The following is a 72089-nucleotide window of genomic DNA, read 5'->3' on the forward strand; positions in this document are numbered from 1 at the left end:
TAAAGGTACACTGAACAGAATTCTAAAAACAAATCTTGTGGAGAATATTCTGTTAGGGATAAGATCTGATGATGAAGTCTATGTTTTACCTTAACCACCAAGCACTTCTGGGATAGAAACTAGCAATACAAGATTCATAAAGATTCTGAGATAATAAAGAATAATATAATCTCCAAGGAGATTGTTTCTCTCTGTTCATGAAATGTGTAGAGTGGAGCTAAAGACAAAATGAACCTTCAAAAAGAACCAAATGGACAGCATACTAGCCATCAAACTGACATATCAAAAGAAATACCCATACCTTGGGGCACCTTTCACATCTTCACTTAGCTAACCCAAAATAGGTTGGGAGTATCTTAGAGACCTGCTGGGTGGTTGTACAGAGAGCTCAGACATAGGAAAGGAAAAATTGGCTCAAGAATGTTCTGTAGAGTCCTGAAAGATCAAACTTCAGCCTGGCTTCCTGCTAGGGGTAGGTAGAGAAATATAGAACTTCGAATATTAGACAAAGCCCTGGAGACCCATAAGAAAGTTCCTTTCTGTGTTCTATGATACAACTCAGGACCACTGCTCTTTGAATATCCACTGGACCTTCCAACAGACTCACAGAATTCTACGAAGTCTAGGGACCCATGAAGCAAGCAAAAAAAAAAAAATCTTATAAACCGTATTTAAGAGCTAATGGGAGGAAAAGCAAGACAAGCTCCTAAGATGAACTTATGTGATATTTTCTAATGGAAAACGCCACTACAGCTTCAGCAGCACTAGCAGATTCTGCAATCTATTGCATTTCTTAGTGGTGAAAATGTTTTATTTCCTCCTTTCTTCCCATCCTTTCATTCCTTCCTCCACCAGTCTCTTTCTTCTGTAATGCTAGGATGGAATCTATGACCTTGTTCATGCTAAAGGGAACAGCTGGGAACTCCTTAAGCCAAAACCACCTCAGACTGGTTATTATTATCTAAATTCCTATCCCTTGGGTTTCTGAAAAAGTCTTGCAATGCAATGCAGACCTGCTTCAAAATTCTGGTACTTCTGCTTCTGCCACCTTTACATTAAGAGAATACTTGTATGCATCCATGCCCTGCTTTTCTGCCTTTTAAAAGGCATCAGGAAGTGTCAAATGAGAAATAACTAAAAAGCCTTCTAGCCTTGCTATGTACCCCTATTTCACTGAGTAACTCCCTTTACTGTTTGTATCAAAGTCTGTATAATGATCCATGGAGATGACAGCTATGATATGGATAATGTAAGTGCAGCACCCATGTGTGTAGTGAATCTTAACATCTTAGACCAGGATAATTGTTCTTATCTTTAGTTTGTTTTGAATAAATGAAGTCATGCCAGCATTGTGGACAGTATATACTACTCCCAAGCATACAGATCCAGTTGCTTTACTCATTTGACCACTTTTCCCATCTAAACCTGAACCACTGTGAGAGAAAAGGTATCAAAACTACTGGCTCTTTTTGGACAGAAAGGGATACTTAAAACCAATGCATGATGGTCATATCTAAGTCCTGATGGTCACATCTGCCATGTTCTTCAGAAAGGTTATGAAGAAAAAGGTTTCAATTCATGCTGAGAAGCATGTGAAACTGGAGGTTCAGGCTTAAGAGAAATGGACTGACTATTCTCTAAGCCAAGAAAGCACCAAATGGTCCCCTTTGCTCCTCAGTGTTCTACTCCTGCACCTCAGAAACTTCACAGTCAAGACCTGACTGGAAGGGAAAAAGGTAAGAATACTAGAGTAATAAAAATGGAAAGAAGTTTAAGAAAAGACAGTTTTAAAAACTAAAAGACATGAATTTGAATCCCACTAGAGAGCAGCCTAATCTTTGAGAATGAAGACTCTAACAAATATGCTGGCTTCAGAGATATCACAGCTATGGAAAACTAGAACATGAGTTGTAGAATCAAGGTCTTCAGACCTCCCTTATGATCTCTCTCTATATATATCCTCCCACACTCTGTGTATGTGTGTGTGTTCATGCCTCCCCCATGAACTCTCTCTCTCTCTCTCTCTCTCTCTCTCTCTCTCTCTCTATATATATATATATATATATATATATATATATATATATATATATATATATATATATATACACTTCTACTCCGTGTGTGTGCATGTATGTGTGTGTTTGTGTGTACTGTGTACGTGTGTGTTCAGGCCTCCCCTATGATATCTCTATATATATCCTTCTACTCCATGTTGGGGTGTGTGTGTGTGTGTGTGAGAGAGAGAGAGAGAGAGAGAGAGAGAGACAGAGAGAGACAGAGAGAGAGACAGAGAGAGAGAGAGAGAGAGAGAGAGAGAGAGAGAGAGAGAGAGAGAAGAGAGAGTCAAAGCAGAAAGTGAAAATGAAAAGTACTTCATTTTTCTCTCTAACCTCTCAGGAGAGTTCTGTAAAACCCTTTCTTCAGACCTACCTGACCAAAAAAATATAGGCAGGAAAAATATACAGGCAGAAAGACTCTACCCTGTTCATCATTATTCCCCCAACTTCCATAATTAATTAAAGAGAAATAACATGCCCAGCAGTCCCATGGCTATGAATTCTGGGTTCCCAGACTAAAATAAGAAAACAATAAATGTTCAAGGTCAGTCCTGGGGAAATGATGGGGCTTTAAACCTCTGATAGGATGGTGGCTCTGTATACTGCATTTTTAGAGTACTTGTTATTGTGGGGCCTACGTCCCAGGCCCATGCTACTGGTGTTGAATAGAAGAGCAGGAAAATCCAGCAACAACCACTGGCAAGGTTGCCAAGAGTGAAAGAGACCTAGAAAAAGAGCAGAGGAAGTTAGAATCCTGTGACTCAGTTTCATCATTACCCTCTTCCTTTTCTCTAAAAGTGCATGGTTAGACCAGTGATTTAGGACACAATAGCAGAATATATCACCTGGCCATGGAGATGACAAATCTATACTATTTTAAACTCTCAAAGGTATTTTTCCTGAAACTTGGTTACGTTTTGACATGATGTATTTGAGAAAAAACCCAAAGTGGTGCTTTCCAGACAGATGTTGTCTTCAGTTCTCTCCCATGACACAGGAGTCAGATGTGTGGCCCAAGGAACAGAACCAGAACCCATAAGTGAGTATGAGAGACAGTTATGTTTTTCATATTAAGCTCCAATTCTTCAGTCAAAGCTATACTGCACATTGGGCAGTTGTCGGCTCTTATTCATTGCAATACATAAACAAGAACTATATTACTTCTTGATGAAGAAATAGACTGGGCATCCTTAGTCCAAAATTCAAAGATTCAAAATCCCAAATGCTTGAAACTTTAAAACTATTTGGCATGACACCATAAGTGAAAAATTTCATACTGGATCACACATGAGAGTTTGTACTAAGAATAGTACATGAAAGTACCTTCAGGGTATGTGTACAAGGTGTACATGAAGCATTAACGAATTTTGTATATGTTCTGATTTTTCTCCAAGATGTTTCTACACACACACACACACACACACACACACACACACACACACACACACACACACCGTATATTTATACATACACATAACATATGTATATGTGACATATATTGAGATACATACACATATGTTTTGAAATCCAATGATGGAGTTAGATGAACTCTAAAGTGGGACTGCTAATCCTGGGTTCTAGCCTAGTTCTGAGATTGGGTTGACTTTTAGAAAATCACTTTTCACCTCTGTGGCTCAATTCCTGCTTGTTTAAAATGAGATTAGCATATTTCTGATTTGCCTACCACAAAGGCATAAAGTTATGAAGTTCAAAACAAATGTAGTGGATATAGAAGGAATTTGTAATTTGTGGCTGAATGCAGGGAAAGGAAGTAAAGCAGGAAAGGAAGCATGGTATAAAAATCTCTCATAAAGATATTATAAAGGACACTTGTGTATGTTTTCATTCAATCCTTACTGTAACTTAAGAGCAGAAGAATCTGTGTCTGAAAGATAAAATGATTTCCGCAAGCTCATAAGGCTATTCAGAAACTGGGATTTATTTGAATATAGAGCTGCACACTGTTCAATGCTGTGCTGCCTATACACATGAAAGGGGAAAACTGAATATGCCTCATCAATAGTGGGGTCCAGATGAAGAAACTGGCATCATGTCAGCCTGCTCAGTCTCCAGACAATTGTTGGCTTACAAGTCTGATGTAAAATTAGCTCAAAAGCTTAGTGCCACAGCTGTTGCCTCTCCAACCTTTATCAGCCCAATTTCCTGCCACTCTTCCGCCAAAGTTCTATCCGAACAATACAACTTGGAGATTTGTTGAGAGTGGCCCACACCTTCTGGTCTTTTAACCATACCTTTCTAGCTCACCTCAGTAGAGTCAAAGGCTGGGAGCTTCAAAAGGTACATGGAGCCCCAGCCTGTCTCCGGAGCTTTCAGCTGTGTTCTCCCTCAAGGTTTCAGCTCCAGTACAAGGGGCAGAGCTGGAAAACTTTTGTAGATCCAGCTCTGTACATTCAATGGGGGTATGGACCCATTGAGAATGGCTCTCTGAGGCGCAGGAGGCCATGGTAAAGGACTCCTGGGTGGGAAAGCCACGAGTGGAGCTGCAGTCGTCATCCAGAATGGAGTTAATTGGCTTGATCTCGAAGATGCTGTCATTCACTGGAAGTTCAGGACTTGTCTCCTGGCCAGGTGGCATGGGGAAAATAGAATCCTCCTCCACTGCCTTTTCAGCCTCATATTGCAACGAATCTCCTGCAACTCGAAGCAGAAAGCCACTGAGTCACCCACAGTCAGGGTCTCTTCTCAACAGGGTACCTCTTCCTGAGCATAAAATAGGGAAGGGGTGAGGGGGTCTAGGAGGTAGAGTTCCTCTTTCCTCCTGGAGGACCAGAGCATCTAGAAGTGGGCTAAAATCAAACATTTCAGAAATATACTTTCATTGGGGTGTGACATTAAGTCTGCCAGATGCTGGATTAGGGAAGACAAATTTATTCAGCTAGAGAGAAATGCTTCATAGAAAAGATATTTTAATACACCCCTTTTTTCCATGATCTGGGTATATTATATCATATGGCAAAGGAACCATGCTATCAGAATTATGGTAGTGGATGTTAAAATAGGAAGATTATCTTGAATTATGCAGATGAGTTAATAAATACCATTAAGATAAATCATATTTTTATTCTGTGATTAATGATGAACATTTTAATTTAGTTCCATTTTTCTAGGTTACTAGATGCATCATGATAAGTGTAAGATGGCAGAAATGACACAGAGCATTAGAAAGATGTGGCATAAAACAACATCAATATACCACTGCTAGTTTTAGAAATAGAGAGCCATGATCCAAAAATTATGAGCAGCCTCTAGTTGTTCTTAGCTTTCTTAATACTTCAACCCTTTAATACAGTTCTTCATGATGCTGGCTTATAATGATAGTTTTGCTACTTTTATGAATTATATTGCAAATATCTGTGTTTTCTGATGGCCTTAGGCAACCCCTGTGAAAGGGTCATTCTACCCCCAAAGAGATCATGACCTACAGGCTGAGAACCACTGCTCTAGAAGCTGGGAGTGACCTTCAGATGATAGCCACCAAGAAAATAAGACTCAAGTCCTATAAATTCATGAGGAAATGGATTTCCTTAAAACATACAGAAAGAAACACACTCTTGCCAATTTCTTGATTTAGGCCTTGTTAAGACCTGGAAAAGCCTGCTAAACTTCTGAGCTGTGGAAACTGAGACAAGCCATTAAATATGTGACAATTTGCTATAACAATGACAAAGATAATTAACCCATCATTCATGCATGAGTCTGACTCAATATTAGGTTACAAACTAAGTATATGTTTATATTTCTCCACTGTGGTTGTGGTTCTGTAGTTCGTTCAAATTATTTGTGAGTACATAAGAAAATTTCATACACAATTACAAATTTCTGGATCATTTGAAAATTTGGAAGGTTTTGCAGTGGTAACAAAGAGAAGGAACTGAGTAATGGATTCTTGTTTAAATGAGAGATGGTCTTTCTAGTATGTCACAATTCCATTCTTTTTCCTGCATTTGCATTGGGTTTAATTCACACTAAGTTGATATCCCCTAGAATGTGTATAAGTCTGTGAGTACTAATAGACACCTTTCTCATACGCAAATCATGAGGAAGCTACCTGTACTTATGCTCCCAGGAGGATACTACAATAAGTGTCCTTAGGCTAGAAAAAGTTACAGGGAGACAGGCAGTTCTTAGATATTTCATCACATTCACCTAGCTGAAACCAAACACTTCATTATCCATGATCCAGAACTAGGCAAGAATTCTTAATTTACATACCACCTTCCAAAGACTGAATGATCAATGAAACAGATATACAGTGGTCCACCATAATCTGAATTGTCAGAGCTACCAGAGTAACTTTAAGAAGATTGAAGCAGAGTTGAATAAGGGTCATTGACAATCAGGAGGGAAACACTATATCTCATGAAATGCTAGATTCATCTTTGCTTAAAAAACATGAAGTACACACAAATAAATCATTGATAGGCTCTAGAGCCAAATTGACTGAGCAAGCTCTATTTAAGAAGGATTTTCCAACACAAGTAGAGTGAAGCTAAAATAAAGTGCTGCCTCAGGCACAGTATCCACATTAAGTTAAGGAATTCTGACAGTCTGTGTGTTTACTAAACTCTATCCTTTCCTTTACTAGCACAGGTCTATTTATTAGTCTGAGTTAGTTTTCTTGTCCCCATTAGGTTCTTGGTTCCATTAATTGCACTGAAGCTGCATTGGACACTGGTATTCTTGTCTGAGATTCTAATGTCTTATTTAGTCCTGATGATCCTACCTCTTCCATATTTGCTGCTTAATGAACTATACTTTCTGTATTACATTATTGGCTAGTAGATGAAGTTTTAAAAGGTAGAAATGTTATTAAGTCTTTAAACATCATCGTCTATATTGATTTTCATATAAACATGTCCTATGACTTTAGCCAGTTCTCTTGAGCAGTAGTATTTTGGAGGACAGAAAATATAAGAAAGTTGACTAAACACTATGCTCTCAGTAATCCCATTTTGGAAAATTTCTATATTGACAGCATTTACTGTAGACCTCATTAACTTTTATTAGTCATGTTCTAGGTATAGCTAAATCATCCTCTTCAATTCTGATGTTTCAGAATCTATTACTACATACATACATAAAACAGTTTAAACAAATTATCCAATCTATTTTTCATTTTAAAGATTAAAAATAAATAAACTCAATGGATCTAGATAATTTGAGTTACATTACAATTTAAAAATAGAATTAGATGTTTGGTCTTCAGGTTCCTTGACCAAGTGATTTCCCATTAAGGCAAACTACCCACAAACCCTTAAAGCATGATAAACCAGTCTGGTCCACTAAACTTCCAGGTAGATTCCAGCCCTTTTGACATCCCATCTTTTTTGATGCCATCCCAGATAGCTCCCATATGATAACAGAGCATCATTCCTGGAAATTTCCCTTGTGGCAGGGAAGGCACATTAACTTACAATCTCAGAAAAATTCCTCTTTTTACCAAAAAAGGTATCTTATTTCTGATTCACATGAAATGTTAAGCAGACACACTTACCACATTGACAATGTCTGTTGAAGATCTGCTTGCAATAGAGGAAGAAGAGTCCAAGGAAGGCTAATGCAAACACCACCAGCAGACTGCCCACCAGGGCGACAAGTGTGGCTTCTTTACCGGGAACATTGTGTGCATCTACCTTCACTAAGCTCAACTGGAAGGTACCTGTGGAACAACAACAACCAAGCAATGGGAGTGGTTTGTCAATGTGGGCAGTTAACAATCAGACAAGGGCCCCGAAGTTCCTCAGGCCCCATCTTCTCTTTTAGGTCATCTCTATCAGGGCTGCTATATTCTTACCTGAGAGTAAGTAAAATTATAATGAAAACAGCAGAACTCATATGCTGCAGACATGGTTTAAATTAGCATGACTAACCAAAAGATGCTGTTATTGTGGTTTATTCATGCTATGTTTAGTAATATAACCTAAAAAATAGAACCAAATTAAAATGCTCATCAGTAAATACTGAATCAGTAAATCGTGATTTGCCCCTAAGACGTCATAATAAACTTTTGTTTATTAATATAAAAAAACAGTAGAGAAAAACAAAGTGAAGAAAGAACCTTCATAGAAAATGTTGTAAGGCACAAAATTGTCTAAGCACATATTGTCTAAGAATATGAATATATATGAAGTAATGTAAACATTTAAACACTAGTGGAGAATGTGGCAGAAGAATGTGCCCATGAATTGCCACATACTTAAAGACACTATTAAAGACATCAACACATTTGCAGCCAATGCACTTTGAGTGGGAACAATGTATGTCACGTCTAGATTGAGTCAGTTAAGAACTGGTACATCTAAATCACTTCTTTCTGTGACAAGGAACTGGGCACTATCTAGTCTAGCAATCATAGGCACATGATGGAAGGACTTTGCCTTATGAAAGGAAACATGGCATTTGTTTATTACCATAGGACAGCCTAGTAAAAAGTTGCTTAAAATTTCGTGAAAGTGGTTTTTTCTATGGAGGGAAGGAAAGAAGGGGATTCAGAAAGGATCACAAAGGAAAGATTATTATGTCTGTTCTTTTAAAAATCTGAAGGAAATATATAAAATTTTAGGATTTATTATCTAGGAATCTCAGCTAATTCAGGACTTTCTATTTCTAGACTTACTTGTATTTTGCAATGTCTGTTTTATACATCATGATTTTTAGAGATACACCAATAATTTAAAGAATATGTTAGAAGATACACAAAAATAGAAGGACAAAAAAAAATAAACCTCAAGTGCCATGGACAGAGACTAGACTCTAGTTATTTCTTCATATTCTGATGTGGTCTAAAAGCCAAGTACTTCCATATACCATGTACATGACTCTAATAGCAATATTGACTCTAATAGAAATTAAGTGTAGAAATGTTAGTATTTTTTAAAGTATATTGTTGCATTCATTACTCCATCAAACCTAGCCAAGTAGCTCACAAAGTATGAATAAAAATATTTTTCTCATTAGATTCAATTTTTAAGACTAGGGAAAGGAGGTCAAATGAATTTGAATTTGAATAATGAAAAGTTGGGGTTTAATCATAGGTGATTGCCTTCACTAATACTCCAATGGAAGGAGTACTAAGGAGTATTCTCCTTCTACAAGAATAAAGAAAGAAGTCTATCGACTTTGTTAACACACAGAGGTTTGGAGAAGATGGGAGAGAAAAGTAGATACACACATTGAACCTCAGAAGAAGGAGTCTGCTTTGTACATGGGATGCATTCTTGGTCCTGCAGGCCCCCAATGCGTGTCTTTCGGTAGAACCTGTGATCAGAGCAGAAAGGAATGGCAGAGCCATGAAACAGGCAATTGACTTGTAACAGTCCTTCCTGAGATCATAGGGACTAAGAGTTTTTCCTTCATGTTTCCTTCATTGGAAGCAGTACCTACCCTTGTGAGATCTCTTATTTGTGTGATCCAATCCATTTTTTTCCTAATTAATCACATCCTATAGCCAAAAGGTAAGCTACGTCATGAGACAGGGAAGCAGTTAGATGATCCCAATTTCTTCATGATTTCTGTGCAATCTATCTAAAGCAATATTTTTACTTTAAATTTTAGGCAGAATGTCAACATGATTAATAAGCTTTTAAGTGTTAATCTATATTTGATAATTGCTGGATATTTTATATATAGGGATCTAGTTAGGAACGTTTGGCTTCCCCATTCATAGAGCTTCAATAGAGCATGATGTGGGTAGTTAGAATACTTTTACTGGGGTCTAAGAGGTAGGATGATAAGGGACATAAAAGAGCTTTAAAAGTCCCAGAAAGACTGATACAATTTAGTAGGCTTACCTGGGCATACAGTCTCCACAGATAGCATTAGAGGTATTTGTGCAATTGGTCTTCTGGACCCGATTGATGACAGCACAGGTGATGCAAGTCTGACACCTGTGATGTCCCCAGGTGCTTTTATACTTTCGGGGAGGACAGGCTATGCAGTATGCATCTCCACCTTCTCCATAACCACAGTCCTGAAATATAGACGTATTCATAAGAACTTTAAAGAGAAGATCCACTATGAGTCAATATATATGAATATAATTGTAAAGCAATATTTTTTAAACTACAAGTTTTAACAACATTATTGGGCCACTGAATCAGTTCAGATTGTAACCAACACAGAAAACTGAAATGGAACTAAATAATATAGTTATATAAAATGAAGTAAAGCAAAGTGCATCAATGAAAATAAACAAGGTTATACTATGGAAAAATAACCCCCCCCCCAAATTTTAGTTATATGAAGACAAAAGATTATTTTTTATTCACACCCTGCCTATTAGAGATTTAAGGAGGATTCTGACTTCTATTAGTCACAGTGGAGCATACATGAAAGGTTTCATTTTTGTGCTACCATGACAAAAATATCAGGTAAAAGGTAACATTTTGTCCTCAAGAAATAACACATTTCACTTTTATCATGCAGGACAGGCCACACACATAAACTGATCATTATTAAGTATAAAGAGTACAACAAAGTACAATTCTACAATATATCAAAAGGTGGGTACTAGTAAATATCTGACATGAAAAAGTACCTATCTTTTTAATTACAACTTTTGTAGGTAAAACACATTATTAGTACATGTTGGGTAATGATGAAAAATTACTTCTTACTCTAGTACAGTGAACATGTTTTAATACCCAGTGGATAAGGGATCTATCTGGCTTTTGCTTCAGGTCAGTTATCAATGCAATGATACTGGGACTATTACTCCCAACCTATTTTTTCTGTGCATAAGATAACTGAACAATTGAAAAGATTGGAACAGATGTTGTGTAAAGATTATTTTAGCTCTCCTACTATAGAAATCAGTGTGATGGCTCCTTAGAAAGATGAGAATCAATTTATCTCAATATCTAACTATACTACTCTTGGGCATATACTGATAGTATGCTTTATCATACCACAGAGACACTTGCTCAACAATGTTTATTGATGTTTTACTAGTTATAGCCAGAACTTAGAAACAACCTAGATGTCCTTCAACAGATGAATGGATAAAGAATGTGGGACATTTCCACTATGGAATAGCATTTGCCTGTTACAAAATGAATAATTAGGCAAATAGATAGAACGAGGAAAAAATCATCTCGAGTAAGGTAACTCAGATCCAGAAGGACAAATATGGTATATATATATATATATATATATATATATATATATATATATATATATGGAGATTGGCTGTTATGTCAATTATAATCAAGCTATAATCTAAAGAGGGGATGGATAGATCTCCCTAGAAAGGGAAACTAGAATAGACAGTTCAGTTATGGAGTGGTAGAGGAACTGAAACAGGAAGATCAAAAAGGGTAGGGGAGGGAAAAGAGGGATGAGGGAGGGAATAGGGGGAGAAACAACTAAAATTCAGGGTCATTTATGGGGTCATATGGAAATTTGATACAGTAGAAGCTTCCTAAAGTATATACATATATGAAGGCAATCTATATGGATTCACCAAATAACAGAGGAGGTCTCCCCTCTGGACATCTCTTATCAAAAAAAAAAAAAATAGAAACCTCTAGTACAAGAATTGGGTTATATCTAATTGAGTTGTTGGCCAATATGGTCCTATGGGAACTCCCAAACAACCCAGAATGTTGCCAAGAGTATGAGTTTTTCTCCAAAAACTGACTGCAGAGCCTAATTTTTGAAGACAACACCTACACAATTCACTAAACATGGAGACTTCAAGCAGGTGCCTACCTAGAGGCTTCACCTATAAGGACTACTGTTCTTGCTACCAGAAGGTACTCTGCACACTACCAAAGGAGAAACATAGACACCAAACACAGCTATAAACTTTGTGGTCAACAATGCTGTCTTGTCTGTGAGATATTCTAGGGCAGTGGTGGCACAAAGCTTGTGGGAGTAACAAACCAATATCTGATTTGACTTAAGGTCTACCCCGTAAGATAGAAGCCATACCAAATACTGCTTGAGTGACTAAGAACCTGAGACTAAATATCCCAGGGACCTAGGATAAAACCAAATACTGCTGTTCTAAAAACAATAGCAATAAAATGAGTCCTAATAACATTCTACTATACTTATAGATCAGTGCCTTGCTCAGTCATCATCAGAAAAGCTTCCTGCTGCAGCAGATGGGAACAAATACAGAAGCCCAAAGCCATACACTATTCAGAGAGAGAGAGAGAGTGAGAATTTGGAACTCTCATCCTTAAATATAATATCTCCATCAAATCTCTCCTCTACGGGATCAGGGAACCCCATAGAAGAGGAGGTAAACAGAGTATAAGAGCCAGAGGGGATGGAGGACAGCAAGAGAACAAGGCCCTCTAAATCAACAGGATCAAAGCTCATATGAACTTACAGAGACTGAGGCAGGCCCACATGAGTCTGCCCCAGATGGTGTTCTAGAGGTGAAAAGAGAAGGAGACACATGTCCCCATCCCTAACCCAGAAACTCTCTCCATTTGATAGCACTTGCAAATGAAAATGTAGCTTTCTCCAAGGGAATGCCATTGGAGAAACAAACAACTCTTAAGGGTAGGCTTTATGCCTAGCAGTAGATGGCCGACAGAAAACAAGCTCGATGGTATCTTTGGACATTTCTTGTCTCATAATGTCATGTCAGGGCTTTCCCTTTTTAAAAGTTTATCTTATTTGTTATTTTTATTTTTACTTTCTTTTATTTATATATTTTTGCTTTCTTTTTACCCTATAGGTCCTTGCATATATAGTATGGCTTTCAGTTGAGTATTTCTATGGGATTCCTAAATATGAGAAGGAATGTGTCTGTTCTATATCTGTTTCTTGTGCCTTCTGTTTGGCTCTTTTCCTTCTATTTGTTTTTCCTATTCTGATGTGTGAGTTTCTGTTTTATCTTATTATATTATATTTTATTATTATTCCATATAAACCTGTTTCTTCTCTACTGAGAGATAGCAAAGGGGTATATCTGGATGGGAGGGGAAGTAGGGAGGAATGAGAAGCAGTAGAGGGAAGGGAACCATAATCAGGATGTACTATGTGAGAAAAAATCTATTTTCAATAAAAAGAGAAAAACACCTGTACACTGTGGTTAAAAAAATTATTCTACATCTGACAGGTCAAACAGCTACAAAATTCATGCCTGATAGTACTCATAGATTTTTTTCAAGTTTATGCATAATGATACAGTATTTCTGTTTGGGGGATGAAAATGTCTAAGAAATAGATATAAACAAAATTGCACATGTGATTAATAGCACTTAATTTTATAATTAAAATAATTGACTATGACAACTTATATATACCACAATTAAAAACAGCAAGTAAACCAATATGCTTTGCTTTTTCTTTGGGAAAATTTTGAGATACCTTTTAATACTTGGACAACTATGTGGAAAATAATAAAATATAATTTGGCCCTAATATTATCAACAAAACCAAATTTCAAATGGATCAGATATTTAAGAATTAAAAGTGGAAAATACTTGGGGGAGTCAGTTGACTTTCTCTTTAGACTGGGAATAGGAAAACCTTTCTTAATTGTAACTCAAAAGTCCAAAGTCTATAAATAGGTAAGAATGTAATCACATAAAAAATAAAAGAAGGTTTGGGCACAAAAATTTAAAAGCAAAAGTATAAAACAAACAAAAATACATACACCTTGTATCACAGGCTAAGTTTTTATATCTCAAATATATAGAACTGAAACAACAACTGACTATAAACATAAATGCTTCAGATGAGAAATGTTCAAACTTATTCATAACCAGGTGAATTAAGTACAACACCATCCTCACCTATGATTTTTCACTTACTAAAGTAAACAAATTGCAAAAATAGATAAAAATATCATGTATTAAGAATGCTGCATGGTAAGGAGAGAGATGGCTCAGCGGTTACCCCAGTGTCTGATTATTCCAGGAGAGAGAGAGAGAGAGAGAGAGAGAGAGAGAGAGAGAGAGAGAGAGAGAGAGAGAGAGAGAGAGAGAAATGAAGCCAGCAAGCAAGCAAGCTGCAGGGAAACAGGCATAACCATGTTTTACTGGTTATACAAAAACACCAGAGCTCCTTTGAGGAGAAATTGTTAATACTGAGTCAAAATTGCATTTAGGATTATATCCCATAATTCCACTGTGCATGTGTTGTTATCATCATGGCTAGTGCACAGTAAGTTCTCAGTGAACAAGTAACATTAGTTATTGTTATGCATTCTGAAATAAGTAGAACTCTGGTATCAGAAGAAAAGGATTTGAGTCCCTGTTAACTAACTGACTAGAGAAGACAATCATGGAAGCTATCCACATTCACTGACAATCAAATAATAAACTTACATATTGTTCAGCATTTTCCTTGATTTTAGTGGTTAATTCAGATAACACTTAATAAACAAATATTATGTATTATGAATCTGCCATGGGTATCATGACTAAATGATTAAAATAAGAGAAAAATCCCTGCCTTCACGGACTTTTATACTTGTCTATTCTCCATATAAACTTCTAAGGTTGTATTATTATCCCTATTTCAAAAGGGAAAACTTTTTGTGCCAAAGCAGTTGGCTAGCTCATGAGATTTCTCCATGCACAAACAGAGATACTGTGCTGCAGTGGACCTGAGCAACAGAGATATTGATAAAAGTAGCCAAAGTACCATCTTTATTTTTTGAGTCTATAAATACTACATAAGGCTGGATGGCTGAGTATATACTGGAAGGTAGTATACTACAACCACTACAGTCTTAGAAATATCTTTCATCACAAAACTCAGAGACTTCTTTCCTTCAAATGAGATAAATAGAGATAATGCTCAGGAAACATCTTCCAACTATCAGGTAGTCTAGCAGAGTAATGCAAGACCCAGAAGTGCCAAAGAGCAAAGTATAGACCAATTAATATTTCAAGGATTTAGAAAATTAGTCTTTCAAACTGACATCCACAAAGAAGTCCAGAATCTGTATGTTAACACAGATAACTGCCTGATAAAGGGGAAGATTTTAGTAGGACTCTGAGTATCCTCAAAATATATCACATACCATAAACACCCATGATAACAAGAATCAAAAAATTCAGATTAATGGAAAAGAGACAATCACCAAACACTACCAGTTAGATGAATCAATTATTGGAATTGTTTAACAAGAATTTTAGAGCACCCATAAAAGGTGTTTTGACAAGCAATTACAAATTACATTTAAATATGAGAGAAAATTAAAACAATACAGCAAATAAATGACATTTTTATTGGCAAGTATGGTTTTTGACATAATGCTCATGCAAGCTTGAAGCTTGAAGTCATTTTGCTCCTGCCTTCTGAATTAGAGCTGGAAGTAACCATATTTAGCTCAACAAAATTATTTTTAAGAGCCAAATGGAAGTTATAAAAATAGCTAAATAAATGAACAAAATTCACTGAGTGCACTTGAAAATTAGAAAAATCACTGAACCTGAGGATAAAACAATAGAATAAATGCAATTCAAATAGCAGGAAAATAAGATTAAAATAGAAAAAAAAAAAACAAGACAACGACTGGAGAACTTTGGCACTAAAATCAAGCAATAAAATTATCAAAGTCATATGAAAGAAAAACTAATGGAATACTACTCAGCAGAGAAAAACAATGACATCATGAGGCTTGCAGGCAAATGGATGATGGATCTAGAAAAAAATCATCCTGAGTGAGGTAACCCAGACTCACAAAGACAAACATGGTATGTACTCACTCATAGGAGGATACTAGATGTAAAACAAAGATGACTAGACTGCTACTCACAACTCCAGGGAGGCTACCTAGAAAACAGGAACCCAAGAAAGACACAAGGATCACACAATGACAGAGAAATGGATGAGATCTACATGAACAACCTGGACATTAGTTGGGGTAATGAAGGGCAAGGGTCGAGGGAAAGAGAGCTTATGGGAGCGGGAGATCCCAGCTGGATCAAGAACAGAGAGGGAGAACAAAGAATAAGAAACCATGATAAATGAAGACCACATGAGAATAGGAAGAAGCAAAGTGCTAGAGAGCTCCACAGAAATCCACAAAAATATCTCCACAATAGACTACTGGTAATGGTCGAGAGACAGCCCGAAATGACCTATTCTGGTAATAGGATGGCCAAACATCCTAATTGTCGTGCTAGAAACCTCATCCAATGACTGAGGGAAGCGGATGCAGAGATCCATGGCCAAGCCCCAGGTGGAGCTCCAGGAGTCCAATTGGCGATAAAGATGAGGGTTTGTATGAGCAAGAATTGTTGAGACCAAGGTTGGAAAAATCACAGGGACAAATAGCCAAACGAATGGAAACACATGAACTATGAACCAATGGCTGAGGAGCCCCCAACTGGATCAGGCCCTCTGGATAAGTGAGACAGTTGATTAGCTTGATCTGTTTGGGAGGCATCCAGGCAGTGGGTCCGGGACCTGTCCTCAGGGCATGTGCTGGCTGTTTGGAACCTCGGGCTTATACAGGGTCATTTGGCTCAGCCTGGGAGGAGGGGACTGGACCTGCCTGGACTGAATCTACCAATTTGAACTCAATCCTCACGGGAGTCTTTGCCCTGGAGGAGATGGGAATGGGGGGTGGGCTGGGGGGAAGGTGGAGGTGGCAGGAGGGGGCTGGAGGGGGGAGAACAAGGGAATCTATGGCTGATATGTAAAATTAAATTAAATTATAAAATAAAATTAAAAAAACAAAAAACTAAAATAATTTGCATCAAAAAACACTCCAAGAATCAGAGGCTGAAATTTTCACAAATTTAGAAAAAGAATTACCAAATATAATGATCAATTAACATAGAATAAGTTCAAATAAATACACACAGAGTCAAGTAGTGAAAACAATATGGTAAATGGCACAAAAAATAGACATGTTGACCAATGGGGGAAAAAAAACCCTGAAGATCCAAACATGAGTATGAATAATCACATCCATCTATGATTATACAAAGATGCTAAAAACATCCATTGGAGAAAAGACTGCATCTCCAATAAAGGGTGTCAGGAAAATATGATGTCCACATGTAGAAGAAAGATATCAGACCTGTATCTATCACTGTAGCTGAGAGTTTTCTCTCCGGGTCTCGCCAAGCCCTGGCAGTCTGTCAGCCAACTTATAAAATAAACATACAGACACTTATATTATTTAAACTGTTTGGCCTAATGGCTCAGGCTTCTTGTTAACTGTTCATATATCTTAAATTAATCCAATTCTATAAATCTATACCTTGCCATGTGGCTCGTGGCTTACCGGCATCTTCACATGCTGCTTGTCATGGCGGTGGCTGACAGTGTCTCCCTCCACCTTCCTGTTCTCTCAATTCTCCTCTCTGTTAGTCCCACCTATACTTCCTGCCTGGCCACTGGCCAATCAGTGTTTTATTTATTGACCAATCAGAGCAACACATTTGACATACAGACCATCCCACAGCATATCACCTTTCACAAAATCTAACACCTAATGGAACAAAGACTTAAATGTAAAATCTCAAATGTCTAGAGGAAAATATATGAAATATTCTACATAAAATGAGTGTACGAATGGACTTTCTAAATAGGATTCCAATTGCCCAGAAATTGATGTCAACAACTAACCTCATAGAATTATAAAGAGGAACTTCATAAAACTTAAAAGCTTCCATACAGCTAAAGAAATTATCACATGAAGAGTATTCCCACGGAATAAAAGAGAATTGTTGTTGGCTATATATCTGAGAGTATTAACATCCAAAAGATCTAAAGAATTCAAAAAATAAACAGATTAAAAAAAACTCATAAATAACCCATTCAAAAAATAGGCTTGAGATACAAACAGATGGGAACAGCAGGGTACAAATGATCTGATCAGGGAAATGGGAAAGAGAGGCTCTAATTATGGAAGGGAGGAAGAAAATACAGAAAAAATGGGGAGGAGAGTAAAATAACAGCAAGCATGTCTGAAAATGTCACAAGGAATCACACTATTAGGTATTTACCTAAAAAGCCCTATTATACATAACTCTATGTATATGTATATGTATGTATATATATATGTATATATATATACACATATAATAAAATTTTCTTTTTATTTAACATAAAAATATGTTGACATAAGCTCTTGGTTGACAATGCTCCCTCCAAGAGCCAAAGACAACCTAACAAAAACCCCAACACCAGGCATAAGAAGCCTTCTTTTGAATTTTTGGCTAGGGTTGTTCAAGCAACTCCTAAAACAATAGCCTATTGCTATTGACATTGATTGCCCTCAAAAGTAGAAGGCAAATCTCTGGTGCTAAAGACACTATGCACTTTAGGCATATGGCTCAGAGGCCTCTGTGAAGGAACTAACTTGAATTCATCTTCCATGAGGACTAGCTTTCCTGATGCCAGAAGAGACCATGGAACCTTGCAAGCTTCCAATGGAAGGACACAACTAACCGTCCTACCCATCTATGATTGCCTATGAAACACAGCAGTGACCACCATATATAATAAGCCTAATAGGCACAGCAGTGGCACACATACCTTGGTGGTAACCAAGAGCCTTCTAATTTCAATTAAGATCTGCTCAACAAGAGGGAAATCATGCCTGGTACAGGAAACTTTTTCAACTACCTAGTACTAGTGAAGTTACAGATCTTAGAGGAGAACCTACAACTGCCATTTTACTAAACCACCAGTATTCCTAACCACATTCTAAATATTTGTCTTTATAGCCACAGATAAGTGTAGTCCTTACCCCTTATCAAGGAAACTTATCTTCGCAAAAGGAGACCACTATAGAAAATGACAAATAATCAAAATTCAGAGTGTTAGTGCCCAGCCCCAATGGATACATCTATAAAAACCACTTCTATTCCTAAAGCTCATGGAATTTTATGGATAGGGAAGTTTGCTATGAAATTGTGTCTCCTAGTAATGTCAGAAATACACCCATAGTCTTACCAATGTGAATGCCTAAATATGAGCTGAACAAGGACAACAACATAGACATATTAAAGTGAATGGGAAAAGACAGGGGGCTTCAACCTTACACAAAGACCTACAAGCAACCAAAGAATGCCCGGAGTGGGAAAAATAGTTTTCTCAGAGAAGAGCACACCAGTACTAAGAAGAGATATAAAGTAATGGTTTTAGGGAGGAAAGGGAAGGAAGAAAATGATGTAATCATATTTTAATTTGAAAAACTAAAACAAAAATCTTTTAAAAATAGACTTTCTTTTCACAACTTTAATCAATCCTGTTTGGTGATTACACCAAAATATCATGTCTGATATTCATAACAATTATATTTATATGTTGGGTGTGGTGGTATGAATAAGAATGGCCCTATAGACTCATTTATTTGAATGGTTAGTTATTAGGGAGTGGCAGTATTTGAAAAGGAATAGGAGATGTTGTCTTGTTGGAAAAGATGTAGCCTTGTTGAAGGAAGTGTGTCACTGAGGGAATGGGTGTTCAGGTTTCAAAACCCCAAGCCAGTCCCAGTGTCTCTCTCTGTCTTTTCCTGCTGCCTGCAGTTTTAGATGTAGAACTCTAGAGCTCCTTCCCCATTACCATATCAGCCTGCATTCTGTTGTGTTTCCTGCCATGCTTATAATGGACTAAATTTCTGAAACTGTAAGCAAGTCTCAACTAAATGTTCTCTTTTAAAGAAGTTTCTGTGGTCATGGTGTCTCTTCACAGGGAAAGAACAATGACCAAAATACTGGGAAAGTAAAGTAAAGACACTTAAGTGATGTTTCCATATTCATAATTGGAAAAAGTCGAAACAATCAGACCCTGAAAAATCACATGTGTGTATTTTAGTATTTAGAACAACTAAGTAAATAATATAAAGAAATACAATAAAAATGGCACAAATAAATCAAGATAGAAAGATACCTTTGTGTAACCAGCAGGAAGGCAAGAAAAGACAAAAGGAATAGGAATGGCAAGAACAACAATAAAATGGTAGCCTTAAGCTCTAAAATGCCAATCAATAACAATCTTAAATTTAAATCATCTAAGCAAAGCAATTAAAAGGCAGAAATGAGCATTGTAGATAAAATCAGATCCTATCAAATTGCCCCCAGTAGCCATTTCTTTCACTGATGAATGAATCATTTCCTAAGAATTAAGAAGATGCAAATTATCATTAAAAACTCTTGTTGAGAATCATCTTTCATAGTTAGGAGGCAAAGAGTTTTTCCTTTTAAATGATTCAGGTTCCCAAATGATTTGGCTGCTAATCAGTTTTATAGCCAGGAAACATTTATCTTAATTTTATCATGCTTTTATGACACTGACACAAAATTTTGATGCTCATCATGGAGTAGGTATAGTTATTTGCTTTTAAAAGTTGTTTATATAACATACAAGAACAATTAGCTAACAATTATAATCAAGAATGGTTTATCCTGCAAATATATAATATTTTAATTTTAAGAATTCATTAGTAAATTAATAAATTTACATGATAAAAACCAAATGTGTGAAAAGGTGGATATAAAATAATAAAATACAACAAAATTTGAAACCATTTCTGATTTTAATGTATTTGTTTAATCTATAAAGTTTTAAAAATTACTTTATTTGGCAATGTTTGTCTACTCAAGTACCTTACATGAGTAGAAATTGGACAATAAACATTACACTAAGAAACAGTTCACAGATTAGTATATTTCTCTGTCACATATGTAAAAAGCAACAAAAATTCTCATAAAGTTTTATAAATTAGTAATTTAATATTATAGAAGAAAGCACAAAATTAACAGATGATGGAAAAATGCATTATTCATTTTGGGGTTTGACTTCTGGGACATGGGAGTTTATGCATTATTGAAAATGCATGCAATTGTAATGGAAATTAGTAAAAAATGTTCAAAAGTGGTATCTGTTTATATATTTCAAGAATATTAAAATTGTATTTAGTTTACAAATTATACTTTTAGAAAAATATCCTGAGGAAGTACTGTTAATTTTCTGCAATGATTTGTTTACAGTGATATTTATAATTCATGAGTGAAATATAAAATTGAATAAAGATAACTGAACAGAAATGTTGTCTTGGATGTTGTTAGCTACTTATCCAAACACCATGGGCTTTCTTTAATAATCAATGCTGATTTCATTCTAGGTAGTATGATGATCAGGCTAAAAAATGGTTTCTTACTTTGTTTAGTAAATCATGACAACACCATTCTTGTTTGCAAACACACATTTCCCAGTCACCCTACCTGGTATATAGATATGCATTACCCAGTAACATATCATATATAAAGGGGAATCTACCTAGAAATTTAGGGAAATATTTATTTCCTGATAAATGGAAAGTTCTTTTGGCCTTGCCTTTGCTTCATGACTTTTGTGGTATGAAGATATGATGCCTGGGTCTTGACAACTATGAGCCATGAGTATGGTGACAGAATAGCAAGGTATTCAAAATACCTGAAAATTGACCATGTCCTTGATAACACTGTAATCAAGCAAAACCAACCACAAGGCTGTCTGTATCCAGACTTCAATATGTTCATACATGTGCTTATACAGTAAGTCACTCTTAAATTTTAATTACTGATTGTTTTTCATTCTAAACATGGACAATTTGTTGAAGTTTTAAAACAATTCTTTTAATTAAGTTTGTTTTCAATTGGTACACAAAACATAAACGTGGTACTATATCAACTAAACCAACCCCTCAGCATCCATTTTCAGATGTTTACCACATATCATCTTCTGAGAATTTTCTACCTACTGCATTAGCCTGTTTATTGTGTGTTTTATTTTCATGATGTTTAGTTTTTTTTAGTACACTTATCAGCACAGCACTTTCTGTCACACAAAAAGCTAGCAAATACTTTCTACCATTCTCTAAGCTGTCTCTTACCTCAACTGTTTCCTTTGCAGTATAAAAACATTTTAATTTCATTTACCAATCACTGTCACTGCAGTTCTATTCAGAAAGCACTTGATTTTATTTAGGTCTTGAAGTTTGACTCTCACATTGAGTATTTTAGGTCTTATATTAAGATCTTTGATGCCTTTCCAGTTGATTTTGATGCAGGCTTAGAGATAGAGATTTGCTTTCATTCTTCTCCAAGGGGCTATCCAGCTTGGCCAGAAACATTCATTGATGAGCATATCTTTTCTTCAACCATGATTTCTAAATCATGATTATGAAAAAAATCATTTGGTTGTAGAAGTGTGGGCTTATATCTGGGTCCTGATCCATTCATGTGACTTTTTTTGCTAGTTCAGTGCTGTTTTCATTACTATTGTTCTGGAGTACAACTTAAATAATGTGTGGATATATGAGGTTTTTTTTTTCTTTTTTTTCCCCCAGAATTGATGGAATTATCCAGAGACTTTTGTGTTACCATGTGAATAAATTTATTTTTTCTATTTCTGTGAAGAATGGCACTGAGGTTTTAAAAGGATTATATTGACTATGTTGTGGTGATATATTGTGTCCCCCAATATATTGTTCACCCTAGTAAAGCTTATCTGAGGATCAGAGGAAAAAGTCAGCCACTATACTAAACATTGAAGTCAGGCAATGGTAGCACATGCCTTTAATTCTAGCCTTTGGGAGGCAGAGATCCACCTGGATCTCTGAGTTCAAGGATGCACTGGGAACAGAGCCAGGTGTGGTGGCACATGCCTTAAATTCCAACACTAGTTAACTATAAAGGTCTGGAGGTCTGTACAGACAGACAGGAAGTGACAGAGCTGGGCAAAAAGAAGTGATGTAACTGGGCAGAGAGAGGAAATGAGATGGCAGAACAGAAAGGCATATAGGTATGGGTATACAGGAAGTAGGTCTCTTTGGAGGCAGAGGGGCTGGTAAGGTGAACTTGGCCGTGGTTTGTCCTGTTCCTCTGATCTCTCGGTTTTAATCCCAATATCTGGCTCTGGGTTGTTTTTTTTATTATTATTAATAAGACTGTTTAGCAATTTGTCTTATAGCTATGTAGATTTTTTTTGGTAGTAGAGCCATTTTCAGAATATTGTTTCCTAATTTTTGAGCCTTGATGGTCTTTCTATCTGTCTTAGTTAGGCTTCTATTGCTGTGATAAAACACCATGATGAAAAGCAACTTGAGAAGACAGAGTTTCTTTCAAGCTTACAGTTCCATATTATAGTCCATCATTCAAGAAAGTCTGGGCAGGAATCTTGAGGAAGAAACTGAAGCAAAATCCATGGAAGAGTGCTGCCTACTGGTTTTCTCCACAGGGCTTGCTCCCCTGCCTTTTTATAGCACCTGAGACCATCAACCCAGGGGTGACAGCACCTAGAGTGATCTAGGGTTTCCCCACATCAATCAAGTCAAGAAATTTCACTACTGCCTTTGCCAAAGGCTAATTTTGTGGGAGCATTTTCTCAGGTGGGGTTCCCTCTTCTAAAATAACTCTAACTCATGTAAAGTTTACATAAAACTGGCTAGCACACTGTCTTCTCAAGTTTCCTTCTTCCTGCATTTAGTTTGATCGGAGAGACAGTGTATTTATATCTTGTTCCTTATCTTAGTGGCAATGACTGGAATTGTTTTCCATTTAGTTTGATGTTGTTTGTAGGTTTGTTGTATATAGCCTTTAATACAGGGACATATTTTCTTTCAATCACTAACCTCTCCTTTACTTTTATCATGAAGGGATGCTAGATTTGTCAAGAGCATTTATAAATCAATTAAAATAATTATGTAATTTCTACCTTTAGGTCTATTTATTACATAAATTATGTTTATTGAGCTAAATATGATGGATCATCTCCATATCTCTAGAATAAAAACAGCTTGGTCATGAGTGCTCTTTTTGTTGTGAACTTGAATTAGGTTTTTAAGTTCTGTTTGAATAGTATAGTGATTTAAATAAAAATAGCTTCCGTAGGCTGATATGTTTGAATATTTGGTCCCCAGTTTGATTGGTAGGGATGTTTTGGGAAGATTAAAATGTGTTTTTGTTATAGGAGATATGTTACTGGGATGAGCGTGAAGGCCTCAAAACCCTTCCTTTTACTATCCCCATTGCTCTCTCTTCTTTCCACTTAGGATTTTGAGATGTGAGCTTTCAGCTGTTCCTGGTAACATGCCTTTGCCTCACCATCACAGACTCTAAGCCTCTGAAACAGTAAGCCTAATTAAATAAGTTTCATTAGTAATGGCATTTTATCATAGCAATAGAAATGTGTGCTATTGAAAAATTCTGCATCTGAGTTCATCAGGGAAACTAAATTATAATTATCTTTTAGTGGTTTTTTTTGTTTGTTTGTTTGTTTTTTGCCTAGTTTAAGTTTCAGGTAATACTGGATTCATAGGAATTTGGGAGGTTCTTCTAGGTTATGAAGTAATTTGAGAAATACCAGTATTGTTTCTTTCTTGAAAGGTTGTTAGAATTGAGCAGTGAATCTTCCTCATTTTAGACTGTTTAGTTGTGAGATTATTATTATTATTATTATTATTATACCTGCAATCACATTGCTCAATTTAGATTTGTTTATTTTGTTTACCTCATCTTGTTTTAATCTTGGTATATCATGAGTCTAGTGATTCATTCATTTCTTTTAAATGTCTTAATTTGGTAGAAGACATTTTTATGGAATGTCTTAAAAGATTGTTCTCTGAATACCATTGGTATCTTTTGTAAAATCTGTCATTTCACTTGTAATTTTGATAATTTAGATTTCCCTTCTTTTTCTCTTGACTAGTTTTGTTAAGGGTTTATTTGATTTTATCTTTTCAAAGAACCAACTCTTTGTTTCATTAATTATCTGCTTTGTTTTATTGTTGTTGTTTCAATTTTCTTAATTTCTTCCCTGAAAATGATTATTTCTATCTACTAATTTGGGGTTTGGCTTTTTCTTGCTTTTCCAAATCCATAAGGTATATCAATAAGTTATGTATTTGTAGTCTGTGATTGTGTGTGTGTGTGATGTATGCAGGAACACATTCAAATCAGGTATCTTTCACAATGGCTTCTTCAACTAACTTTTTGAGACAAAGCCTCTCAGTGAGTGTGGTGCTCACAAATTCAGCCAGACTAGCTGGCAACCAAACTGCAATGACCCTTTTAGCTATGTCTCTTCAGCACAGGATTGCAGGTGCATGATGCCACGTGTGGAGTTTTGCTTTTTTTTTTTTTTTTTTTTTGCATGGGTGCAAGTGGTCTAAACTCTGGTCCTCATGTGTGTGAAGCAAATAAGCAAATACTTTATTAACTGAGCCATCTCCTCAATTTAACTTTTCTGTATATAGTTGTCAGGTGAAAAGCCAGCAGGAACTTGTGAAGCTGGTTCCCCTCTACCAAAGAAACCATTTGCTTATCACTGTCAGAAGGGACAAAGGGCTATTTGTGATGCCTATTAGCATACCAAAGGACATGCTGGCCTGAGGGTTTCTCAGTATCACAAGTACCTGTTAAACATTTCCATAATGGCATCCTGGCTCTATTCATTCAGCTCCTTACCTTAACCATCTCCAGCTCATAGTCTTCCTTCCCTCCAGCTTCTCATTTATCCTTATAATCTTGCTATTTTCCCTATGCCCACCTCCCACTCTCCTTTCCTCCTCCTCTTCCTCCTCCTCCTCCCTGTCTCTGTCTCTGTCTCTGTCTCTGTCTCTCTCTCTCTCTCTTTTTCTCTCTCTTATTCCTTTCTTAGTTCTTTCTCTTGTGCTCTCTTGGTCCCCTTTGCCCACACTCTGTCTTCCTCTCTGGTTCTCCCCCAAATCCCCACCTCCTATCATGGCCCAGTCCAGTATACCACTTTCTGTCCCTGCCCTGGAATCTTCCAGATGGCTGGGGCTGTACTCTTCCCTCATACCTAAAATAAAAACCTGCTTAACTGTACCTTGGAGAGATCACGTCACTAATTTATATAATAGTAATCTGAGTTGCCAATTATTGTCTTTCATCCCCGGGAATACATCATTATGCTCTCCAGGCTTTTAAGGATCTCTCCCAAAATTTGTTATAATTCTGATAGATTTGCCCTTAATACTTGGGGTTTTAGTGTTTCTTTCTTTCTTTCATTCTCTCTCTCTCTCTCTCTCTCTCTCTCTCTCTATATATATATATATATATATATATATATATATATATATATATATATGAATGTTCTGTATGCTTGGTGTTTTAACTACTTTGATTTAGGTAAAATATTTTCAGTTCCTCCCCATTTTCTGATTGATATGCCTCCTGAGCCTGGATAACCATCTTCTTAGTGTAGATTTTGAAAGCTTTTTCCTATGGTTTTATTGAATACACTATTTATACATTTTAGCATGAACTTTTTATCTTTAATAAAATTAAAACATAATTGCATCTTTTCCTTTTTTCCATTTCCTCCCTTTAGCAACTTCTATACCCTTTTTTTGGGGTCTCCTAAAAAAATTCCTAATTTTAAATATACCTATAAATGCATAAATTAATAAAGACAGCATCCAGGGTTCATTTAGTGTTGCTGTTATGTTTATGATTTCAGGACTGACCACTCACTCACTTGGTATTGGATAACCAATTAAGGAGCTCATCTTTCAGTAAGTCTAATTCTCCTCTCAGAAAGCCTTAGTTGCTTGTAGTTCTTAGTCTCTGGGTGAGACTCTATGAGATATCTCCTTTCTACCTTAGCATGGTATTTGTGTTGCCATTATTCAAGTATTGTCTAGGCAGCCATATCATTGAGGTATTGTGCCCCTAGCTTCTTTGTCATTTCTAAGATACACAATATCACAGCAGACTTCCTGGTACTCTGGCTCTTACAAATTTTCTGCCTCCCCCCATGCCTTCGATAGTGTTTCCTGAGTCTTCGGTACAGGAGTAGTGCTGTAGACAAATCTGGTCTTTCAGTGGTGTCCAATAGAACTCAAATGTTTTAATTATATTTTCTAATTATTTTACTTCTGTTTATGTCTTTAGTGTTTCTTTTCATCTGCTTCTGGTATTCTTTCTTCCACAAGATCCATTATATTATATATTGAGGCTATCAATTGAATTTATTTTACTTGCTGAGTTTCTTATTACTGAAATTTCAGTTTTATTTTTCTTGTATTTCTGTTTCTTCATTAAATTCCAGTTTTGTATGCTATATTGACTTTCTTATTATATATAACTATTTTTACTCTCCATGAGTTCTTTTAAGATTTTATTTCTCTTGTCTTTTATCAAACATCCTATTAAATTTTATATGTTTTTCTGGGATTTTATCTAATTCACTATCACTGTTGACCAGTATTATGATATTTTCCATGGGGAGATGGTCATATTTCCTTGATTTTTCATCTTTCTTGTTCTATTCCATTGAGATCTATGCATATGGGTTTTTTGTTGATTGAGTTTATCAGTTGTTTAATTGCAGTCAAACTATTTTCAGTATTCGGTTGATAGAATTTATATGCATAGTTCAGAATTTATACCCCCAGTCATGTACTAGGGTACCTGTCACAACCAGGTAATTTGACTATTATCTGTACAATCTACCACACTGCTGGATGGAATTCCTATGAAAATGTCCTTCTAGCCAATTAACAGCAGTAATCCTTTTAAGTCCAGTAGCTATGGGAGTACTAATACACATGGATAGTATGGTATATATTAGAGTGTTACCAAGATTACAGGTAAAAGGGATGTGGTCTAGATAAAGATAGGAATTAGTGTTAAATCAACTAGAAGAAAATTGAGATGAGGAAAAATATCTGGGAGCAGAGCACTGGGATATTGTTAGCATCTATAGTTTAAATATTTTTTAAAGTTTTGGAGAGCTGGAGTTAATAAGAAAAAGAAGTGGAGGCAGAGAAAATAAAATAGAATGAGTGAGAAAAAACATGGGTTGTGTGTAGGAAGAATACCACACAGTACATAATAGTACAATAGGTTCAAAAGCATATAAAACAATCACACAAACTGAGCAATGTATGATCTAAAGCAAAATCTTGCAAAGTACTTATTCAAGAGTTAAGATTAAAAGACAAAAAGAAAAAAATGAAAATTAACAAAACTTTTAACAGTAGCAAAAAAGGGTAATAAAAACACTTTGGATTAAAAGAATCATATCTGTCAATTTTTTTTTTTATTCAGGAATGGGTTTTGAATTTTTTTCCATTTAAAAGTTTCATGTGGCAAATTGCTCTAATGGGTGAGGTGCAATTTGTTTATTATTCCAGTAGAAAGCTGTACAGCCTGATTTTGTGTATATATTGTCTCATAGTGGTTAGCTAATGCCACTTTGGATTGAGTATTTGGCACAGCCACAGTGAGATGAGCAGCATAGTTCTCCGTTCCCTCATTGGTACTCTGTGTGGTTTGGCAATTGAAGAAAACAGGTTGCAGTCTCTCGCTGTGGGTTCCCATGGACTATAGCTACAGACTTGGTATAAAGAGTGTGTCACTTACACTATCACATTTCAGCCCCTGAACCCACCCAGCTCTCAGTTTTGTGGCTGGTCTTTCTTCAGGCTGTGTCACCATGTTGGTGTATGGGGAAGGGGAAGGAGGTGTGAGCTTTTGTCCTGCAATTCCCACTTAACCGCAACAGGAAATCTGCTGTGAGAACTAAAGCTTTAGTTCCAAGACCTCATCTCCAATTGCATATCCAGTCCTTGGTTATCAGCTAACTGTTACTGCAGCTCTGCTGAGTGTGTGTACTGCAAAGTGCTTCCCTGTGGTTTCCAATTACCTCACCAGAGCCAATTTGTGCAGCTAGGCACCAGTTCACAGCCACTCTTGTCTGCTTCCCCACAGAGATCTCACTTGGCTTAATAAGTCCATTTAGATCTACTGTCGCTTGCAAGAATAAAGATTACCCTGTACTCTCTTTTCTTTCAGTGAGTTGCATCATGAGATCTCCAATCTGTCATCTTCCCTAAAAATGCCTATTCTTAATTTTTTTGAGGAACTTCCAAGCTATTTAACAACATGATTTCATTCTTACTATAGTGTAGAAGAGTTCTTTTTCTACATCTTTACCAGCATTAAAAGCAAAATCATTAGTATTATTTTATTTATTTATTTATTTATTTTTGGGTTTTTGAGACAGGGTTTTTCTGTGTAATTTTGGTGCTTGTCTTGGAACTTGCTCTGTAGACCAGGCTGGCCTTGAACTCACAGCTCCACTTCTTGAGTGCTGGGATTAAAAGCATGTGCCAACACCACCTGGCTGTCAGTATTATTTTTATTACCAATCGTTTTAGGGCGAGGTGTGTCTTGCTGTTTCGACTGGCCTTTCTCTGATTAGTGATTTTGAGCATGGTTTCATGTACCCATAGGTTATTTGTATGTCTTCTTTTGGGAAATGTTACTTTTAACTTAGGGCATCCTACTTAATTGGAAAGAAAGTTGGGACCCAGTTGTATCTGATTCCAAATGTATTTATTAGGTATTCATTGTCACTGTACTCTTACGGCTGAACAATTTGCACATACTCTTTGAGCTGTGATTGTCAAGTCTGTAAAATGTGGCTCACAATAGTTTCTTGGGAAGACTTTTACAAAAACAAACAAAATAATGTACTTGAGAGCTCTTTACAATGTCCAGACTACTGGACAAATATAAATTCTTTATATTTAAAGGTTTTCAGAAACAGTATCGCCATATGTGTGTGTGTGTGTGTTTCTGAACTTTCAAGTGGTGTGGAAGTAAATGGCAATCAGAGAGGCACTGAGTCAAATGGATCTTTCATCATGGTCTTCCTTTTCTGAATTTCATGACAGCAGCTTGACAGATTAACAGACCTCTTTTTCCCTTAAAGAAGTGCAGCTTTGCAAATACAGATGGCTTTAAAGGTAATAGCCAAGTGCATGATAGGAACATTAGTAAACCATTTGTCATGAAGACTGATGTGATATTTAAAAGAGGTATTTTTGTCAGGACAAGAAATTCGTTGCATTAGATTCATCCTAATATCCAATACAACCTACCCTCTGGTAGACTTGCCTTGGCTTTGGAATTCCTACTCAACCCTGTGAGCATCCCACTGTAGGATACATATTAAAACTAGAGTAAATACTATCCTTTGATAGCCCTGGGCTTTAGTCTCTTTATTTTTTTTTGAACTTATAAATGGAGGAAGGAATTAGGTAATTATTTTCTTTATTTCTTTCAGCCAATAGAACATGCTACTTAAATCCCCCAGAAGATACATAGTGCCCTTAGGAAAAATATAAATACTTCTCATCAAGACTTTGAGTCCCCAAATTGTCTGACCTATACTTCCCTTTCCCTTTCATTTTATATCACTTTCTTTGTTTATGAACCAGTTGTGTTAATCTTCTTATTCATGAAACAATGCTAATTTGTACTCAACTTGGGACTGTATTAGCTATAGGTTATTCTCAGAAAGCAGTTGTTTAGGGAGCTCTTCCCGACTCTCTACATCAAAGTAGCTGCCCACTCTGCATCATAACAACACAATTTTGTCCTTGGAGCCTCAATGTGTGTGTGTGTGTGTGTGTTTAATTTGTTTCACTGTGGTACCTACAATCACACAGGCTGCTTTGCAAATTTTTGGTAATAATTGATAAATGAATAAATAAATTTGTAAAAACAAGCATGAGCACACAGAAGCTCTGCTGGCTGTCTTCTTCTAGCCCTTGTAGCTAAATTTAATAGCATCTCCAATTGAAGAAGCAACAAGGGATCTGAAGTAAGTGAGAAATAAGAAGTGTCTGCCTTGCTCTGTTTTCATTGCTTTTCTTTTTATTCAAGCTTATACCTTTAATTGAGTGATTCTAGGCTCCTGCTGGTTTCCTATCACTGAATCCTTTCTTACATGGTTTTCTCAGTAAACCAGACCCATCAGAACAGACGCCACTTCAGGTTTCTTGGTTCTTCTCTCTTCCACATTCCCAAAACCTGATATTTTGTTTCTAAATATAATTAAATATACTTTGCTTTGGTTAACAGATTTCTCTAATGCAAAAAGCCTGCACCTTTATATTTACATATCTCTTCATGAAGTACCTTAGTATCTCATTAAACTCTCCCTTGCCTCTGAGTCTGCTAGCCTCAGTTCTTGATTAAACAGTGACTATTATTTCATACTATTTGTATCTCATTGTATCTGCTCAACTGAACTAATAGTAGCTGAGATTGACTGTACTGCTAATATTGGAATTTTACAGATTTTTTTAAACATTTTTCTTTATTCATTTCACAACACAACACAACACACACACACACACACACACACACACACACACACACACACACACACACACACTACACTTTTCCAGGTTCCTGAGATGTTAAAAAAAATGCACTGATCAGAAGGGTTTACCTTGGAGAGCTCCTGTCCAGGGCCACACTGTTGGCAGGTGACACAGTGCCCCCATTGGTCTCGGTACTCATTTTCTTGACAATCCATGATGGAAAGACTGTGGGCACAGAAAACAATTACTACTGAGATAAACAAAAGCTTTGAAAGTAGTGGCTTCCCTGACACGTGGCTTCTGTATCTTCTTACCTGTGGCTTTTAGTGAGAATGGCCGAGGAAGCCAACCTAAAGTAGCTAATACTTTTAGAGCATTGACAATGTGCCCAGAACTCTTCTAATGCTTCCTATGTGATAATACGTTCAATTCTCAAAGAAATAATGACACAAATTATTATTAATTCCATTTTACAAGTAAGAAAACAAAGGCACAAGGACAAATTTTCAGCTAGTGGTTATACCAGAAGCTTACTGTCAATAGACAGATAGATAGACAGATAGACAGATAGATAAACAGTTGGATTCTTTCTAGTAGCTACAATCGAATGTGTGAAAAGCACTTAAGTCTTTAAAAATCACTTTCATACTTATTTTATTTGTAAATACTTCCAATATTTTTCTGACTTAAGCAATATGGAAATTATTTTTATTTGTGAATGAAAAAAATTAAAACATGATTCTTCTTTGCCAAAGTGTCTGATTACCCTGACTTGCTCATTCCATTGCAACTTGCAGTCTTGGGTAGATTACTAATGGCCTAAGTTACTTAAACTGAGGAAAATGAACACCATGCTTCTCTTCTACACCAGCCATCTTTGGAGAGGAATAAATGGGTTAAGTTCCTTCAAGCCATCATGAAGACTTTGGAGAACTATAAAAGTAAACAGTGTAAAACAGTGTAAGTGCAGAGATAGGCAGCATGACACAAACACATTTTTTATAACGATGGGTCAAGGAATATATACGTGGTGTCTGTCTCTCTAAAATAAAACTCTGATGGGACATTTTTTGTCACTCCCAATCTCATGTAAGTCTGTATTTCAGGTGGGTTCTCAATGTACTGATAGACCTTAATATATACTTCTAATTATAAGAGAGGGCAGTATGACCACCAATCATCTTCACAAAGGTCACTAATAGAAAATAGATGTCCTGGCTGGCATTTTTGTTGAAGTATAACTTTTCTCATAACTCTTCTTTCCCATTTCTTCAATCAATGGGTGGTATCCTATGAAGTCCACTTTTGGCACAAAATGAGTACACTTCCTGCTTTATTGTTTGTCTCAAATTGTCATCCTCAGAAGGCAAGCTTCCCCTCTTTACTCTGTATACTTCTCATTAAGGGAAAAAAAAGCAATTAGGATTCTCATAACCCTCAATGACAAGGGAATTCAGTATTGTGGAAGCAAATCCAGCATAGATTATTTAAAGAAAATTGCTCCTGTATAGTTTTCTTAAAAATAAAAACATTTTATGGAGTCAAAAAAGCAAACCTCCTTTGGAGATAAATTCTTAACATAAGCACCTGAAATTTTCATGGAAGCTGCTGGCCTTGGAGCATATGTGAGACCCTATTTTCAGTGTGGTGGTTTCCAAAGCCCAATCCACCCAATATACATTAAATTGCCGGAAGCTTAATATCCCCCTTTAAACCTTGTTTGAGATTGCTGTCTAGGTATGCTTCCTGACAAATACACATACCAGGACATAATAAATAAATACAGAGTTTCTTCCCCCCCCCCATTTTTTTTTATCAAAATACTTATCCAAAATATAAATTAAACTGTCTTTCAACTAGAGTTTAAAACCTGTTTTTATTGAAAACACAAAACCATGTGTGTCTTAGACTGTTCTGAAGAATCCTGGTTATGTAGATAAAACTGCCTAATAAGTAATAAATGTCATCACCCATCAGTAATGTGAGGCCTTATATAAAGCTATTTCCTGTGAATAGTAGTGTCCTACAGCAGATGTTTATTTGTGGTAAGCATAAGAAAGAATAATTAGGCATTTCAAATACAACTAACTATTCCTAAATATCCTATCACTGACTCTGTCCTCCTACAAAGTGTGACAAAAGATGTCACACTTTGACCAAGTCAGCAACGCACAGTCAGACCTATGAATTTTCTAGTAAAGAGCTCCTAATGCCCGACACCATGTTAGTACAGAAATGGTAATATAACAGTGCTTGCTGCTTGTTCCTTTGTGAACACATTTGCTTTCCCAGCCTATGATTAATTATGTATGTATCTAGGAAACTTTGTTTCTCTCTCCAATAGTGCCTTTCCAGACAAAGCATTGTAAACACAGGAAAAGGAAACTTGGGTATGAATCACCACTCTGCCATTTACTAGCCCTTAAAATGGTTTTCTTTTTCACAGCATTATTCATTTTACCCTTAAATTTTGTGTTTTAATAATACAAACCTTCCACAGTAATTTATAAAGAAATAGATATTCTTACATATGTTAAAGGACCTAATATAGAGCTTTGTGCAAGTGTTGGTACATGGTAATTAGTAGATTCTCTTCTCATTTACCCCTAGTTTACCAGAGACTTTTTAGAACTGTGAAGAATTCAAGTGAAGTTACACTTGTCACCCCAGACATTTGTAGGAAAGAAAAGGGTAAAGCAGATAAAATCTTCAGTGGCCCACTTCATCAGGAGCATGGAAGTCATGCCAAAGAAGCAGGTGTCTCTCCCCAGTAACTGCTCCCACCAATGATGTGAGGCTTAAGAACAAGTTTACTTCAATGTGTGTAGTATCTAAGTCATCTTGGCTAACCTGAACCTTGTATTAGTTTTTGTTGAATAGTTTTCATCAGGATATTCCTATAAAAGAAGAACTCAGTGTACAAGGCTTAGAACTTTTCTCAGATAATTACTTCTGAAATGGAAGCACAAAGAAAAATATACAAGTTAATTGGGGAGGATATTAGGGACTTTAGTGAATAGCAGATCCTTTCCCACAGAATAATCCCTCTCATTGTTACATGCTAGTGCTATGCCTAATCTCTGACATAGGACTGTGTTTTTTTTTTTTAATATCATTACATTAGTGGAAAGAGGGGAGATGAAGGGAAGTGTCAGGCATCTCTTGTCTCCTCTCTGGGGGCATGACACAGGCTGGGTGGGGTTCTTTCTGCTTCTGCCAAAGTTCACAATCCATTCAACTGTACCAGTACAGGCCACACTCAAAAATTCTGCCTCTACCTTGCCCAACAACAAAGGAAGAAAAATATAGACAAACTGATGCACATTGAACAAAGCCCAAATGCAGTGGACACATTTCACCATTTGTGACAGGAAATATTATCCAGGTAAAGATGTGGAGCCTTTACATTGCCTACTCAGGTTCCTTTACTCTCCTTTTCCAGTAAATATGACACCTTCCTGCAGGTAATTGCCATTCTAGTTTCTGTCATTACATATTTTCACTCTCATTTAATGTCATATAAATTCAAATATAGGACATGACATTTTTTCTTCTTGCTTATATGAGTTTTCTCATAAGAAACATTTAAATGTATAATTTAAAATTGTTGTGATCAAACAATATGGATATAAATTTTTGTGACCTTAGAGTATGATGTTTTTAAGCTTTAGCAAAACACTATTAGCTACCAAAGGGCAAGGTGGGAAGACAAGTTTTACACTTAAACTGAGTACTTAAACATTCAAAACGTTTTATCTCAAGACGTGATTAAGAGACTAGGAAAGAGCCTCCCTCTTAATTGAAGTGATTCTGAACCCCTGGAATCCCAAAGTGGAGGTGGACTCTGGACAACATGGAGCAGGAAAGCTCAAGGATTAAGATCCTGGTGGTCTGTCCACCAAACACCTCTAGAGAATGAGAAGTTGCTGTCAATTCTGGATGTTTGTTGTCTGGAAAAAGAATGCCCATCTCTTACAACTATGAGTCATCAAGCATTCATCATTGTTTGCAGAAACTGAAAAAATTGAAGGCCCTTTTTTTTTGGTGGGTTGTTTTTTGTCTGCTGAGTCACTCAGGCATAATATGAGTAAAGAGGAATCATTTGTCAGTATGTCACTGTCTGATAATAGTGTGGGCTACTGCTCCCATCAGACTCCTGTCCCTTCAGGGAGCACTGCTCTTCTAGCCAGGGAGCATGATTTGCAAGGGGGTCCCACACAATGCTGTTAGAAAGGCCTGGCATTCTAGAAATGGCCATGAACTTCAGGGAAAATGTGATGTACTGTAGTAAGCCTGAGCCTTCCAATCTCAGCTTCCAGTGGTATCTTAATCATGTCCACCACCAATATCCAAATAGTTCATGATGCTAGGTCCCTGACAGTACCTTCCACCACAGCCTCTTTAACACATGAAATGCTACTAGTATCAGGCATGCCTTCTACTGAGGCCCACACTATGTTCTCTACTACTCATGAGATGCTATTTATCAGAAACCCCTATAACTTTTGAATTACTGTGGCTAAGTACCAGTAGTTGCTGACTTTAGCATCTCAGGACTCACTTATGAATAAGTCAGACTGGCAGGAATGTTCTCTTTTGTTTGAGTAGCCCACATGTACTCCACAAAGCACAGAGAGCATGAAAAGTCACCGAAGAGAGAATCCTCAGTTTCAAATCTTTATTTATGCCAGTATGACAACTGATGTGCTTGGATGTTATAATGTGAATATATACTAGATATTGAAATTATGGATATGATGACTGCAGCTGACAGTCCCTGAGATCTAACTATCTAGGTAGCACCACAGGAATCATCAGTGGATGCTAGTTTGCCTAGAACCTTAGGCCAAATGAAGAAAGACCAATGGTCTTCTTACTTACTCCTAGCTAGGAGCTTTAGGTAATTTTCTACTTCCTTTGGCCCTCTAATCCCTGACCTCACTACCTCAGACTAAGTCATCTCTTTGGTATGTAAAGGTTTAAATAGAGTAAGGAGTATTAGGCTATGGTATGAAAGCTCAAATGAAGCTGTTGATCTCATAAGGGATACCTCAAAGCCTTCAAAAATAATCTCTGATGTTCTTGTCCCTCAGAGCCACTTACTCTACCCTTCAGTCAGATGAGAAGATGTAACAGAGATAAAGGGCTTTAGAAGCTCTTATCTTCTGCCACTCTGACCTCAAAATCCTTGACTGACTCTTGTTTGCCTGTTTCATAAAGCCCGGGATCTCTACCTGGATCATCCACAGTCTTCAGCACCAGGTTTATGCTTAAATACTAAAACTATCATTTACTGAAAACTGACCTTGGGAGAGGTCTTTAAACACCATGTTTCATTTCATCATTTTCTGGAACATAACAATAAGAATATTAGACTGCAATATATATGGCATATATACCACATTAGATTCTCTCTGGCATGGCTATCCACATATTCAGAATTTCTGTACAGTCCCACTAGTCTTGAATGAAATTCTTTGCCATAGAAGATGAGATCTGAAATTCTATATAGTCATAGAATCCCAGACTTGTGGGACAGGTAATACTCATGGGTAAATTTTGACTAATGGATGAAGGGAGATAGGAGAGAACCAAGAAGAGAAATTCTGCCTTTCTTCTCTCCTATAAATTGTTGAGTAGCATTATTTCTCCCCCACATCATAGCTTTGTTGGGAGATCTCCAAAGTAGCCAGTAAGAACACCTGCCTCTTCAAGGTTGGTCATGAAGCCGTACCCAGCATGGAAACCCATCACCTGGCACAATTTCACTCTTCACCACTCCACTTGCCTGTTTTCACTCCTATGTATTGGTTTCAACATGCTCAATAAACCACTAGTTGACTTTTGTTATTTTTTTAAATTTAACTTTAAAAGAAAGATCAGGGGAAAAAAGGGAAGGGAAAACAAATCAAGGTTAAATGGTGATTGGTTTTCATTGGATGAATGTATAAAAATAGCACTCTGAACCTCATCAATATGTAATAATTCATAATTAATATGTTAATCAAAATTAAAATATTTTTTAAAATAAAGATGAAATATAACACATAAGACACAAAAAGTTACAAGTCAGATAACTAATAAATATTTGTGCTTAGAATATAGTTAGAATTCTTATAACTCAAAATTTTAAAAAACATTAACTTAAAACAAGCTTAGATTATGGGGCCCATGTCTGGGTTCATGGCCCTGATGCAACCACAGTCTATGTAGATGTCAAGGTTCCTGATACCACTGAAGTCTGAGGGGACAGTGTTGTACAGTGTTGACCCCACCCCTCACTGGTTGCAACCCTAGAGAGAACTGGTCCTGTCCCTCACGGCTGAAGCACTCAGGAGAGAGAGTCCTACACCTCACCTGAGCAGCACAATAGAGATGACCCTGTTGGCAGGTGGCATGAGTGAGCGGGCCCTGAGGGAATGAGAATAGGAGAGCAGGTCAAACCCCTCTCATCTGCTATGTGGTGGCAAGGGTGAGGAAAAGATGTCCTCCTCCCATTGACACTTGCAGCAGGTGAGGGAATCTGACCCAAACCCTCCCCAGCTGCAGTACTTGAGAGAAGGAGCTCTGCACCTCACCTGGGCAGCACAGGAGAGTTAACCCTGTAGACAGTGGCATGGATGAGCCAGTTCTGATGGCATGAGAGGGACATAGCTGGTACCATCTCCCTAGTCTGTGGTGTGGTGGCGGGGGTGAGGGAAAGATACCCTCCCCCCTTGACCCTACCTCTTCCAGATGGTAAGGGAGCTAACACTCCCCTTTATCAGCTGCAGTACTGAGGAAAGCAGGCCCTGTACCTCATACAGGAATTACAAAGGAGCTGACCCTGTTGATGGGGACACAGGTAAGGTCACCTCAAGAACATAAGCATGGGGGATCTAGCCCCACCCCTCATCTGCCATATGGCATCATGGGTTGGAGGAGAGATTCCATACCCACCGTCTCTTCATGACTGAGGTGGGAGAACTGTTACTGCCTCCCACTAACTGCAGCACTCAGGATTACAAGCCCTGCACCTCACCTGGGCAGCACAGTACAGTCAACCATGTAGGCAGAGGTGTGGCTGAGCCACCTTGGAAGTTGTGAGCTTGGGAGAGCTACCTCCACTACTCATCTGTCATGCTGCAGTGTGGGCAGGGGAGAGATGCCCACTCTTACCTCTCACCCCTCACCACCTGTGACAGATGAGGGAGCTGACCCTCCCCATTACCAGCTGCAGCACTTAGGAAAGCAGATCCTGCTCCTCACCTGAGCAGCGCAGTAGAGCTGACACTTGTCAGAGGCAAGGGTGAGCTGGCCCTGAGGATGTGAGAGTGGGATAGCTTGCCACAACCCCCCTCATCTGCCATGAAGTAGTGAGGGTGAGGGAAAGATGCTCCCTCCCCATGTACCTGCCGCCTGTGGTGGGCGGGAGAGCTGACCATTCCCCTTATCAGCTGCAGCACTCGGGAATGCGGACCCTGCACCCAACCTGAGCAGCACAGTAGAGCTGACTGCATTGACAGGGAGGCAAGTCAACTGCCCTAGAACATAAGCATGGGAGATCTGGCCCTGCCCCTCATCTACCACATGGGGGTGTGGGCAGGGCAGACATGCCTCCCCCGACCTCTCACCACCTGAGGCAGATGGAAGATCTGGCCCTGAAGTCGTAAGAGTGGGAGAGATGTCCCTGCCCCTCACCAGCTGCTGCTCATCATTGCAAGGGGTGAACTAGCCAGGGAAATACTGGAGAGCTCACCTGGGTGGTGAAGACAGGGGAGAGCTGGAGGGCTGACCTATCCTGCAACTACCCAGGCCCAGAATCAGGGTTATGAGTTGGGGCCACCCTAACATCCACCCCATCTATGATCTATGGAGCATGTGAAGTGACTAGCCCTGCAGACTCAAAGCTGCAGGATCTCCACGATACAGGACAACAACAGGATATCCAAGAGGAGTCCCAGTGAGGGCTCAGCTTCTATAGAGATGGTGTAGCAGAAATCAGAGGCCTTGAACCAGACCAATGACTCTTGGCAATGGACACATGCACATAAAGATATATGGATAAAAGGGTTTACTGCGTGACTCACTGTGTCACACTGCAGCTTCCATAATGAGATTTTCCTTTTTTTTTTCTTTTTTCTCTTAGATTTTATTTTTGCAGGAAAGGTTGCAAGGGCAGAGGGCAGATATAAAGGAATGGGAAATGAATGGAATCAAGATGCATTATATGAAAGAAACAAAGAACAAATGAAAAGAAAATTTAATAAATAAAAAATTAGCTCACTTTTTTTTGAGACAGGTTTTCTCCATGTAAACGCCCTGGATGTACTGGAACTCACTCTGTAGACCAGGCTGGCCTCAAACTCACAGAGATCTGTTTTCCTCTACCTCCCAAGTGCTGGGATTAAAAGCATGCACCACCAACTAAAATTTGCAGACCATATGACTAATAAAATATTTGTACCTAGAATATAATTAGAATTCTTATAATTCAAAATTTTAAAAACACAATGTAAAATAAGCTCAGATTTTAAGCAGACATACAAGTGACCAATAAGCACATGAATGTGTGCTCAGTAGGAATGCAAATTAAATATATATGCCAAGAGATGAAAACATGTGTTCTCACATAACCTGGTAATAAATGTTCCTAGCAGCATATTCATAAGAACAGAAGGGAAAAAATAAAATAAAATGTCCCCCAACTTATAAACCAATTAGATAAACAGAATGTGGTATGTCTGTATATCAAAACCTTATTCATCTAGAAAGGGGAATAAAACATATAGTGTATGCTATACTGTGTAATCAGTCTTTAAAATAGTATGTTTAAGGCAAGTAACTAGACATGAAAGGGCAACAATGTGACTTCTTTTACATGCTGTCCACAGAGACATATGTGGGGAAGAGGAGACAGTGACTATGCAACGGGGAACGAAAATCACCCGGAATTACATAGTAGAACCTTGTAATATATTAAAAAGCAGGAAGTTGTATACTTGAAATGGTAAATTTTATGTTATATGAATTATACTTCAGTTTTTTGAAGAAAGATGACTTTCATTTTTTAATTAAATACTTGAAATATCCTCCTGGACCAAATGAGTTATTTCAATCAACTTTTCACCCAAATTTCGTAACTGATGTGTATGTACACATATATGTACTAATATTATATTATTACATTTATACTTTATTAAATGTGTACACACATATATTTATCCAGTAAGAGTGGAGTGATTAAAAAAGTGACTAGTGCTTCTTTACTTGTCCTGTCTGTTATCTGTATAATCTGTGAGCCTGTTCCCATTGTCCTGATTCCTCAGAAAATAACCTAGAAGAGAGTTAATGAAGGCAGATGGGGAAAAGAAAAGCAATGAGGTTGGTATTAAGAATAGTCTAACATTAGCTCACTGTGCCCTGAATAAATGATGTTGGCTAAGTTTCTGTTGGGTGTAAGGTACTCACACTGCTGGGTGTGCAGCTGCCTCTGACCACCATTTGTGGCTGTTGGTCTTCTCAACTTGCAGAAATGCCTGTGGCATGAAGCATGGTCTCTATCTAGGATGGGTAGAACTTGGAGGATGACAAGTCTAAATTAAGAACTCAGGACTTTAGGCTATTTGCTTTGCCCGGGCAGTCCAGAAGTCCTGAGATTTAAAAAGGGTGATGAAGATAGCAGCTGGCCCATTCCCTGCCCATTCCTCTCATGCAAGCCCAATCACCACCCATATGCACGGGGCTGTCAAAAATCAAAGCAGTTGCTCAGTTTGGCCTTGAGAATAATTCTTTCCTTGAAATCAAACTTCTAATCTGGGTAATGTTCTGATCAATTCCAGATGTTTGGCCTGCAGTTCAGATGTTGTTGCAAATGATTAGACACTGTCCCTCAGTTTTCTCTTTTCTGCTCTGGCCCAGATCCATTTCCAGCTCAGCTTTCTCTTGTCAGTTTCCTATTTCCATATTGTCAAGCATCTTATCCTCATCCTAGCTCACTGCTTGTGCATTTTCATTTTTTATTTTACTTATAGTAAATGGTCCCAGGAAGAGCTCTGCCAAAAGTAACACAGTGATACTCAGTGCTGTCTCAAGCTACACAGTCATCATGAGGTTGATTAAGTTAAACACTTCAGACCAGTGGTCCTCATTCTTAGTCATATTCGAGAGACTCCAAAATATATTGATACCTGGGTACCACTCTTGAGTTTCTGATATAATTAGTCAAAGCATGAACTGAGCTTCCAGAACTTATACAGTTTACCCACTGATACTCAGGTACAGCTACTCTAAGTAACAGTGTGAGTGTAAGGTTTCTTTTAGCTTTGACTTTCTGTATTCCTTGAATATAAAGCATAATCAGTAAAAGAGAATTCCTGTTCTTCCACAGTGAGAGGCAATTTTTCCATATTTTCTTGTTTGTAAGAGAATGAGAGATAAAGGAACAGAATGTAGGAGAACGGATCCTTTAAAACGTATTAGGCTACATTATCTTTGACCCTTTCAATGGCCTTTCCTTTTACTCACAAGAAATCTGAAGTCCTTTTAATGGCCAGTGATGTCTTACATAATCTGGCTACCTAAACTTCCTCTGTTATCTCCAGCTATGTGCTCTGCTATTCTTCCCCTTATATTCACTGCAGCCATAGTGGTCTCATTGCTATTCTTCACATTAAGCAGGAATATTTTCAGCGGAAATTCTTCATACATTCTAAGCCAGGAATCTCCTTCTGAATATATACATTTGATTAGTTCTCTCAACTTCTTCAACTCTTTATTATTATATCATCTTCTTAATAGGACTTCTCTGGCCACTATTTTAAAATTGGAATTCCCCTAATCCCCCTAGCCCCCTCTTGTTTCATTATTCCCCATAGTACATATGACCTTCTTACATGATGGTTTTCTTAACATATGTCCTATTTTTTCTCAAACTAAAGAGGAATAACTATGACATCATTGCACCTATTATATTCACTACCCAATCCAAAATATTTAAAACAGTGCTTATCACACAGTAGGCTCTAAGTAAGTATTTATTATTTCAGCAAGTGATAAAAAGAAATTCTATAGAATAATAGTAACAACCTTATAATTTGTGATGTCAGTTACTTCCATTGACTTTCATGATAATCTGCTAAGGCAGATTATATCAAAACAAAATAAATGAATCTCCGAGAGAAAATATTACCTTCAGTTCATTTATATAGTAAGAAAGAAAGTCAATCTTGGCATGTATGTGACAGGTGTGTAGCTTGGTCCTCTTGTGGGACTCCTAACAGTGGGAACAGGGGCTGCCTCTGACTCTTATACTGGCTTTTAGGACCCTACTCCTCAAAGGGGTGGCCTTACCCAGCTTAATACATGGGGAAGTGCTTAGTCTCACTGCAGCTTGATGTGCATGTTCTGTTGATATCCATGAGAGACCTGCCCTTTCCTGGACAGAGATAGAGGAGAAGGGGGTAATCAGAGGGGAGTAGGCAGGGCGGGGGGGGGGCAAGTAGGGGAGGGACTGGGATGGGAGGTTGGGAGGGAGACTGTAGCTTGGATATAAGACAAATAGATAAATAAATTTACTTAAAAAATTAAAAAATATATTTAAAAAAAGAAAGAAAGCCAACACTCAAAGGTAACTTAGAGTCCCTAAGTGCATCATGCTTTGCAAGACAGTGTTTTACTAAAATCGTGAGTGTATAACCTTCACTGATATTTTTTCTTTTTGTGATATTTCCAGTGAACAGAAAAAAAAACCTTTTCTGAACATGAACTTGATTTTTCTTTAAATAATCATTTTAAAAGGGTTCCTGAGGGAGTTTTGGGAAATGCCTACACCCAAGACTAATTAAATGAAAACAATAAGGGGTTACGAATCATCATACTAGGTAAATAGTGGGATAGACTTAGATGAATAAAGAAGAATGCCACGAACAAAATGTTAAGTGACACACGTATTTAAAGTTAGAAAGGGAATAGCAGCCACCAATACACAAGGGGAACCCAGGGAAAACTAGACTCTGGTAATAGTAATGCATGTTAAAATGTTAATGATTAACTAGTGAGCGTTAGTGCCAGATTTTGGTGCAGGAATGCACAAAGGGGTTAAGATGTCTTCTTCTTCTTCTTCTTCTTCTTCTTCTTCTTCTTCTTCTTCTTCTTCTTCTTCTTCTTCTTCTTCTTCTTCTTCTTAAAGATTCGTTTATTTATTATGTATACAGTGTTCTGTGTGCATGTATGCCTGCAGACCAGAAGAGGGCATCAGATCTCATTACAGATGGTTGTGAGCCACCATGATTTTGCTGGGAATTGAACTCAGAACCTTTGGAAGAGCAGCCAGTGCTCTTAACCGCTGAGCCATCTCTCCAGCCCAAGATGTATTATTCTTATTTTGATTTGTGCAAAAGTAAGTTTCCAGCCAGCAAAATAGCTCAGTAGGCAGGTAAATGTGTTTGCCATGGAAGCCTGATGAACTGGACTTGAGCCTTAGAACCCGTATTTAAAAAGTAAATTGTCTTTTTATACTTAAATTTGGTAAAATAAATGCCTGTGATAGAAATAGTTTTTAATTGGCTTCTTTTTCTATTTTCCTATTGGCTTAAGAATTTCACCTATTCATGATACCAACTTAAGGAAAATAAAAAGCAGCTGTACACAATTAAAGACTGACTTACCTGTTTACTTTGTCCTTTATTCCAGTGCACAAAGCAAGAAGTTATAGCTTATCTGAGGTAGGCGGAAGTATATAGTTCTTTTTCAAGGCAGTTGTCACTGTAGAGGTAGAATTAATAGTCAGTAAACTGGGCCACTTCTATTTATCCAAAGGCAAACAGTAACCATGTGAGTTAAATTTCAGAATGTGTGCCTGCACATATAGCTACTATACAAAAAGACACAAACTTGTCAAAAAGACAAATACAACTATACAACTTAGAAGACTGTAAATTGAGCAGAAGAAAAGGCCAAAACTCACAAAACCATATATATATATATATATATATATATATATATACATATACATATATATATATATCAAGAGAGATAATTAATAAAATAATAAAATTAAATTAAGGTCAATCAATTCTAGGATGATTTTAAGAGGAACATATCCTTTTGATTTCTGCTGAAACAGTCATCGCAAGTAGAAGCAAAGGCACAAAAAATACCTTAGATCATGTTCAAGGGAAAGAATGAGACAATGTATGTGAAAACGCTCCTGAAACTTCAAATTGTGCTTCACATGTGAAGAGCTGCTAGGACTATTGTTACTATCCCATCCAAAGCAGAGCACCAAAGGACATTGGAGACAAGCCACAGATCACATCAACATTGAGCCAATATTTAAGTCTGATTTTCTCTGCTGTCACCCAAGCCTAAGTGAGTCACTGATTTGTGTATTGACCACCATAAGACAGCATATGCTATGAGCAATAATTAGTTACATACCATTAGAGTGCTTGAAGTGGAGATTCATTAGTTTCCCAAGGAAATTTGGCAGTGTCCCAGAAAGAAATTGAAATCATGATATGATTTCTTTATGTGGATGTCTGAAAACTGTATGACTCAGAAAGTGTGTTCTAATTTCTGATTTCCCTTACCACTTTTTGGTCTTGCATCATATTGTTTCTACTCTGATCAAATTACCAAGCAGTCTAGAACAACTGTACCACCCTGAATCCGTCAGTCCTTTTTACCCAACAATAATCAAATATGGCATTTCTTCCTCAGAAGGCCAGGGAATGAAATATTCTATAGAAAGAGTGGGATAAAACAGTAGGTACATGTAATTCAACCCAAGGCAAAAACCACACAACAAGACTAGGAAAATCAGTTCAGAGACTGAGCCTATTCGTAGAGAATGAGATACTGTTGCCAAAGTTGTTCCACCACACTTTTAAAAGCCATGCCCATGAAATGTGAAGGATAATTTAAGGTGAACATAAATAAGAAAGATTGATACACACTTACAAAAATGTTACAATGAAACTCAATGTATTGTATGCTATCTAAAACATTTTAAAGAAAATAAATTTACATGAAAAAATGTTCAAGAAGAGGAAAAAGTACAGGAGTTGAAAGGGTTAGTACTATAAAACATCTGGTAAAAATAAATCTATTATCTCATAATTATGCTTTTGTGAAATAATTTTCAGAAATAATTTCAGATTTTGAAAATCTCACACAAAAGGTCATATTAGCCTCATCTTTTTATTGCTCAGAGGAAAATACCATCCATCTGTATTCAAACGCCTTGAATAACAAGCAATTCAGTACTCACAAGACAGTATGTTTTCATTATGGATTATTTATTTTTCTTCATTTTGACAACTGGTTAAAATTTAAGATAAAACTAATTGAGACTACATAGGCATGAAATTCCACAAGGATATATCAATATAACCTCAACTCTTATGATCCAAGTAGGAAAACTGGAGCTACAGGAAAAAAAAAATACAATGTTCCTCAAACATATATAGTTTGTTAAGACTGTAATCTAAGTCTCTGCTCAGGGCAGTGTCTTGTCTATTTCCCATACATAAAGAGGCAGGCCACCTTCAGGACTGCCGACTATGTTACCAAGGATGCAGCTTCTCTTTTCTTCACAACATAATATTGGCTGTGTAATTTCTCAACAGGAAAAATTCCAGAGGATAGACTGGGTCAGGGAAAGGCGGCTCATGGAAGTGAAGTAGTACTGCCCACTTTTTTTGGCTTATTCACAACAGTGACTAACAACCTCCTGGAAATAATGACATTTTACTGTTTGATTCCATCATATATTACATGGAAACCACTTTATTTTTCATAATGGGTTGCTATTTCTTACATATAGAGTAACTGTAGAACAGATGGTTAGTCACTAAAATACTCAGTTGATAATTGTTTTCTACACTAGGCATTCTGTTAGTCACAAAAGAGAAAACATACCAGAATAAAGAAGGCTAATTATCTGTAAGAGAGCATGTCTAGAGAAACACTGAAAAAATGTATAGTTAGTGCTAATCCTAAGACAGACTAGAGCCATACTCACATCTCTCCTATGTATTTAATAATAATGGTCCATCTAGTATATACTAATGATAAAACTGGCCAGTACACTTCCCATTAAGCACCTTATGGGAAAATATAAGGGTGGAGCCAGTCTTCTAAAGGAAGCAGAGGGGAAAAAAAAATCTTTTCCTTCAAAAGCTTCAGCTCTGAATAATGACTTAGCTTACTCCCCACAGAAAGCATTCTGTGGAAGAGATCAAGAAGACATTTAACTAAAGGAAAGCTATATGGCCTGCCTTAGGTTTCTAGGCCAAGATATCATTTGCTGTTCTTCTGGGTCTAGGGACTTTTTCCTCCCTGGTTTCTCTTACTGAAAAATTTCAAAGACAAAGTAACTGGTACAAGGTAATTGGATGATTACCTTCCTCTCTTCTTCTCTAGTTCCAGAATTAACCTATCTAGCCATCATCTTATACACAAGCAGCTGTAGAAAATGAAGGGGAAAAGGGAATTAGAAAAAAAAAAACTGTGGCTTGCAGTTATGGCTCAGACACACAGAGACCAAATGATCTCCATCAGGTTACATTTTCTCTGAGCATTCTCTAGTGAAGAAATGATACAATTAAAGAATTGAAAACAATAATACATTATAAAGAAATTTGTCACATTCTCCCATAATGTTTCTTTTGTAGTTATTGCCATCTGAAGGTGTTACCACTCCATTTTGTAAATTCAAAACCTCAGACTCATATTTTAATTAATAAATACCATGCCACATGAGAAATGGAAAAAAAAAAACCAAAAAACAGCTGATTTCCCCGGGAACAGAAGATGGAGGGAAATTTGGTCTCTGATCTTCAGATCTCTGACCTTTCAGAACAGAGAAAGAGGTTGCAGTAAGTAGCCCCAGAAAGCAGCATTAGAACATCTGAACAAAAGGAAAAACTTGCAACAACCAAGCATTTCCCCCACGAACAGATAATGGGTTCTTTCATAGAACAGTGAAGACTTTTCCTCTAGAAGTGTTGTCAGAGATGAGATGGGTGTTTAAAGGTGAAATCAAGTGTAAAAGAAAGATATGACTCATAAAACCCTACTATTCATCAAGCATTGGGCTAGATCCTTTACAAGATTATCATTTTTAATCCTTTCAACAAGTGGAAACTATTTTCCTTTTTTTTTTTGGGAAAACAGAAACTTAGGGAAGTTTTAATTTTCTCACTGGGCTTACTCATGATTCTATAGGTGGATGGAAGGAATATCTCATTGTTGTATGAAAACAGACAAGTGAATACTGATGCAGAATGGAAATATTGAGCATACAGTGTCTTTAGGATTCCAAACAATAGATTCCAAATCACACTATCTAAAGAGGTAGGATGAAAATGTGTACTCTTTCAAAGTATAAACTAACCCTAAGAGATAAACTTCATCCTTCCCTTTTCAAATGCCATGTAAGTCATCAACTTCAAATTTCTGAAGAGTCAAAGTTAGGGCTTTGTCTACTTTTCATTTGTTCACTTTTGTGTTTTCTTACGCCTGCCCAGCTGATTCACATTTACCTAATTATTCTTCCTACAGTATAGATCTGACTTTTTCTTTAATTCAGAAACTCACAGTGGCTGTTCAATGATCTGCCAAATAAACAGAAACGCAAGTATCTGAAGTCTTGTGTAGTTTCCCACCAATCTTATTTCTACTTTTTCCTAATTGTACTAAAGCATCCAATTCAACTAGTGTTCCTTTCACATGTTCTGGGTTCCTTGCCATCAAGCAGTTGTTCATGTTTTCTCTGCTTTTCCCACCTGTTGAAATCCTATCTGTGCTGCATAATCTATCTTAAATAATAATGGTTAACATTTATTGAGTGCTTATTTTGAACTCTGCTAAGCATGTACAAGTACTTTACATAGATTAATTCAGTTCATCCTCAGAATAACTTGATGATGTTGGTACTGTTGTCGTAACTTATACCTGTAGTAAAATGAACCTGAGAGAGGGAGAAATCTTCCTTTTGACCAAGGTCACACAGTGACTATTTGGTAGAATGAGATCTGAATACAAATAATTTTGCTCTCTAGCACCCAAAGGTGTGTTAGGATTGAAAAACAGTTATCTGGGCATAATTAACACATACCTGTACTTACAGCATTTAGGAGTTGGAAGCAGGAGGATCAGGAATTAAAGAGCCTCCTTGCTATAGAGAGAGTTTCATTTAGTCCAGCCTTATCTACATGGGACCCTATCAGGTCCTAAAGATACCCAAGACTACTCTTACTCAAAACAAAACACTCAAAATCTATGAGAGAGAGAGAGAGAGAGAGAGAGAGAGAGAGAGAGAGAGAGAGAGAGAGAGAGAGAAAGGAAGAAAGTAAGAAAAGAAAAATTGAAAAAAAGCCACAACTTTTCTGTTTTTCTCTGGCTCTAGTTGATATGGTCCTTACTTGACAACTTCAGAGCATTTTGACTAAACTTTTAAAGTTTATTTTGTGCAGTATTATTTGTGTTCCAACGCTCAGGATGAATCTATTAAGCCATAGGAGATACAGCCTCTATATCACACAGACAGCTTAGTATTTTAAGCTTGGTGATAGAGGGTATGTAATCAGTATGCATCTTATATTGGATTAAATGTATGGCAGGATGAAGGGGACAGGAGAGTTACCTAGACAGAGAGTTCCACAATTTACTACCTCCCATTGCCCTACGTGACATTGTCCAACACTGCCAAAACCTGTCAATATGAGATCCCACAGCCTGTTTTCCCAGCCTAGTCTCTGGCAGGTCCCTTCTCCTCCCTGCACCCCGCCAGTTCTTGCAGCTGTCTGGTCCTTGGCCAGTGTTTGGGGTGAGGCCGGATCAAAATATCACTGTCCTGGGCTCGGCTTCCAGCAGCAAGTGATCAAATGAAACTCAGTCACTGGTGACAAGGCTGGATTGAAAGCCCCCATACGCAGTGCCAAATTGCTCTTTACACAGGCCCAGACTTGCCCGAGCACCACGTGGGTGGGCTAGTAGTTCAGCTTTCTGCAGGATGCTCTGAATGTCCAATCCATTCCCTCCTCCTCTCTCTTCCTTATCTCTGGATCCCAGATGCACTAGGTTGTTGGACAAGTCCGGGCATATTCCCAGCGGCCATCTGGCTCCAGTTCGAACCTGTACAGGCAGGAACTGACTAGTCAAGGCTATAGGGATAACAGCCTAAGTTTCTGACATCTCAGAGAGCGCTGTTAGGGCACAAACGATGAAATGACTGATAGCCACAGAATACCTTCCCCCAAGTCATGCTGACTTTGTAGTACCCTTACACGGACATCTGATATGGTCCTCTATTTCCGTCCCTAGGTGACACAGGTTCCAACTGATTTACCACATGAAGGAGTGTTCCCACACTTACCCTGTAAAGATCAATGGATGGATCATACAACTGGATTCCCTGAACAAACACAGAACAGACACCCTGCCCAGTAGCCGCCCCTCAGCCACCAGCCTGCATACCGCTCTCACAATAGGCGAAATCCGTTGCAACCAGTGTTCTGCTGGAGTCATTTCACTTTCACGTGTGGCAACAACAGATCAAATCCATCCTCTGTTTCTTTCATGTTGTGCCTATCCCCCTCCTCTCCTCTGTGAGGCATGAGGGACAACTATTGGGCTATTTGATGTGTCTGGGAGTGGTTATGCAAATAAACCCCGCCCCTGAGAGGACTCTGTGAGTCTGGCGGGTAAACAATGGCCAAGCCACAAGTATGGCAAGAGTTATTAAAGCTCCAGGAACTGAAGCCGGGGCAAGTGGGGGAAGGGCCCAGAGTTGGATCTAGCTGAATCTGTGGGGAGGAAGGGAGGAGGCAGCTAAATGCAGCCCAGTTTTTAAAAGTTCTGTGCATGATTTAGCAGGCTTAGAGTTTCAGAGAAAACCAAATGTTGGGACAGTTGGGATTCTCAGACACAAGGAAAATCCACTTCCCAGTTCTGGCTTTTCAGTTTTATATTAGTACTGTCAGAAGATTAAGATTTTTTTTATGGTATGATTGTGTTTTTATTTTTTTTAATTTATTTTTTTTATTTTACAATACCATTCAGTTCTACATAACAGCCACAGATTCCCTTGTTCTCCCCCTTCCTGCCTCCCTTCCCTTCCCCCTAGCCCACTCCCCATTCCCACCTCCTCCAGGGCAAAGTCTCCCCTGAGGACTGAGATCGAACTGATAGACTCAGTCCAGGCAGGTCCAGTCCCCTCCTCCCAGAATGAGCCAAGCGTCCCTGCATAAGTCCCAGGTTTCAAACAGCTAACTCATGCAACAAGCCCAGGACCTGGTACCACTGCCTAGATGCCTCCCAAACAGATCAAGCTAATCAACTGTCTCACCCATTCAGAGGGCCTGATCCAGTTGGGGGCCCCTCAGCCTTTGGTTCATAGTTCATATGTTTCCATTTGTTTGGCTATTTGTCCCTGTGCTTTATCCAACCTTGGTTTCAACAATTGTTGCTCATATAAACCCTCCTCTTTCTCGCTAATTAGACTCCCGGCGTTCCACCCGGGGCCCAGCCGTGGATGTCTGCCTCCAGATTCCTCAGTCCTTGGATGGGGTTTCTGGCACAAAGAGGCCCACAGAAATCCACAAAGATACCCCCACAAAAGACTGCTGGCAATGGTCGAGAGACAGCCGGGACTGACCTACTCTGGTGATGGGATGGCCAAACACCCTAAGATTAAGATTTTTAACAGGAAACATGAAGCTGAGGAAAGACCACTGAAAATGAAGAAACACTGTATTCCACACTTCACTCTGACTTTAAGGAATGCTGTTGCCTCTGTTGGGTCATGGGTCTCTCACTGCACATACATCTATGGTATACACACACACACACACACACACACACACACACACACACACTTCACACACACCATATACATAATATCTCTAAGGGCACTTCCAAAAATGATACTTTCTGGTAGTCTTGTGATTTCACAGGCCACTGTAAGGGATGTCCTAGAATGCATTAAGATAGGAAGAAATGGGAGCCTGAGCAAAAGTATAGATGGAATGTGCCTTGACCAAATTGAGACACCTCACCTGGCCTGCACAGAGGCCGTAAACAGGAATTCAGAATCAAGTCTCAGAGGCTGAAAACCCTTTGGAGGAATGCTGCGGGCCACAGGAATATCATAAGAACTCAGCTGGTAATGGCAAAATCACTACCTGGAGGAATCAGGGAATTCCTCCAGAGGAAGCCAAATCCCAAGGAGTTTTTGGTGTTACTTGGCTTGTTATATATCAGCTGTCTTCTGTTATGAAAATCATGTGTGCCTTCATAGCTTTCCCAATTGACTTTTCCCTAGGAAGGGCTAACGGTGTGGACTGATCACGCTCTGGACATACACATTCCAGGTATTTGGAGAACAGCCTCAGGAAAGGCTTTCTCAGGAATCAGATTATCTCCCTTGGCCACTTTCAAGGACTAGCAGTAATAACAGTCCACATGCAACTCTCCTGATTTAAGATAAATTCCATAAGGAGACACTGCCTAGGTCAGGTGGACGTTAAGTAATAGCTTTACACAATTCAGCTCGGACCCTCCTTTCTTACAGCCTTACTAACTTTATAGACTGCTAACTCCTTACCTAACCACTTCTAGGAATATTTAGATAACCTTCCGTGCTAACAGCTATGCTCAGCCAGAACCCCAGTTCAAGCCTCCCTGTAATTATCATCATTGGCAGCATCCGGCCAGGTCCATTCCCAGATGGAGGAAAGTACCTTATCAGAGATACCTCCATACTTTCTAAGAATAGACTTAAGGATCCAGCCTACCTGTTTGAGAAGGCCTGGCGGATGTGCCAATTAAGCCTTACTTCCTCCTTTCCCAAACCTTACCTCCAGTTCCAGATCTTCCTTTAACTATCACCAGAGGCATCTAGCTGTACACAGGTTGCCTAGGGACTGAGCACACTTTCCCCCACCCTGCAGAAAAACGGCAGATAGCTTGAACAGATAGGAGCCACAGGAAAAAAAGAAGACAGTTTTATTTTCTCCCATTGACCTAGCAACTTATAGATTCTTAACACTTTCTAAAGTTATAGTTGAGCACATAAGAGGCCTCTTCTTAGATATTACCTGAATTTAGCCTTTAGTTAATCCATTTCCCCATTGGTCACTTCCCTTTGGGGTTGCAAATGGTAATTAACAGTTATTGCCTCCCTATGTGATTCTTATCACCCCTCCATTTGACCCTGGAAGCCTGGTTTTGAACTGCTAAGGGAATACTGCTTGTAAGTGTATATATACCAAGACTCCCGGGGCATGAGAGGACAGAAAAGAGAAAAGGGAATGAAAGAACTAGATGGGTAAGAACTTGAGAGGAACGAATTGAGATGGGGAAGAACTAGATTGAAGGGCTAGAAGAGAGGACAAGAGGAACAAGATGGAAGATGAGGAAGAGCCAGATGGGGAAGAACAAGATGAGGAAGAACCAGATGAGAGAGAAGGAGATGGGAGAGGAGCTGATAGGGGAAAGAACTAGATAGATGAGAACCTAGAAGGGACAGAACTAGATGAAGGAATTAAGATAGAACCTAGAGGGGACAGTAGATAAATATAGAGAAATCAGCAGAATAGAAGCTGTGTAGAGAGAGAACTATCACAGAATAATAAAGTGTATGAACTAAGGAGTTTCGTGTACATAGATTCATTTCTTCTCATTAAAGATTAATTATCAGCTGGTTGTAGATTCTTCCCGGACCCTGGGAGGGGACTATCGAGGGGCTGGACCCCCATAGTCCCCGATAGAGGAAAAGAACAGAATTGGATTAGAATAATGACAAGAATTTAGTTGCATACAAGTGTATATTGGAAAGAAATAAATAAACACACTTCAGTGCTATCTGGCATCATCTCTGAGGTTAAAATGAAAAGTATTGCCCTACACAGCTAATTTTGTCCCTAGTGAAGAGGAGGGATCAACAACAGAATAATCTGCCTTTTCTTCCAGAGAAAGCAACTTGTTCAAAAAGAGTGGCCCTCTGGTTTTCTCCATCTTCTTCGAATGATAGTGTCTGTGCTAGCTGAGTTTTGAGACCCCATTGAAATAAAAAAAGAATGCTGGTTTGGGAAATAAAACCCTTGATCAAGCCAATGTTATGTGTAAAATATTATAATCTTTCACAGTCTTGTTTTGGACATTTGAAACTTGAACAGATTCATAGCCTTAGTGGCCTTGAAATTCTAAAATGGTTCTTCTCATATGCTTGTGTACATATCTGGTTACTCAGGGTTTCTGATAACACACACACATTCTGTGTTAGTATCACCATGGCATGAGGCTGAGACTAACTTTCTTTTTCTTCTTTTTTTTGGGGGGGGGATGCAATTTTGAGGCTGGGTTTCTCTGTGTAGTTTTGACTCCTGTCCTGGATCTCACTCTGTAGCCCAGGCTGGCCTCAAACTCACAGAGATCAACCTGGCTCTGCCTCCCGAGTGCTGGGATTAAAGGTGTGTGCCATCGCCGCCCAGCGAGACTGACTTTTTTTCTTTTTCTTTTTAATTTATTTATTTTATTTTACAATACTATTCAGTTCCACATAACAGCCACAGATTCCCTTGTTCTCCCCCCCCCCGCCCCCTCCCCCTCCCCCCATTCCCACCACCTCCAGACCAAGGCCACCCCCGAGGACTGAGATCGACCAGATAGACTCAGTCCAGGCAGGTCCAGTCCCCTCCTCCCAGATTGAGCCAAGCGTCCCTGCATAAGTCCCAGGTTTCAAACAGCTATCTCATGCAGCGAGCCCAGGACCTGGCACCACTGCCTAGATGCTTCCCAAACAGATCAAGCCAATCAACTGTCTCACCTATTCAGAGGGCCTGATCCAGTTGGGGGCCCCTCAGCCTTTGGTTCATAGTTCATGTGTTTCCATTCGTTTGGCTATTTGTCCCTGTGCTTTATCCAACCTTGGTTTCAACAATTGTCACTCATATAAACCCTCCTCTCTCTCGCCAATTAGACTCCCAGCGCTCCACCCAGGGCCCAGCCGTGGATGTCTGCCTCCAGATTCCTCAGTCCTTGGATGGGGTTTCTGGTACAACTATTAGAGTGTTTGGCCATCCCATCACCAGAGTAGGTCAGTCCCGGCTGTCTCTCAGCCATTGCCAGCAGTCTTTTGTGGGTGTATCTTTGTGGATTTCTGTGGGCCTCTTTAGCACTTTGTTTCTTCCTTTTCTCATGTAGTATTCATTTACCATGGTCTCCTATTCCTTGTTCTCCCTCTCTGTTCTTGATCCAGGTGGGATCTCCCGCTCTCTTTCCCTCGACCCTCGCCGATCATTGCTTCCATTCATGTCCAGGCTGTTCGTGTAGATCTCATCCATTTCTTCGTCATTGGGTGATCCCCGTGTCTTTCTTGGGGTCCTGTTTTCCAGGTAGCCTCACTGGTGATGTGAGTAGCAGAGACTGACTTTCTAATAGCATTCCCATTTGATGCAGGTGCTTCTGAGTCGCAGACAATACAATTAACAGCAAAGGTCAAGATCGTGGCAAGAAGCAACCTTAGCTGCTCCTCTCTCCATTAGCCAGCCTTCTATACCAATAATGATCAGCTCTTGAAGACGATGGGCTTGTCTGGGCTCGCAGATTTGGAGATGTCAGTCCATGGTTGGTTGTCCCTGTTGGTTTTTGGTCTGTGGCAATTTAGCTTATCCCAGTGGCACAAAGCCATTTACATGATGGCCAGAATCCAAAAGTGAGACTTATCAGAAGATCTGGGTCTCACTATCTTCTTTAAAGACATAGCCCTAGTTACCAAAATAGTTCACACTATACCTCACTTCTTAAAAGCTCTAGCATTTTGTAGAAGTACAATGGACTATTTTCCAAGCTATGGACAAATAGACCCCTGCAAGACATTTCAGGTTTAAACTAAAGCAATCTCTAATCTTGCAAAGTATTTTCTTTTGTCACTAACAATTATCCTTTAAATTAGGGTTTACTATTCACGTTTTACAGCTCAAGTGAATCCTAGTATTCCATGATCATATCTGGAAGAACCTGAGAGAAAAGTGGCAGAAAACCTTCTGAATGCATAAGTTATTGTTGTATCATCTGGAAAATGCCTGGAAGTAACTCTGCCTCCTCCTATAACTTGTCCAAAAATAGAATAATTGTTGATCTTCACAAGAACTTGACAGAAATTCTTTCACACATTTTAATTGATTAGATTAATATATTTATCCTAGCAACAACATAAAAGAGCAAAAACAATGGAATAATCTCTGCTTCTACTTTTTAAGTGTCATATATAATTCCCTAGCATGTTCTGACTTTAAAATACATTCTCAATTCCATAACTCAGCACCTTTCCTTCAACTGTTCTGGTAGCCATGTGTTTTCCCTGCTTTTGTAATTCCTCCACACTAGTCAATTCACAGCTTAGCAACTAGAGTGACCCTTGAAATATTAATAAACACAAGTATTTTCAAACCATTTTTGGGTTGTCTTATTAAGAGTACAACCCAAATGTGTTAATTACAGATTTAAATTGTTTATAATCTACTCTATTCCATCTGATTGCCACCAACCTGTCATATATACTTGATGTCATCTCCTACTAATCTGCTTCATCCCTGTGCTCAACCAATTCAATATCTTTGGCTTATTTCTCCTAATACTTTACATGCTAAAGACTAGTCTTTGGACTTGTGGTTTCACAGTTTAAAAATTTCTTCCTCAGTCATCATTATGGCCCTATTCCCAGCCATTATTATGACTTCATCCATCACTTCCTCTAGCTCTCCATTCAATTTTTTTCAGAAAGAGTTTTCAAAAATACCCTAATATAAGAAATTGTCTGTGCATTTTGGACTCCAATGGATAAATGAACTTTGCCTCAGCATTACCTCCGGGTACCTGAGGTACAGTGTGGCACTGGGCCAGAGTAAGGTTCTCATCTATTTCCTCTGTATGGAATCTACTTTTTCCCCCATGGGCAGTGAAAACTGAGTTGGGTCACTTCACTTCTTGGGATTCCCCCAAACTCTTCTTCTTGTCATGGGCAGAAGTTACTTCATGAGACCAAAGAGCATAATCCTAGTTGCAATATTTCTCTAATTATACGTTATTGCTAGAACATGCTTTATATACCTAACTGGAGGAAAGACAAGCCCAGCCTCCCCTAAGCATATCTATGTTTGCAGAGAGGTTCCTCTTGGGTCACAGTGAGAGATCTGGGGGGTCTCTAATGTCAACCTTCAGATATTCCTCAGAACACTTAGGAATATTGGCCTTAGAGAGTTCTCAAAGAAGCCAGGATAGCATCTAATTTGAGGGTAAAATGTAGACACAGTGACTTATTATAATAGAAAATAATGTCTCTTCGGTTAGACTAAGGCTCTTCCAATCTATAGAGACTGAAAAGTGCAAATGAAAGCAAGAGTTAATGAATCACGGAACGGTGAGAGCTATAGAGCTGACTCTGGATTCTAGTATGTCTAGTAATATTCCTAATTACATGATCAGTTTCTTATGTCTGTTAGTCAGCATGTGCAATATTCTGAAATAACTTTGGCCAGAGCTGTCTCATGTAATGGCTTGGGCCTTTGGATTACAAAGCTGGGTTATTAAAAAGTTACTTTTATTCGTGTGATTTTTTCAAACTTCAGCTGAGTTCTAGCATAGTTCATTAGTGTTATTTTTTTCTCATCCTGAATCATGTTTCTTTTCATTTACCAGAAGTGACTATTTCCAGTTCATTCCTGTTAGTCAAGACTCAAATACTACTCTAAAACACCTAACTAATCACTTCATTTACCAAGAATATAAGAGAGCAGTGACCTCTCCGTCCTTAATCTTATCCTTCTCTCTTATTTAAGAACTTCTTTCTGTCTCGGAGTGATCTATCTGCATTCATTCCTACTGTCTGCTGCTTATTCCTTTTCATGGGTCTTTGTAGTCATTTTCTTTCAGATGCTTCTGCTGCCTTTTGTATTTCTAGTTTAAGCCAATTCTGCAAAGGATTTACCATACTTACTGGTTTTATGTGATCATTTTTACGTCTTCATTTCTTTTTGTTTGTAGCTTTGCTGTGCTGAGACAGTGTCTTCTTATATAGCCCAAGAAGAACAGGACTGTATGACCCTCTAACCATAGCATTTCTAAATCAGGCATTGAAGGTATAAGGCACTATGTCCACCTCTATCTCTTCATTTATGAACTCACCATATTCCTCTTTCCTTAGGGCTACTCACGGATTACTTCGAGAATTTCCTCCATTGACCCTCTTACCTGACTCTAACTCATCTCAGCGGACTGTGAACCTATGGGTCAAGAACCTATTAATCATTTCACTAATTTCCAGGTGCAAAAGAGCACCCAGAGCATATATTTCAGCAATTTTTATTGTATCTCTTAGTAGGTCTTAAACAAATTAATTAGCATATGACTGGGTGGGAAGGCTAAAGGATAAAAAAATCAAATCATGTTTAAATTTATCCTTGAGACATCCAGGCCTCATTGTGACCACCACACAAGATTTTCAATACCTCCTCAACTAAACAAAAGCGAACACTGGAAATACATAATAAATAGTAGTGACAGCTAAATGTTTATTATCATTTCATTAACTCTGCATAACCGGTCCTATTTTAATGTTCTGTATGCAAATTTCATCTTATAATTGAGAAAACTGAGTCACAAAAATGATAGGTAATTTTCTGTAGTGCCGAAAGTGGCAGGTAACTCAGAAATCTCAAAAGTAAGTGATCCCTGAATTATTCAATGTCACATTAAAAACAACCCATTCTTTCCTTCCCAAAATGGACCATCCTATCCTATCTGGAGAACTATTCTATACTTCAAATGTTTCCATGAAATTTCCTACTCAGTACTGAATTTTCAGACTAGAAAATGGACTTTCTTCTTTATTGTCATGACCACCCGAGACTTTTGCGTATTTAATACCTCTGCTTCCTTTACTTTAATTGTAATGGCCCTGCTTTCTTCACCCATCCTGCCCTTCCCTCTGAAAGGAGAAGAGGAGAAGGGAGCCTCTTCTTCCTGTCCCTTGTGGACATGCATCATCCACATCTTCACTGGTATCAGTATTAGCTGTCTTCTCTGTTGTGCCCGCCCCCTCTATCCACAAACACATTTGAATCCCCCTCCCATTGTAAATTAACTTGAACCTAGATCTACACTGCCTCCTCCTTAAGAAGCAACTTCATCTCTTCTCCTTTCTTAGTTAAGGTCCTGACCAGATACTGGATCAGATACTATCTATAAATTCAGATAAAAGCCTATGGCTAGAGAGCTCATAGACCCTAGTGGAGAAGTTAAGGTTTTTGTTTTTATAAATAGGCATAATGTACTAATCAAATTACTTCTAAGTAACTATGCTTGGGCCTATAGATTAGCACTAATATTTGCATTCATCAAACAAGCTACATTTTGCAGTGCAAAATGCAACTAAAAGAAATGAACTAGTTAAAGTCTAGAGAATAAATAATTGTTGAATTTTCATCCATGAATGGAACATCTAAAGCACTCCTTCCAAGGCTCAGGAAATATCAAGAAATGGGTAAAAAGAATTTCAGAACTGGAAGCAGGGTTGGGGGTTTGTGGGTCACTGTTTTCCAAGCATAACATGGCTACTGCAGTCTTGAGCAGAACAGCCATGGTTAGCTGCATAAAATCGGCACAAGAATGGACCTGTCAACACTTTGTCGTGAAGTAAGGGGAGGATTCTATCCTGTACTTTGCCTGAGGATTTATACAATGGGAATGATTGATGGGGGAGACAAATTTTTTCCTCAACAGTGTAGCCACTGATAAGGTGTCCAAAGTCCTGTAACTAACCACTCACCTATGCTCCTGTAAATAAACAACCTCCATGAAAGTCATTGAATATCACACACACACACACACACACACACACACACACACACACACACACAAACACACTGAAAATAGAAGGGACTTAGTTGGGAGAGGGAGTGGTAATAAGGCATGGATATATGATCAAACTATATTGTGTACATTTATGAAAATGTAACAATGAAATCTATCACTATATATAATTGATATATATTAATAAAATAACTTTTAAAATTCTGGCCACAGTCCTCTGTATTTACTGTTTCCATGTAATCAATATTATCAACAGCCTAATATATTGTAATCAGGCTCCTTACACCATGTGTTGTTCTTTGAACCAAAACTTTAGTGCCAAAAATTAGGGAACATTTTTGCTTGTTTTCTTCTTCATTCACAACTTTTTCGAGTGTTGGTCACTTTTCTTTTGGAAACATTCTTTTGTTGGAATATGATTTTCTTCTCCTGGTTTCCTTCTATTTCTCAAAATATTCCTTCTCAGATTATGTCACAGATATTTCTTTTGTCTTATTCCTATGAATATTTGTTAAAGTGAGTCTTCTCAAAATACCTTATACACATGAATTCATCTACCTCATAGGCATCCCTTTGAAGTATGCATTCTTTTCATTATTTTATAAAGTACAGAACTCAAAATCCAAGAAATAGACTGAAATGCCCAGGGATGCAAGTAGCATAAACTCATTCCAGAATGAAAGCCAGAATCTGATTCCAAACATGTCCTTCTTAAAAAAGTATAACTCAGAAATAGACTGAGTTTTGATTCTAAATTGAGGTTTTTAATCACTCACTTGCATGATTTTGAAAAAGTAACTTAAACCTTTTTGAACTTCAATGTCCATATCCATAAAAAAGGGAATAAAACAAGAATTTTTAGGAAGATTAAAGAGGAGCATTTCAAGACTCCTTATCTGAGTTCTAAACCCAGGAACTCAGTAACTGAAATTATCACCATTAAATCCTGGGGATAGCAGTGATTATAGTTACTAAACATTTTCCCCTTGCTATGGTCTAAATATTTATATATCCTCAAAATTCATATGTTAAAACCCAAACTCTAATAGCAGGGAATTTGTAGGTGGTCCTTCAGAAAGTGATTAGGTCATGAGGGCAGAGACCTCATGAAAAGGATTAGTATTCTTATGAAAAATCATATCCATCATAGATATTCCTTACCCCTTCCATCATGTGAAAACACAAGGGGGCAGCCATAGAGGAAGTGGACATGGACTAAACTGTGAATCTGCAGACCTCTTAGTCTTGTACTCCAAACCTATAGAGCTATGAGAAATATATATTGCTTATAACCTACTGAAGGTAAGAGATTTTGTTTTACCACCCAGAAGGGACTAAAGCACACCCGACCCAACTAATTTTTTGACCCTCTATTACTAATTTAAATGAAACAATTTGTGTAACTTGAAAACTATGTTGTGTGACTTGGAATAATGTAGTGCTTGCAAGACAGGAGCCAGCCACAGAATATCCCCATATGAGCCAAGCCCAGCACAGGCTTTGGCATGTCAATTAAACCCCAAGGTGGCATTGATATAATAGTGAAAGAGCCCTAAAGTGTGGAAATCCCATAGCACAAAACAAACACCATTGGAACAATACAATGATTTGGAAATTTGCAGGCAATTCTAGTATCTCACTGCCCAGAGATGGCCTCTGCACTGATATCCATCCACAAGAAGACTTTGAGAATGGCCTTTGTGTGGCTCTGGCTTTGGTGACTGCTGAGTTTCTGGCACTGTTGCTGAGTTCACTCATGCCCACCTGTCAATGCTAGTTGTACCTTAACCTCTCAAGGACCTTTTGGGACTTCCAACAGTGTCATCCTGTGGACCTACCACACGTGAAAGGCTTCTCTGTGAAGTGGGTGAGGTCTGCAAGAAGCATTATAACAGGGAAGGATTCCTCAGTAGAACTCTGCAGCACTTATCTACTTGGCCAACTGTTCCCTGCTTAGTGAGATATTTGCTTGCATAAGGTTATTTTAGCCTGTATAATAGCATGGTATCGTAAGGAATGTTGGTGTGAATAAACAGAGTATATCCAAGCAAAAAGTCTTGTGTGGACATCCTAACTGCCAAGCTCCTCATAGCCTACCTGCAGTGCTCTCCACATGCTTGCTGAAAACTTCGCTTATTAATCTATTTCCTTGTTAACACTTCCTGGTTTTATTTAGTCTTTCGTTACTCAAACACTGACTGAAATGATACAATTTTGACTGAGGCAAGTAGCCAAACCCACATTTTTTTCTAAATACTACACTAGCAGGCCTAAGCCCAGAAGCATATTGCTGCATATATGCTTATTGGTAATTTTACTTTAAAGTAACTTGGAGGCAAATAGCCCTTCTCTGTCATTCAGCTTTAATTGATGGGAAAGATACCTTATTATAATTATGCTAATTTACTAGTTTTAAAGGACAAAATTGTTGTCCAAAAGACTTTTACTATATAAAGGCATCAGTTCTAGGCAATTTATAAAAGTTATCTCACTAATTCTTTGCTGCGGTTTACAAGAATAATGCCCCTGCCCCCACAATAGACTAATATATTTAACTACTTAGTTCTCAGTTGGTGGTGCTGTTTGGGAACATTATGGAACCCTTTTGGTGGAGGAAGTAAGTCCTTCAGAGAGGACTTTAAGATTTTGTAGACTCATCCAAATTCTTGTTAGATGTTTGCTTCTTGGGTGCTATTGAGATGTGACCTGTCAGCTTCCTGCTTTTGACACCATGTCTTCCTTATCATTATGACTGCTAATCCACTGGAACCCTAAGTCAAATAACTCTTTCTCCTAGAAGTTGCCTTTGATCAAAATGTTTTATTACTTCAAAAACAGCAACAACCAAAGCAGATGCAGTCTTTTACAATACTTCAACTATTAGTCCCATTTAAAAAAATGAAAAGAATAGACTGGAGAGATAGCACAGTGGTTAAGAGTGCTTTCAGATCTTACAGAAGACCCTGGTTTGGTTCCCAGCACCTATATTGCGGAGCTCCCAACCACATGTATGTAACTCTTGTTTCAGTGCATCCCATATCCTCTTCTGGCTTCCTCCGGTACTATGCATGGAAATGGTGCATATACATACATGCAGGTACTGACACATTAACTTAAAATAAAAACAAATATTTTAAAAACTATAAAACTGGAAAGAATGAACACATAAAATAGTAGGTGGGAACAACATCAGCAACATAGTGGAGTAGGACATTTCAGTACTTGTCCCCTTGTAGAAACATCAATTTCATAAACTATTCCTACATAAAAAGACCTTCACAAAACTGAGGTGACCATGTGAGGGATAATGGTACACCACAAAAGTAAAACTCACTGGAAATTATAGGAAATGAAGATTTACATTATCCACATTTTGCTTCCCCCAAGTGCAGGTGATATGTTGTGGGAAAAGATATCCTGTACACGCACATGTGTGAGTGTGTGCGTGCGTGCGTGCGTGTGTGCGTGCATGCGTGTATGTGTGTGTGTGTGTGTGTGTGTGTGTGTGTGTGTGTGTGTGTGTGTGTGTGTGTGTGTGTGAAGGAAGGAAATTGAAGTGAGCATCAGGTTATGCAAAGGACCACAGCATGAAAAGATCCGTGTCTAATATTTTATGTCTAATATTTTAAGTATTTTAAGTCACCATAAGAATATCCTTTGGCTGGAATTGCCACAGGACTCATTGGGGAAATATTGGCTATTGTTCTGTTGATGAGCATGGTGTGTCTGTCAAATTGCCTTCTTAATATTTATTTATATTTATGTCCATGTATTATTGCTTCTATTCAGTTTCAATCTCATAAATCTCTTTTATATACTGAGTAATGGTTACTGTGGAGGATTATAACTGGTCAAAATGCTGGGAATAAATGGTTGTTGAATGTTTACCTTTAAATTGGAGAAGATAATTATACATGTATATGAAATGATACATGAGCAATCCACTAGTGTGCCATATCTACAAAGGAGAGTGGAACTTCCTCCCTCAGCAGTCACCAACGTCTTATCATTCTTTTAATAGGAGTGTGGAACTAGGCATTACTCATCCATAATGAGATGTTAAGTGGCTTGATCTTGTGCAAATAATCATAGCAGCTATGAGTCTATGTTTGATGCAGATATGTCATGTTCAGAAGTTAGCATTTCAAAACTCTCTTCCAAATTGCCTCTATCATGCTTTCTATTCCCTCTTCAAAAAAGTTCCCTGAGCCTTGGATGGTTGTAAGCAGAACACTCAGCTATTTGTTTTTGGTATTTTTATAATTACTTACCTCACAGAGAAGTTTCTTTTCCTGCAGTTGATATCAGCATAAATCTATTGTGCAAATGTAAGTGTTTAGAATGCAGTTTGACAACATAAGATATTTAGCAAAACAATACTGTAAATGCTTCCCTCTAGAGCTAATGGTCTTCCCAATTATGGAGTTTGGACCATATTTACAGTATCAGGCATAAAATATTCCACTTGGATCAGGCCCAATATCCAACCAGAAAGTGGTTAGTTACCCTCATAATCATCCTACCATTATGGAGAAGCCATGGTATTTTCCCCTCAGAAATATAGATAACATCTATGGTTTTATGTAAAGTAGCCAGTAGGGAGTTTCCTAGTCAGTTGGAGGTTTATTTCTTTAAGCCCTGCATCCAAAATGAGTAGTGCCTTCACAAATAGAATCTCATTATCTGATTATGATGGGAAACTAAAAGCAATAGGAATAACCTGTGTTGCTTTGGGTACCTCTAGGGCCTCTCTGAAGAGTAACTGATAGAGATATCCCATGGCTGGCACTGAGATTTTTGTTAGCAAACCCATATACTCTAGGGAGAGCATTGTCTACCCTTGCAGGATAATTCTGTCCACACTCCCTTCTTTGGTTTTTTGAGACAGGGTTTCTCTATGTAGCTTTGCGCCTTTCCTGGAACTCACTTGGTAGCCCAGGCTGGCCTCGAACTCACAGAGATCCACCTGCCTCTGCCTCCCAAGTGCTGGGATTAAAGGCGTGCGCCACCACCGCCCTGCCCCACACTCCCTTCTTAGATACACATGTCATAGATACACACTTTCTATTGCTGTACTAAGACACCATGACCAAAACAACTTAGACAATTTCAGGAGGTTAAAGCACATGACCATTACAGTGGTGAGCATGATAGGAAGCAGGCAGGCAGGCAGGCAGGCAGGCATGACTTTGGAGCAGTAGCTGAGAACTTACATCTTGAGAGACAACCAAAAGGCAGTGAAAAAGCTAACTCTGAATGGTCTGGGCTTTTGAAACCTCAAAGCCTGCCCCAAGTGAAAACAAACCTTCAGCAAGGCCACACCTAAGAATCCTTCCCAAACACTTCTACCAAATAGACAAGTATTTAAATATATGAGGATACTGGGGAGTTTATCATTCAAACCAATAATACACACACACACACACACACACACACACACACACACACACACACACGCACACCAGTTGGAGTTTTTTCCAGTTCCACCCGTGCCCACAGCCTTTCAGACCAAAATAAACACACAGAGGCTTATATTAATTAAAATTATATGGTCTAATGGCTCAGGCTTCTTGCTAGCTAGATCTTACATCTTAAATTAACCCATTTCTATAAATCTATACCTTGCCAAGTGGCTCTTGGCTTACCAGTATCTTTACATCTTGCTTCCTCCATGTCTGGTTGGTAACTCCTGACTCAGCCTTCCTGTTCCCAGAATTCTCCTTTCTCTTTGTCCCACCTATACTTCCTGCCTGGCTACTGGCCAATCAGCACTTTATTTATTAACCAATCAGAGCAACACATTCACAGCATACAGAGCAATATCCACAGCACACACACATGTGTTTAATTGTCTTATAAATTAGTAGATTTACTTAAGACATCTTCACGTATCATTAACTTTGGCTCACCCACTGTCTTAATTAGGGTTTCTTCTTCTGTGTGAAGAGACACTGTGACCAGGGCAACTCTTTTTTTAAAGATTTATTTATTTATTTATTTATTTATTTATTTATTTATTTATTTATTATTTACATGCCAGAAGAGGGAGTCAGATCTCATTACAGATGGTTGTGAGCCACCATGTGGTTGCTGGGGATTGAACTCAGGACCTCTGCAAGAACAGCCAGTGCTCTTAACCTCTGAGCCATCTCTCCAGCCCCCATGGCAACTCTTATAAGGAAAACATTTAATTGACATGACAGTTTACAGTCTCAGAGGTTCATTCCATTATCATCATAGTGGGGAACATGGTGGCTGGGAGTATGGCAGCATGAAGGCAGACATGGTGCTAGAGAAGGTGCTAAGAATTCTTACATCTTAACTTTCAGGCAACAAGAAGTGGTCTATTGTACTGGGCATGGCTTGAGCATATATAAGACCTCAAAGCCCACTTCCACAGTGACATATTTCATCCACTAAGACCACATGTACTCCAATAAGGTCACACATGGTAATAGTGCCACTCCCTTTGGGGACCATTTTCTTTCAAACTACCACCTTTCATCCCCTGGACCCCAAAAGCTTATATCCATATCATAATGCAAAAATGGATTCAGTCCAACTTCAAAAGTCTCCATAGTCTATAACAGTCTCAAACTTATTTAAAAGTCTAAAGTTCAAAGTCTCTTTTGAGATTCATGCAATCTCTCGACTGGAATTTCCTGTAAAATAAAAATAAAAAAGCAGATCACATACTTTAATATAGTGACACAGGATATACATTACTGTTTCAAAATGCAGGAAAGGCAGCACAGTGAGGAAATACTGGACCAAAGCAAGACCAAATACCATCTGGGCAGACTCCAGACTCTCCTGCATTTCTATGTCTTATGTCAAGTACAAGATCTCCAACTCCTTTCAGCTTTCTTGACTGCAACATCTCTCTCTCTCTCCCCCTCCCCACATCTCTCTCTCTCTCTCTCTCTCTCTCTCTCTCTCTCTCTCTCTCTCTCTCTCTCTCTCTCTCTCTCGCCGTTTTCACTGCCTGTTAGCAATATCCCATGACTCTGACTGGCATTTCCAGCATCCTGGGATTTCCAAGGCAATCCAGGCTTCACCCTCACAGCTTCACACAATGGCCTCACTAGGCCTTCAAGGACACATCTGGCCTCAGCTGCTTTCCTTAGTCATGGAGGGAGATTCCATAACTCCTTTCTTGTATCCTTAATGTTATTTATTTGCGGCACTATTTACCATGTAAGAAAAAAACGAGGTACAACGAAACCCACTATAAGAACTTTTATTAGTGGAGGGAAAAGAGGGATTGTGCAATAGGCCTACTAGAAACAAACGGTGTGGAAAAAGGGGCTGGGGAAACAGGTGGAATCTGCTATTATAGGTCCCCCCCCAGTATGTGCATATGGGCTTATGTAGCTATGCAACACATGCCCATAAATTATGTGATGATGTAGCACACGGTTTACATAGGACGCAAGGCCCTGGGATGGCTAAGTATTCTGACTGACTGATGAACAGCACATGTGTGGTCATGTAGCTGGGGGGTAGCTGGAAATTATAACACCTAACTCTAGAACCATGTGGCCAAAGCTGCCAAGTTCTGCTGCTTACTGTGGCCACTTGTTCAAATATATCTTCAGCAGCTTTCTGTTTTCAATGGTTTCCTTCACTGCCTAGGCTTTTCTGGAATTTGTTCTGTAAACCAGGCTGTCCTGAAACCCGGAGATCCACCAGCCTCTGCCTTCCCAGTACTGGGATTAAAGGCATGCACCACTATACCTGGCCGTAGGCCTTCAATTCTTTTTCACAAGTTAGAAATTTAGCTGGGTGGGATCTTGCCATGAGGTCACCACTCCCTTTATTCCATTTCTTAATCTGTTTATCTCCTTGAGCACAAGACTAAGTTCCATTCCACTTCCTGGTGCTCCCTTTCTTCTCAGATTTTACATTTTGTAATTTCCCTGTTCAGCTTGCTCCTTTTCATTATAAATCTTCATTAGAGTTAACACTGGTAACCACATGACAGAACCTACACAAGCTGTTTTGAGATTTCCTTTTACAATGCAATTAATCCAAAACTCTTCACTTTAGGCTCAGGCAGACTCTTCTGACAAAGACAAAAGGCAGCCACATTTTTCACCAAAATATCACAAGAAGGGTCTCTAAGCAACATACTAAAATTCTTCTCCTTTGAAACCTTTTGAAGCCAGCCCCCCACAGTTCAATTCACACTCAGCATCACTGTCTTCAGTGGCCCATTAAGTAACACTTAAAGCATTCAACTGCTGTTTCTAATCCACAGTCCCAAGGTTCATAATCCTTCAAACAAAAGCATGGTCAGGTCTATCACAGCAACACCCCAGTCCCTGGTACCAACTTCTGTCTTCCTTAGAGTTTCTAGTGTTGTGAAGAGACTTCATGATCATGGCAACTTTTATAAGGAAAACATTTAGCTGAGGTGTTGGTTTATAGTTTCAGAGGTTCAGTGAATTATCATCACAAAGGGGAGCATGGCAGCCGGCATGGTGGCAAGCAGGCAGACATGGTGCTGGAGAAGGTGCCCAGAATTCTTACATCTTTACTTGCAGGCAACAAGAAGTGGTCTGTCTCATTGGGTGTGGCAAGATCATATATGAGACCTCAGAGCCTGCCACCCCAGTGACACATATCCTCCAACAAGACCATGTCTTTTCCTTTCTTCAATCCTATATCCACTTAAACCTTTAACCCTGAGTATTTCCTCTCTTATTTCATCTCATGACTGTTCCACTACCTTCTCTAATTCAACTGTTTTCCTGAGGTTGAGAGATTACAGGTTTCAATATGGCTTTACAAAAATTTGAAGCCTTTGTTCAATATATTTCCCATTTTCTGCTCTCTCCACGGTTAAACATTTCTGTCCTCAGTAGGTCTCTTCTCTACTTTCATTTTACCTTTCTTTTCATATATCACTTCCTTTACAGCATCCATCTCCCAATAACTTGTTTCTAGTATTCTGGCTTCTACATATATTCCAGGTTAAATATACAAAACAAATGATTTGAAGGTAGAATGCAAATGTGAGAAAGAACATACATACAGCATTTGTCTTTCTGGGTTTGAGCGACCTCACTACACACACACACACACACACACACACACACACACACACACACATATAACCAATTCCATTTATTAATCTGAAATTTTCATAATTTCCTCTTTTCTGTATAGTAATGTGGTAGATCATTATGCATATGTATCATATTTTTGTCATCTATTCATCAGTTGGTGGGCATTTTGGTTCACTGCATTTCCTCACTAGTGTGAATTGAGCCTCAATTAAGATGAGTGTCTAAGTTTCTCTATAGTAGGACATAAAGTCTTTTGGGACTTTATAGACCCAGGAATAATATAGCTTGGTCATAGGATATTTCTACATCTGCTTTTGGGAAACATTCAGCTTACTTTCTATTCTCATCAACTGTGTGAATCATCCAGCCTGCTTTCTAGTCTCATCAACTGTGTATTACAGTTCCCCTTTAACCACACCCATATTAGACTTTATTGTCATTTTCATTCCTGATCTTGGCCATTCTGATTGTGGTAAATAAATTAATGAAGTAGCATTATTCTGCATTTCCCTCACAATAAGTACCACCAAACATTTTTATTTAATTAAAATATATTTCCATCATTTCCATCTGCTTTTTCTAACACTTCCCATACCCCCACCCACTCCCTTTCAAATTCTTGGCCTCCTTTTCAAATTATTATTATACATATATAAACACACCCTGCTGAGTCTGTTTAATATTGATTGTATGTAAGTTGTAGACCTCACTACTTGATATTGGATAATCATTTAAGGGGTTCATCCCTCGGGAAGACTATTTCCCCCTCTTTCAATAGTCATTGACTGTAGCTCTTCCTCTAAAGGCAGAGTCCCATAAAATTTTTCCCATCCACATCTTCATGTTAACTGGTATTGTCATTATTTGGGTCTTCTTTAGATGACCTTACTGTTGAGATTTCATGGATGCAGCTTCCTTGTCATATTATAACACACCATCTTACATTAGATTTCCTGGTAATCTGGCTCTTATAGTGTTTCCACCCCCTATTCTGAAATGTTTCCTGATCCATACATGTGTAGAGATTGTGTTATAGATGCATCAACCAGGGCTGTGAACCCTATGGCTAGTTGTTCTGTCAGTTTTGAGCAGTTATAGTTTTCTGCATTTGTCTTTAGCTGTTGCAAAAAGAAGCTTCTGTAATGAGTGATAAGAATTACAGTTACCTATGAGTATAAGAACAACCATTTAGAATATAGTTAGAAACTTTACTGGAATAGTGTCAGTAGTGCATTCTCCTCTAATATCCACAACCTCACTAACCATAAGTAGTTCATTAGGTTAACAGTACAAAACATGATTGCCCTCCTATTCAGCAGGACTTAGGTCCAATTAAACAGCTGTTGGTTACCACCATGCAATATTGTAACTTTAGGGATATTTTGTCATATAGATCATTGTTGTGGTTCGTAGGTATCAAAACCGAGAAAGAACATTGATTGTTTCCTCTGTTAGAAGCTTGAATAACACCTTCAGGTAATATGAAAATTAGTCCACTGGGAGGAAACTTTCTTTTGGGACCTATTATTATTCCTCTCAATTCTGTGTCCTTGTTGCATGGGGTCTTTAGCAATATGTACATAGCTCTAATTTCTGGGAGGCAAACAAACGCAACAGCCTATATTGTTTTGGGAGTCTTTTGGACTCCTTTGTCTAACAATATAAAAGGAGGTATCTCATGACTGGGACTGTGTAGGCAGAAGTTTTCCTGTGTCCAGCCTTTCCTTTAGCTGCTCAGTTCCAAGTAGACACACATGGTTTAATATTGACTACAAATTGTATGGCCTAAGGCTTCAGCTTCTGGCTAGCTAGCTATTTCATCTTAAATTAACCCATTCCTACTAATCTGTATGTTGCCACGTGGCCTTGACATTACCAGTCTGCTGGCATCTTGCTGATCCTTGGACAGTGGCTGGCCTCTCCCCTGACTCCACCCTTCTTCATCTCTGCCTTCAGTTTGAATGTACCACTTAGCCTTATTCTGCCTCACCATTGGTCAAACAGGTTAGTTTATCAATCAGTGAGAGCAATGCATATTCACAGCATACAGAAAGACATTCCACAGAAGTGCTGTAGTTTGGTTAGAATGTCTGTTACTCTTGAAGGAGTATGCCAAGAAGCATAACTTCATTTAAACTATACATATCTTAGCTTATGTTTATGTGCTAGTACTGCACTATTTTTAATACTATGGCTCTCCGTATTATACTTTTACAATCAGGCAAGGTGATACCTCCCAAAGTATTCCTTTTGTCCAAGATTATTTTGGCTATCGTTATTTTGGGGGCTGCCATACAAATTTTAAGGTTGTTTGGTTTTATGTCTGTGAAGAATTACATTAACATTTTGGTTGGATTTTATTCAATCTAGAGCCTGCTTTTGGATGGGCATTTTCACATATTCGTTCTTCTAATCCATAAGCATGGAAAAAATTTCTATCTTTGAGTACATTCCTCAGTTTCTTTCTTCAGTGTCTGAAAGTTTTTTGTGTAGAGGTCTTTCATTTCCTTAGTTAGATATCTTCTTAAGTATTTATTTTTTGTGGTTTTGGGGAATAGGATTATTTTTTGATGTGTTTTTCATTGTGTTTGTTATCAATATAGATTGAGGCTTCTGATTTATGGATTATTAATTTTGCATTCTAACACTTTGCTGAAAGTATTTATCAGGTCTAATTAAGAGTTATTTTCTGGAATCATTAAGGCCTCTTTCATTTATAAAGGCATTAGTTTTCATGGACCCATAGGGGACACTCAAATTACACACCTTCATGTCTGAACAATATCACCTTGGGAACAGAAAAAAAGGAATAAAGATCCCCAAAGAAGTGCAAAATGTAACAGAAAAAAACACCATTAAATCTTGAGAAATGACAATAACCTCTGTGTTTTCTGCCTTCTGGTATATGCTGGGTCAGATACTCCTAGAAGCATTCCTTACGATTCAAGAGCATCACATGCTATAGATCTCACTGTTTGGACTATTTTTCCTGAAACTTTCCAAAAATGACATTTTAGACTATTGTTTGGGAGTCATGGAATATTCTGCTTCTTTAACTTTATTAAGGATTATACTGCTAGAGTATCCCCTTTCCTGGGACCAGTTGCTCTCATAGGCATCCTTTGAAATGTATGTGAAGCCAGGTACACTGCTACAGGACTTATATCCTACAACCTTGCACAATTGGCAAAATGAGCATATTCTAAAATTTTACAGATTTTTTACTTCACCATGGCAGCCTAGAGGTGGTTTTTGTTTGTTTGTTTACTCTCTGTGTATATGTGTATATGATAAAAGCAGACAGAAAAATATTTAAGGAGAGAATGACAATTAGTGTGATAGAGAAGGGGACAAATAGGAGGGGGTGGTGGGAAGTAGATACCAATAAGCTAAATAATACACTTGAATCAAAATGTTGTTATGAAATCTGTCATCTTATACAATGAATATATTTTAATGTTTTAAAAGGAAAATCCAAGATACTTATTCTCACAGCACTAATGTATTAGTGAGGGAAAATTGGTGAGCAAATAAATATTATAAAGATAATTCCATACATGAATGGAAAGAGAAGACAAATTCATGTTAGAGAATCCTGTTCAGTTTTTTTAATTCACCAAATGATTCCTATATACAAATACTGTGCTAATGAATGACAAATAGAAAAGATGGCTTCCAGGTTGTTTTAGTCAATGTTCTGTTGCTATGGAAAGATGTCTACCACTACCATTCTTTTTTTTTAATTATTTTTTCCTTTTTTATTATTAAGAAATTTTATATTCATTTTACATACCAACCACAGATACCCCCTCCTCCCTCTTCCCACCCCCCAGCCTTCCCCCCTAACCCTCCACTCATTCCCACCTCCTCCACTACAACTCTTATAAAAGAAACTATTAACATTCAGAGATTTAGTCCCTTATGGGCACCATAGGAAGCATGGCAACTTTCAGGTAGACATGGTACTGGAGAGGTAGCAGGAAGAGAAACCCCAAAGCCTAACCCCAGTGACAGCCTTTCTTCAACAAG

General features: G+C 38.2%; 1 protein-coding gene across 3 annotated transcripts; it reads right to left on the reverse strand.

Annotated features, from left to right (window-relative positions):
- Positions 1-2313: 2313 nt before the first annotated feature.
- Eda2r (ectodysplasin A2 receptor) lies at positions 2314-49740 on the reverse strand. 3 transcript variants are annotated; one of them, XM_037199145.1, is made up of 8 exons: positions 49594-49740; positions 43779-43875; positions 31260-31356; positions 9869-10047; positions 9250-9335; positions 7573-7737; positions 4323-4715; positions 2314-2782 (listed from the first exon to the last, which is right to left on the reverse strand). In XM_037199145.1, the coding sequence occupies exons 3-7, from the start codon at positions 31344-31346 to the stop codon at positions 4333-4335; spliced, it is 900 nt and encodes a 299-aa protein (XP_037055040.1). In that variant the 5' UTR covers positions 31347-31356; positions 43779-43875; positions 49594-49740; the 3' UTR covers positions 2314-2782; positions 4323-4332. The 3 variants fall into 3 exon arrangements, with proteins under 3 accessions (XP_037055040.1, XP_028744727.1, XP_037055039.1); XM_028888894.2 differs by lacking the exon at positions 2314-2782 and having other exon boundaries at positions 3530-4709; XM_037199144.1 differs by lacking the exon at positions 2314-2782 and having other exon boundaries at positions 3530-4715.
- Between the last annotated feature and the right edge of the window lie 22349 nt (positions 49741-72089).

This window comes from Peromyscus leucopus, chromosome X (assembly GCF_004664715.2).
Source record: "Peromyscus leucopus breed LL Stock chromosome X, UCI_PerLeu_2.1, whole genome shotgun sequence".
Classification (NCBI taxonomy): Eukaryota; Metazoa; Chordata; class Mammalia; order Rodentia; family Cricetidae; genus Peromyscus; species Peromyscus leucopus.

Coding starts and splice junctions, on each gene's coding strand:
- Eda2r (XM_037199145.1), bottom strand. CDS start 31,346: ATGGATTGTCAAGAAAATGAGTACCGAGACCAATGGGGGCACTGTGTC. Junction 10,048..31,259: donor CTGGACAGGAGCTCTCCAAG/GTAAACCCTTCT, acceptor TCTATATTTCAG/GACTGTGGTTATGGAGAAGG. Junction 4,716..7,572: donor CAACAGACATTGTCAATGTG/GTAAGTGTGTCT, acceptor TTCTGCTTCGAG/TTGCAGGAGATTCGTTGCAA.